At 41.4% G+C, this 72089-nt stretch overlaps 1 long non-coding RNA gene across 6 annotated transcripts; it reads right to left on the bottom strand.

Annotated features, from left to right (window-relative positions):
• Window positions 1–42496: 42496 nt before the first annotated feature.
• LOC142436356 (uncharacterized) lies at window positions 42497–71539 on the bottom strand. Of its 6 annotated transcripts, none has more exons than XR_012781905.1 (5): window positions 71398–71539; window positions 66250–66361; window positions 62423–62549; window positions 52707–52800; window positions 42497–46613 (listed from the first exon to the last, which is right to left on the bottom strand). It is a non-coding gene; the product is annotated as an uncharacterized LOC142436356 (long non-coding RNA). The 6 variants fall into 6 exon arrangements; XR_012781904.1 differs by lacking the exons at window positions 42497–46613; window positions 52707–52800 and adding exons at window positions 57367–58456; window positions 65608–65789; XR_012781903.1 differs by lacking the exons at window positions 42497–46613; window positions 52707–52800 and adding exons at window positions 57367–58456; window positions 64426–64560.
• Window positions 71540–72089: the final 550 nt, after the last annotated feature.

Raw genomic sequence — 72089 nt, 5'->3', positions numbered from 1 at the left:
ATCATACTTTATGATTCCACTGGTCATATACTCTTGGAGACTATTACTGAACCCAACTGATGGAGTGTGAAAATAGCAGCAAGCAGTAGAGAAGGACATAGCCGTGTGCTGATAGAATTTTATTCACAAAGAGAGACTCTTGGCCATGAGCCTGTTAACCAAAGCCCTATCTGAAGGTCTGCATAAGTAACAGACAACATTCTTCCTTAAAACAATTTTATTGGAACTTCATGTACATATGCTTCAATTCAATAATTCAGTCATATCAAGAATAGGTGTAGAGCTGTCTATCTTCTCTGCACCAAGAGCAACTCCCCTGACACTACTCCTCATCCCCTAAAAATATATGCCTGCACCAAATTCATCTCCACCCTTTCCCTGGTCAGGAACACCTCCCAGTTGTTGACTCGACCCTTGTCTGTGTAGGTGCCGAAATAACTGGAGACACTGACAGATGAGCTCTTCATCAGCTCGAGAGTCCCACATTCCCTGACCTCACTGATCCCTTGTCGAAGCTTCTAGTCAGCACCATCTCAAGGGACATTGACACAGCAGCCAAGCTCATTGGAGCCGGGACTGGAACAGTTGGAGTGGTGTCTCTGGAGCCGGCATTGGGACTGGGTTTGGGAGCCTCATCCTTGGTTATGCAGGAACCCCTCTCTGAAGCAGCAGCTATTCTACATCATCCTGGGCTTTGCCTTATTGATGGCTTTTAATGTAGGGGTTTTTAATATAATATTCACATGTAATACACTTACATAGTTAAATCACTTTTTAAAAGAATTGTAAATCTATATATATACCTATATCATAACAAATTCTTATGTTCCCTCCCCCTCTTGCATTCATTGCTTGCTCCCCAAATCCCCTCACCCTCCTGACTCCTTTGCTCCCCACATGCCCCAGACCAATGTATCAGTTATTGTCTCTAAGTATCCACTCCTTCTGTGCTTAACACACTTGGAAACCCAATAGAAACAATAAAACACATAGAAACAATAAAACACAAAAACAAAACAGCAGGAAGAGAATAAAAACATTATAAAAATGAAAGTAAAGAGTAAGAATGGAAAGTTCACCTTCAGTATTTTAAAGTCCAGAGGTGGGTGGGGATCTGTTGTAGAACAAGTGAGAAATACTTGACCCTAGAGCAAATTCAGGTTGGGTCAAGAGGTAGGTCAACTGACCAAGTATCATATTATGCCATGGTCTGATCCACTATGATCAAGTTTGCAGTCATCTCTGTCTGATAATAAAGCTTGTCAAGAGGATCTGCCAAAGGCCTAATATGACTAGATATTCTCCAGATGGACTTTGAGTTCCCACTGTCCACTTAGCCTTTAACAAAGTGGAGGTTCACAATTGTAGCTCTGAAACTTTTCCCTTCATCATATTTGTATTTTGTTGTCACCATCTTTGGATCACACAGGCTGATGTGCTTCTTCAGTGTGGACTTACTTGACGCCTCACTTAGACTGGTGCTTGTTTGATGACAAGACCTTTAAGACCCCAGATAATCGATAGCCTTGCGCCATTTCCTTTCTTCACCACACTTTGCTCTAATGCCCTTATCTTTAGTGATCTCCCCATGAAGGCAAGGATTGTGCAGAGCCATGTTATAAGATCCTGTCCTCAGAATAAGATCACCTAGATCTAGCTAAATCTTGTCACAAACCATGGGCACTTCTATCGAGTACCTGGAAAGTGACAGGTGAGACTCCACAACCACCAAGGTAGATGAGGAGGACGAAATGAGAAGAGAAGTGGGTGCTCCCCCCTTTTTTGTATGCTTTATTTATTTATTTTTAAAATATTTTATTAGGGGCTCATACAACTCTTATCACAATCCATGCATATACATACATCAATTGTATAAAGTACATCAGTATATTCTTTGCCCTAATCATTTTCTTTCTTTTTTGTACATTTTATTAGGGGCTCATACAACTCTTATCTCAATCCACACATATACATGCATCAATTGTATAAAGCACATCCGTACATTCTTTTCCCTGATCACTCTCAAAGCATTTGCTCTCCACTTAAGCCCTCTGCATCAGGTCCTCTTTTTCTTCCCCTCCGTCCCTGCTCCCCCCTCCCTCATGAGCCCTTGATAATCCACAGATTGTTATTTTGTTATATCTTGCCCTATCCGGAGTCTCCCTTCCCCACCTTCTCTGCAGTCCATCTCTCAGGGAGGAGGTCACATGTGGATCCTTTTAATCAGTTCCCCCTTTCCAACCCACTCACCCTCCACTCTCCCAGCCTCGCCCCTCACGCCCCTGGTCCTGAAGGTATCGTCCACCCTGGATTCCCTGAGCCTCCAGCGCTATTATTCTATCTTTCTGTATTTGTTTATAGTTTCTGTTATTTGTTTCCTGTTTGGAGCACAGAAGAAGTGGATACATAAAGACAACCACTGAGGCAATGGTTTATCTGGAAGGGGAGGGAGAAGGTAATTGGGGAGTGATCAGAGGGTGCGGGAGGCAGGAGGAAACATTAGAGCTGATTGTCATGATGCATACGGACTCTTATTTTTAAAAAGAAACCAAACTTTTTATTGTGCGTGAAGGAGGAAGAATTTTTGCTTAGGGGACAGTGAATTCATTTTAATGGGTGTGTAGCAATTCACAGAAGAATAAAAATAATAGTTGTACAACATAAAAAGAATGGTCAGTGGCACCGAAGCACACATGTAGAAGTTGTTGAATTGGTAACTGCTTTCTTGTGTATATTTTTGCAAAATAAAAAGTTACATAAATGATAATGATTATGGGGGAGAAAATAATGTAAAATTGATTGTGGTAAGGATTATACAACCCTTTTGATATGGTTGAATTACTGAATTGTATATTATGTGGATAAATTATCAATAAAATGTCATTTTGTTATTTTTTAAGAGAAGTGGATGCTCAGAAATAGTCATCATTTTACCCTCACTTTACCCAATAGCTTGAATCTCTCATAGACTAACCTTGTCCTTAGGATAGGATGGAGCTACCAAGAAAGAAGGTCACCAAGGAAAATGGCATCCTCGGGAATTTCCTTCATTGTGGCTCACAGCTCAGGCCAACCACGTGCATTTCTACCAAACTGCCCATGGTTTTCAGGGAGGACTTGTTTGTCCACAGTCAGTGTGAATGATGAAGAGGAGAGATTGAATCACAGAACGCGGGTCAGGAACATCCCCTCCAGGGGCCATTGCTCAGCCTTTCCTACTCAGAGCCAACTTCTGCTTCCACAAACACAGCACACGTGGATCACCTGCAGTGTAAAATATGGCAGCACAACTCAAACTCATATTCTTCCCATGTTGATCAGAGATACCCGTGGCGGTGACACCCTTCTGGATTCTTCTTGGTGACATGGATGTCTTACCCTGTGAGCACCTTGAACATCAAACACAGTGCTTTTCATCTTAGAACTCTTTTAAATTAGATCTCCTCTGTACTCCTAGGTGTAATAGTGCAGGTAGAGCTGCTACAGACCAGTGATGGGCTCAGAAAGCTTTCTCAGAGGGCTATGTCTCACTGCCATGTCTGCAGATAGCAAGTTTCTAGATCTATCAGGCTCTGGGAAACAAAGCGTGTGTTATGTGGCAAAGAAGCCTAGTGATGACAATTTTAGCAACAGCCCCGTCTTCAAAATCAACACACTGCAACCATGATAGCTCAGCCAGCTAAGCATGTTTTAGCAATAATCTGAAACCTGGAGACACTGGCATGTATTATGTGGGAAAAGTACCAGGAGGCACGGTGAAAGGAATGTGGACAAACATCTCAAGCGTCAGGAGACCAAGAGGGTAGCAGAGGGAGCTCAGGGTACAGGGGACACAGTTTTTGCCATGGGAGCAAGGACAGGGGTGCTGAGTGCTTGTTTCCTCTTGTGTCTAGACTTTCCCAATTTACCCAAGCCGAGAGCCTCTCCGGGAACTCCTCCGGAAGGGCAGTTCAAATATCTCTTATTTTCCTGCCCTGAAAATGAAAATCCATCGTTCTTCCTGAGAAGACAGGGAGAAACACATCAAACTTGGGATAAGTTGAAATCAATCCCAGAAGGCCCAGTGTTCTCTCAATGTCATTAAATTCTGCCCTCAATGTGCTTCTTTCAACACATTCCGTTTCTCTCCACTGTTGTATTTTTCCCCAAATGCCAGTTGGTTGAAACTGTATGTGTGCACATCTGACGCCAAATATCTTTTGAAGAGAAAACAACTCAAAACAAAGCATGATTTTACAATTCCTGAAATAATTTATACTTAAATTATTAAGTGCCGGGAGGCACTGAACTGCAGAGTGTCTGCTGGGAGAGAGGCGTAGTCTCAAAGTTTTTGGCATTTTCAGGGCCCCAGTTGGGAGGCGTGGTCGACCATACTGGTTAAACCCATTGGCTGAATCAAGCCCATCTGACCTAGATGGCGTCTCAACCAGGTGTGCCGGCTTCCTCTAAAAGACCTGAATGTGAGCATGCCCTTTAGCCTTAAGCAGCTTCCAACTTCCTGTAAGGGTCGAGAGAGGCTTTGGCACGTAGAGTGACAGCCCATAGTTCTGCCTCACAGCATCAGTGTCTAAAGAAGACATGGGTGTTGGAGAGTGTGGGGCAATGATGATACTCTCGGGTGGACCTGATGGTTTCAAAGAACTCCATACTGCCCAGTCCTCGACACACAGGATAATTCCATACTGTCCAGTCCTCGACACACAGGATATACGGGAGCCTCAGTCAGGGCAGGAGCAATGAAGGCTGGAGGGAGAGAACACTGGGCTCAGAAATGCTGGGTTTTCCTTTGGCCATTCACACACACCTCTTAGGAAAAGAGATCTCTCATTGCAGCCTAACACACAAATAAGTTCAAAAGAAGAATTACCCTACAATGGCCTCAGAAGAAACAAAAGAACCTCTATTGATAAACACAGGGTTCCCTCCTATGCAAATCATTCTGCAGGCACTAGGTTAAAATCCCAGCCTTGGGTACTGAAAGCTATCAGTTCTCTTCTGACAGGGCTGTGGGTCCCTTGGGAAAGCAGAACTGTGGTCTAAAGATGCCATTTCTGTGAGTTCTGTGCCTGGTGACAGTTCCTCAACCTGAGGGTCTCATATATCAGTGTTGATTCTATGGGGATGGTTGTAACTGCAAGTGACTGACATATTCCAATTATTTTTATTTACAGGCGTCCTGTCCCAGGTGCCGCCTCAGGAGTCAGGGCCAGCACTGGTGAAACTCTCCCAGAAGCTGTCCCTCACCTGCACTGTCCCTGGTGTCTCCATCACCAGCATTGGTTACGACTGGAACTGGATCTGCCAGACCTGAGAGAAAGGACTGTGGTGGATGAGATACAGAGATTATGATGGTGGTACAGATTATAACCCGTCATTCCTGAGCCGACTTTCCATCACCAGAGACACATGGAGGAATCAGTTCTCCCTGCAGCTGAGCTCCGTGACTGCTAAGGACACCGCCATGTATTACTGTGCAAGGAACAGTGAGGGAAGTCAGTGTGAGCCGACACAAGCCTCCCCTGCAGGGAACACATTGGGCAGCAGGGGGCGTGCAGGACCCACTGAACACACACACCCAGTCCTAGACAGACACATGAATGACAGGGAGGATTTCCTGTTGAATGAGGGTTTCCTCTCTTACCTCTCAGCCACACCAGGGACAATTTTTTTTCTCTCCACTCACCTCTAAATTTTAATTTCCTCCCTGCATACTTGAACGGAGGAACAAATATTAAAGTTACTCTGATCCTTCGTACTCATCTTGTATGACCGAGTTTCCTTCTCTACAAACTGATTATCATGGTCATTCTCATCCTAGCTGTTACTCAAAATCTGTTGACAATGAAATACAGGCACGCACAGATTCATGAGTGCAAAGCATGATTTCAAATGTCCTCAGCTCGCTGATCTATTACAGCCCGGGCAGGCCTCTGGAGTTCTTTCTACAATGCTCCCTGTGCACTGTGTGTGATAATTGACTAAAGATCTCTAAATCTGAGAAAATAAATGGGTGACTTCTGGGGCTAAACTTGTGGCATATCCTTCATAATGCTTGCTCTCCACTGTCTCCCTTGATGCAAAAACAAGTGTTCCAGGCACAGAGGGGAACAGGTGAACTGGAATGAGCTGTCTGGTTCGCGGACTCCTTTGTAAGATTACTCATTGGAGTCCCAAGGAAGTGAACGCTTGTTGGAATGAAAACTTTGATTTCCAAAAGAAAGCAAATGTGTCATAAGAGGAGGACATTCCACACTCATATCTCAGAATGCTTTTTAGAACTGAGAATAGTGTGACTTCACACGTATTTTGAATCTGTGATCAGGGGAACTGGTTCCTAGAGAAAGGACATCCTGTTTGGTAGAGTGTCAGCAAAACAGAGGAAAACGCTCAGTTAGAAGCACAGACAGAGTGGCTGCAAAAATGGTATCAAACTTAAGAGCAAGTGAGGATGGTTCAGGACTTGGAAGTTTACTTATTTGCTGTAAGTCTTCATGAGTAAAAGTGACTCAAAAACACCCAGCATCTTTGATGGCCTGAGGTGCAGAATGGTCAGCTAAGTGTAATTACCTAAAATAATCTGAAACCGTTTTTTTAAATTTTAAATGTTAAATAATTTTAAAATTATTTAACATTTAAAATTTAATAAATATACCAGTCCTAATTAAATTACAGCTATATGTTTTTCAATCAGGAGAACAAAGTATAATAAATAACTAATATATAATATATGCAAATAAAGGTTATTTACAACTCCACTACCCTGGTGGCATAGTGGATTTCACATTGGGATGCTAAGTACAAGGTAAGCAGTTCAAAAGCATCAGCCACTCCAAGGGAGACAGATGAGGCTTTAAAAAGATTTACAAGGAATGTAAATTATATAATCCAAATCCAAAGAAGCCAATAGTATCAGAGCTTAAAAAACAAAACCAAAAATTTTTAAATAGTATCAGAGCTTAACTTGTGAGATTCTGGCATGCAGAAGGCCATGGATGACAGTGGAAGCTCAAAATACACTTGCAGGATCTCCACAGGGAATACACCTCCTGTGATTTCCCTCTGACCGTAACTGAGGGGTGGAAAAAGCTGGTGATCAGAGAGTATTGGAGAGATGACTATAGAATTTCAGAGTGACACATCTGACTTTGATGGTTAAAACTTTTCACTTGATCTCTCCTTTTATGAATTTTGTGCTGAATCTGGGTTTTAACATTTTATGTGATTTTTTACAAATTTAAGGGATTAATTCTGCTGTGTTTTGTTATTGTTGGTAGCACTTTTGATCCTCATATATTTTTATATGTTTCTTAATGTATGAAGCACAGGGTGGGTGACTCTACAGAATAAGGGTTCCTGGGGGTTTCAGCAAGAGAGATGGGGGAGTTAATAGGAGTTGAAGAAGGAAAAAACATGTTTTCTAACTCTAAAACACTGCTGGATACAATTTAACTGTAGAATGGGATGATGTCTGGATTAGGTCTTAATAAAAGGGTTTTTGTTTGAAAGAAATAAAATGTTAAAACATATTAGTTTTGAAAAAATGTTTTAAAATATTTTTATTTTGAATACTTTCAAAAATTATTTTAACAAAATAATATTGAAAATTAAATAAGAAATCTAACATCGATATAATATTATCTATTATATATTTCATAATAAAATTGCCAATTTCTCAATTAAAAAAGTTTTACAGTGCCTAAAACTCTAAGAGGCAGATTTACTCTACTCTAGACAGTCACTATGAGTCAGTGCCAGTGAGTTACGTTAATTGTGTTTCCAATTTGAATCTTATTTTGGTTGCTTATGTCCATTAGTTTATTTTCTGTATTTTGTTTAAACATATTTAATACTATTGTCAGGAATTGTTTTTTTTCCCATTACCATGGTCTTCATAGAATTTCCTACATTGTGTTTTTAGGTTAATAATCTCATCTTTTCTGTGACATCATTTATGATATTGTTTATATTTATTAACATGTTAATGGTTTTCCTTTTAAAGATATTTTTTCTGGTTGTGCTTCAATTTACAAAGTAGCTTGATAAAAATAACCTTATTCTTCCATCCATTTGCATTTTCCCCTTCTTTTATAGTGTAAGGACGACTTAACAGAATATTTCCGTTCAACCAATGTCTGAGGTCACCAGAAAAAGCACACCTTATTCACAGGCATTGGATGCAATAGTTTTCTCCCAGAGAGAAGAGACAGAGCCGGCTCATCATCAGGAATGGGCACCAGTCTCCACAGCCAGTGGTTTCACACTGTGGCCAGTGCAGGAATGGAGGTTTGCAAGCATCCCTCCTTTGTGCTGAAAGTGAAGAACAGTGTTCCCTCCTCAACAGCAGAGATAGAGAAATAAGGTTGTGCTATAAGGTGGAATCTACTGGAAGGCTGTGCTATAAGGTGGAATCTACTGGAAGGCAGTGATATGGTTTTGTTGTTGTTGTTTTGTATATTCCATGTAATGTATGTAACAATCAGTTTGGGGAAAGTTAGCTTATGTTCAGAAGAAGGTAGGTGTGTTGTAGGATGCCAGCTACTAAAGAGTAATTTTAGATCCAGAAGCCTTGGGAAAGGCAGTCAGACAGCAAGGTCATCACATTCCAGTAGCCAGCCTGACACATTTGGTCCTAAGCACACCTGGGTCTGTGATGGACTCTGGGGAAGGGCAGCAGACTGCACTTGGACTGCCTGCTTCTTCAATTTCCAATTCCTATTTGGGTTTATCTCAGATGTATTTTTGTCATGGGCGGTAACATTCTTGAATTTTTGTTCTTTGTTTATCTGTTTTACATTAGATGACACCCAGAATTGATGAACACATCGAGATAGCAAAGAGAATAAGAGATTCTGGGGCCTACACTAGGGGGTGGCGGGGATAAAAGGGAGCTAATGCCAAGGAGTTCAAGAAGGAAGGGGGTGTTTTGAAACTGATTCTGGTAACAATTGTTCAATGCTGCCTGATGCACTTAAACTAAGAATTGATATGATTATAAGCACCAAATAAAATGGTTTTGGAGAAAAAAATGAGAAAATAATTAAATATTAAATAAAGACTATTCCATTGCTAACAATTTTTTAATTTCAAATTTCTGGCTTATATCATAATCTCTTTTCCAGTTCAATATTTTAGCTAGTGTTTTGAAGTGTTGTACCAGCAAGACTTTCCATCAGTTTCTGATTATGCATGAAGAAATTATCTTTCATTTTTAATTTATTTTTCTCATGGTACATGTATAGGCAACAAAATAAATTTTCAACAATTCTTTTCATGAATGATTCAGTGGCCTTAGATTATCATCATGTTCAACAATTGCCAACAGCTGTAAGCTTTCCTATCACACACATCACAGACACCCATCAAAAAGAATTCTGACTTGACAATTCCCTCCTTTACATGGGACAAATAACTTTTACTTTCTTGCTTCAATTATTTTGAATAGAAGTCTGCTTTAAGTATCTTTCTCTTCATGTGGAAAGAGTGAAGCCTACACTCTGTTCAATACCTTCATTGTCTTTCAGGCAGATTTCTTTCTTAATCAGTATTTTATTGCGGAATATATCTCAATGTAATATCTATATAATTATCTATATCTATAGATCATACTTCCTTCCACTGTACCCAATTCAGATTGTCTTCAAGTTGTAGCACTCTCTACCTCCAAAGTTTTTTACAGTGAGGGAGAGTCAGTGTGAGTCCAGACATAAAACTAACCTCAGGGAGAAAGCTGACCTGCAGGAATGCTAAGGACCCACCAGCTCTGGACCAAGTGAAGAAAGAAGTGAGGACAGGAGCCTGGATAAGGACTGCAGTGCCTGGTCAGCGAGAACTGCTGTGCTGACCACTGTGGTAGCTCTACTGCCCATGGCAGGAAACCTGCTGAGACAACTCCAGGTAACACTCCTGACCAATATCAAGAATACTTGGGACCAGAAAAAATGTTGCTGTGGTACCCACAGAAGTTGGAGGACAGTATGAGCCCAGGAAACACTCTCTTGTATGTGATGGGATGCTGCCAGCAGGGGACTCTCTGAAGACACTGAGCCCAACACCCACCCCCGGTACTAATTCATGGGAGGATAAATGAGCTTCTTCTTATTTCTTTGGTTTCTTTTAACCTCACAAATAAACCTGTTGTTAGGAAACAATTTCATTCCAACTCTAAATATTGCATACAACATTTAAGTGTCTTTTACTTTGTTCCAAATATTGTGAAATGTAATAGGGGAAGGAAGAATTTGGGATGATATTCACTTTTTTTGTGTTCAGAGGTATGAGAATTTCAGGTTGATCTGATCTTGATTCCAAACATGGTGAGGATAGAGATTGTCTTTAATTTCAATATATCATTTGGGTACTTTTGATGGGAATGCACATAAAGTTACATTGAACATGAAATCTGCACCGATATGCACACAATTGGTAAAGTGGAGACATCAGAGGACTGTGTTCTCCCAAGGACTCCACCAGCATCGCTTTTCTAGTCTGAGTCCCAGAGCTACGGGCTCCATTTAGCCCTTTCCACCTTTAGATACAAGTGCACCTCCCACATGCAAATACCAGTCCCATGAAACCACAGCATGCATGTACTTAAATTCATATTTCTTCTTGCCCTGGAGAGCATTTTCTGGATGTCACAAATCTTATCCACATGAACATGAATTTTGTGTGGGTGTTCCTCTTTCTGGTGGCGACTCCGGGAGGTGAGTGCTTCAGAGATTCCTACATGAAGTCTGGAGATGCAGCATCTGAGCGCATGACTCCCTGTGTTTCTCTTTATCCCCAGGTGTCCTGGCCCAGGTGCAGCTACAAGAGTCAGGCCCTGGACTGGTGAAGCCCTCACAGACCCTGTCTCTCACCTGTGCTGTCTCTGGATTCTCTTTAACCAGCAATCATGTTACCTGGATCCGCCAGGCTCTAGGAAAGGGTCTGGAGTGGATTGGGGTAATATGGCATAATGGGGGCACAAAGTATAATCCAGCTCTCCAATCCCGGGTCAGCATCACCAGGGACACCTCCAAGGGTGAAGTTTATTTAAAACTGAGCTCCATGAATCCTGAGGACACAGCCATGTATTATTGTGCTAGAGACACAGTGATGGGAAGTCAGTGTGAGCCCAGACACAAACCTTAGTACATCAGGTCATGGTTTCAGCAGATGTGAAAGAGACAAGTCAATGATGTTTCCCATCAAAAGCTGTGGTTTCCCCACCTTGTCAGCACCTCTCTAGGGACCACCAAGCACAGACTCTAGGGAACCTTCATGTGTCTGAACTTGCCTTCTTTTGAGTGGAATGGGTTTTGTCTGTGTTTCACCGTTTATGCAAAGGCAGACTTCAAAGTAACAGGTATCGATGAAATCTCAGTTTACATTCAGGGTATTAACTAGTGCTATTTGTTGTCAAAGTTAGAAATATAAAACAAAACAAAACAAAAACAAACTCACTGTCGTCCAGTTGATGACAATTTACAGTGACGCCCTGTGGGTTTCTGAAATTTTAACTGCTTATGGGAGTAGAAAGCCCTGTCTTTCTTCTTTGCAGTGGGCACTTGCATACAGATCTCAGACCAACACATGACCACTATGCCACCAGCCTTGTTATAAAAATATTAGTGCAGGAAAAATTCTCATGTGAGCTTCAAATTTTCTCCAAGCCATCAGGTGGATGTTCAATGTTTTCATTCCAGTGAACACTCACAAGTCTACATTTATGTAGTAATTTTAACTCAGAATGACCTAAATAATATTGAATATGTTGAATTGTTGTTACCCTGGAATTGGCTTCAACTCCCAGAGATCCCATGTAGAACAGGATGAAATACTGCTCGGAACTGCACTCTGCTTACAATCATTCCTCCATTTGGACTCATCATTGCAACCTTTGTGACAATCCACCTCCTTGAAAGACTCTCTATTTTTCATTGACAGTCTACTTTACCAAGCACAGGACCAATCTCGGGGTTGTGGTGCTCCTAATGACATGCTCAAATAAAGGAAATAAAGGCTTACTTGAATGCTTCCAAGAAGCAGCCAATCGGAAGGACCTTGGGCCTCTACTCAAGCACTCCCTCAATGCATGAATACTTTCTTCTATTAAATTGGCATTCTATGATGCTCACCCTCCAGACACAACCGCTGAAGCCAAAGTGGGTGAACAAGCAAATGTGGTGAAGAAAGCTGATGGTGCCCGGCTATCACAAGAGATAGTGTCTGGGGTCTTAAAGGCTTGAAGGTGAACAAGCGGCCATCTAGCTCAGAAGCACCAAAGCCCACATGGAAGAAGCACCACCAGCCTGTGCGATCACGGGGTGTCAAAGGGATCAGGTATAAGGCATCATCAGAAAAAAAAATGTCTTACCATAGTGAATGAAAGGGGAAGTGCAGAGTGGAAACTCAAAGCCCATTTGTCGGCTGCTGGAGATCCCCTCGCAGAGGGGTCTAGGGGAGGAAATGTAGCACCGATGAAGAATATAGCTTTCCTCCAGTTCCTAAATGTTTCCTCCCTCCCCCGCCCCTCCCCCCCCCCCCCAACTATCATGATCCGAATTCTACCTTGAAAGTCTGGATAGAACAGAGGATGTACACTGATGCAGATAGGAGCTGGAGGCACAGTGAATCCAGGGTGGATGATACCTTTAGGAGCAGGGGTGTGAGGGGCAATACTGGGAGGGTAGAGGGTGAGTGGGTCGGAAAGGGGGAACCGATTACAAGGATCTACATGTGACCTCCTCCCTGTGGGACGGACAACAGAAAAGGGGGTGAAGGGAGATGCCACACAGGGAAAGATATGACAAAATAATAATTTATAAATTATCAAGGGCTCATTAGGGAGGGGGGAGCGGAGAGGGGGGGAGGACTTGATGCAAAGGGCTTAAGTGGAGAGCAAATGCTTTGAAAACAATGAGGGCAAAGAATGTACAGATGTGCTTTATACAATTGATGTATGTATGGATTGTGATAACAGTTGTATGAGTCCCTAATAAAATATTTTTTTTTAAAAGCAGCCAAGATGTGCTTATTCCAAGACAGACCTGCTTGTCCTTCAGGCAGCCCGTGATATATTTAATATTATTCTCTAACACCATAACCCAAGTACATCAATTCATCTTGGATATTTCTCATAGGGTATTTGACCTTTACTAGAGTCGCTCTTAGTTATCACAACTGTGGCAGCTGTTTCTGACACTACAGATAGTGTCCAGGGTTGCTACGGAAAACACACAATATATAGGACAGCATATTCTACATATACTACAGTGAATACTCACGGAACAAAAAATAGCAGTAGCACTGACGTTGAAGAAATCTATATGACGTCTTAACACTGGTCACCATGAAGAGAAATGTTAATCTTCAGAATGTAAAGGTAGATTCATGCAAGTTATACTCAGGAGAACTTGGACCACAAAGGTATGTGGCACAATGATTAAATGCTCAATTTTAGCAAAAAGATTGGCAGTTCAAAACCACTCAGTGATTCCGTTGGTTAAAGAATTGATAACTTTCTCCAATCAGTATTTCAGAAAAGAAAATCTATTCAGACGGTTCTCTTTCATGTTGGAGACTTCATTAGGAGTCTCTAACAACAATCCTGCGCTCATATAACCTTGGATGCATAAAGTTCGATTGATATGCAGACAAGACATGTGCTGCCAATAATTATCCAAGACACAGTGAACGTCAACATAAGAGCACTTATAAAGACAATGTATTCTGTTACATATTTCCCTTTGCTAGATGTGCTTTTCTGCATAAATCATATACCATTTCCCTAGCACTGTTATTCAACCCGGGAAGAATGTTGTGTATTTTGATTTCTTTTTTATTATGTTAAGTACCAAAGAGTCAGTTCCAATTCACAGTGATTGAAAATACAATAGAACTAAAAAACGTCTCCCTCAACACCATAATCACAATGAATATTTTTAGCTCATTGTTACAGCCACTGTGTCAATCTATCTCATCATGTACCTTGTTCTTCATTGATCTCCTACTTTATCATGGATGATGTCTTTCTCAAGGGACAGGAATCATAACTTTACATGAAACAAAGTCGCCCCATCCTTGATTCTGAGGAACTCTCTCACTGTACTCCCTTCAAAACAGATCCATTTGTTATGTTGCCAGTCCGCCCCACAGTACTTTCATCATTCTTTTTCAACATCACAAGTTGAAGGCCATCATTTTTTCTACGACCTTCCTTATTTATAGTCCAGGGTTAATATTTATATAATAATATTGAAAATGTCATGACTTGGTTTCTAAAAGGGACCTTTAAGAAACCCTGTAACATGTGCCTGTTGGTGCAGAGATATGAAGGGATATGGTGGTGCTGAGGGATAGGATATGGTTGCTCACCACAAGGTCAGGGATTCAAACCAGATAAGGAATCCTCCTGAGTAAGAAGTTGTCTATTCCTGTAAGTAATTACAGTCACAGAAAAGCCTAAGGAGCAGTTCTAACAAGTCTTATAGCGTTCCTATTAGAACAGATGCACTCACAGGGGGTTTGGTTTTGGAGGAAGAGCTTGTTCGTTTCCTAAAGCAGCTGCTTGCTTTCTTGGTTTTCCTTCAGTGTAGAAGAAGATCTGGTATGTTTCTAGCTCTCAGACCTAACAAAAAATAAATTAATTAATGAAATAGTAGAAGTATATGTTCACATCAAACAATACTGTACACTGGAACTCTGATAATTTTATAGTTGCAAATATTGGAATCTAAGGAGCCTACTGGTTTAAGGCATGCCTGTGGGTCACATCACTCCCATCTCTGTCATCCAACTTGTTTCAGCAACCAGCTCTGGAGACACTTTGTTGTGGAGCTGTGGTGCCTGTGAATTATCACTCTGATCATAGTCCCCACCTCTTATAACAGCCAGGAATACTCCTAGGGAAATGCCTGTTGTGGTTTCTTTCATAACGAGACCACCACCATCACCGCCCTGTGATAAGAGGATTCCAGAGCCTTCTGAGTAAGGGAGCTTTTGATATAGAAACGTCAGTCTCCTTTCTCTTCCGCCTGATAGTACTAGTTCTCCCATCAGGTCAGTGGCTGGGAGATGCAGAGGGTCACAGCAGATTCAAAGACCCATTGGTCCTTTAATGCTTGTTCCGAAGACTCCAGTGGTCCTGTACGAAACACAGGTTGGGTTGGGAAGACAGCATTGGGGTTCACACTGACTCTTCTTTACTGTTTATCTTGCACACTCATACAAAGTTGTGTCCTCAATTTCAATCCATTAATTTTCACAGGAAAAATATTTTTGAAATAATTTCTTTAAAAAAATCATTTCATTGTGGGCTCATATACTTCTTATCACAATCCATACATACATCCATTGTGTCAAAAAACATATGTACATTTGTTGCCATCATCCTCAAAACATTTGTCTTCTACTTGAGTCCTTAGTATCTGCTGCTCATTTTCCTCCTCCCTCGCCACTCCCCCCTACCTCATGAACTCTTCATCATTCATAAATTTTTATTTTGTCATATATTACACTGTCCGACATCTTCCCCCGCCTTCTTCTCTGCTGTCCATCCCCCAGGGAGGAGGCTATAGGTAGATTCTTGTAATCAGTTCCCTCTCTCTACCCCACATTCTCTCCAACCTTCAGGTATTGCAATTCTCACCACTGGTCCTGAAGGAGTCATCTGTCTAAGATTCCCTGTGTTTCCAGTTGCTATCTGTACCTATGTACATCCTCTGGTCTTGCCAGATTTGTAAGGTAGGATTGGGATCATGATAGTGGTGGGAGGAAGCATTCAAGAAGTAGAGGAAAGTTATATGTTTCATTGTTGCTACTGTGCACCCTGACTGGCTCATCTCCTCCCCACCACCCTTCAGTAAGGGGTGTCCGGTTGGCTACCAATGGACTTTGAGTATCCACTCTGCACTCACCCACATTTTCAATGATATGATTTTTTGTTCCTTGATGCTTGATACCTGATCCTTTTGACAGCTCGTGGTCACACAGGCTGGTGTGTTTCTTCCATGTGGGCTTTGTTGCTTCTGAACTAGATGGCCACTTATTTATCTTAGAGTCCTTAAGACACCACATGCTATATCTTTTGATAGCTGGGCACCATCAGCTTTCTTCGCCACATTTGCTTATGCACACATTTGTCTTCATTGATTGTATCAGGGAAGTGGGCACCCACTGATATGATTTTTAGTTCTTTGATGTCTGATAACTGGTACCTTCTGTACTTCGTGGTCAGCCAAGCTGGTGTGCATCTTCCATGTGGGCTTTGATGCTTCTCAGCTAGATGGCCGCTTGTTTATCTTCAAACTTTTAACACTGCAGATGCTATATCTTTTGATAGCCAGGCACCATCAGCTTTCTTCACCACATTTGCTTATGCACATGTTGTTCTTCAGCAATCGTGTTGGGAAGGTGTGCATCCTGGAATGCCAATTTAATAGAACAAAGTGTTTTTCCATTGAGTAAGTGCTTGAGTGGAGGCCCAACGTCCATCTGCTGCCTTAATACTAAACCTATAAATATATGCACATACATCTGTTTCCCTCTACTCATATAAAATATTTACATATGTACATTCCAGTCTTTAGACCTCTATAAATACCCTTTGTCACCTAGTTCTTTCCTCTATTTTCTTTTACTTTCCTCTGTCCCACTATCATGCTCAGCCTTCATTTGGGTTTCAGTAATTTCGGTTACCTTGCCCTTGCTGAATCCCTACCAGGTCACTCACACTCTCCTTGCTACTGAGTTTGGATCACTTATTGCTCCCCTGTCCCTGGGTTGGTTAGCACCACCTCCTTTCCCCCTCCTACTTCTCTCCAATGTCCCTCCAGAACCATTGGTCCCGTAGTTTTCTCTTCCAGACTGTTTATCCAGTCTATCATATTTAGATAGATCTGTAGAGATAATAATATGCACCAAAATCAAGTCATAGCAAGATAGGCGATGAGTGAGAAGACAGCTAGGACAACAAAAAAAGGAATCCAATTACCCATGCAAGAGTAAATTAATTAAAAGAAAAAAAATTTTAAAGGAGAGAAAAACCTGTAAATAGATCAAGGTCTGAATTTTGATCTCTAGGTATGTCCCCCAGTCAGGTCCAATGGGGTACCATGCTTTGGACCCAAGTCTGTCCTTTGTACTCCCTCGGGGGCTCCCTGCTCTGCTTCTACAGTTGCTCTGCAGCACACTTTTAGTGGTTTGTCACAGAGTCAGTCTTAGCCAGTCCTGGCCCTGAGTCTGCAGTGTTGACCCCTTAGGACCCGGGGCCATCAAGGGATGGTGTGTCTCTTAGTGGGATCAGCCATATTGTCCACTCAGTCCATTGGCTGCTCAGAGTGGGGATATCGTCCTCCAGACATGATGGGCCAGGATGTGCTCCATTGTCTCTTCCTCCCCATTCTTTGCTCCCATTTGCTCTCATCAAAAATGCCCCTCTCCCCTAGGTGCAGCTTCAATGCCGTCCTCTCAAGTAATTGAAATAATTTCTTCAGGTAATTAATCTGCCTGGATTAGTGAAACATTCTGCTGTGTGACCTTGGGCTTTATATATGCACCAATTTGTTCGAGTATCTTCTCTAGATTCTACCTAATTCACATCCAGAAAACCTGAAACACGAGTGTGTGTGTTTTTTGTTTTTTTTTTTACTGGTGGACATTTCCAGAGAAGAGTGTCCTAGGGATTCGGAGACAAGTCTAGCAGTAGTCCACTTGAACTGTGATTGTCCTTTTTCCCTCAGGCCAATCTCAGGTGCAGTTGTAGGGATTGCCCCCCCCCCCCCCAAGAAAAAACAACAACACCGAATTTACTGCTGTTGAATCAATTAAGACTCATAGAAACTGTAAAGGACAAAACATCATTGCTCTTTTGAACTTCTGAGACTCTGAAACCTTCTATGATCAGAAAGTTTTATCTTTCTCCTGAGGATTAGATGGTGGTCTTGAACTGCAGAACTTGTAATTAATAGTCTATTGTGTAATTCACACCACCACTGGATTTCCTAAGTTTGGTTTGTGTGTGTGTAGCTTTGGCCTTTGTTATGACAGATATATTTCATTTTTTTAAATTAATGAGTAATTTCTTTAAAATTTGATCAGTAATAGATGCTTGGATCTTGTTCAGAAGTTAATTATAATGATAATAAAATTATAATTATAGATTAGTTAGAGTGTGTTATTTTCACAAAGTTGAGCCTTCCTCTTCATAAACATGGTCTATTATTCTAATTATTTGCATTTCTTTTGGTATCTTGGAGTAGTGTTTTTCTTATAGTTTTCTTTATACAAGAATTTTGTTTCTCTGCTTAGGTTTATTCCATTTATTTTATCTTTTAGGTAGCTATTATAAATTGTATTATTTTCTGATTTAATTTTTAGAGATTTCAATATTATTCTTCTAGGGCTTTTGCATTTTCTATGTTTAGAAAATCATCAGCAATTATAGAGAGTTATCAGCAATTATAGAGTGTTTTATTTCTTTGATGCCATTTTGGATGCATTTGTTTTACATTTGTTGATTGATAGCTATTGTTCAGAGTTTGTGTTAGTCAGGATTAACTAGAGAAACAAATTCATAGACACTCAAATCTGTTTAAGAAAGACCTTTATATAAAAGAGCAGTTGTATATTGAGAAAACATCCCATCCAAATCCAGATCAAGTCCATAAGTCCTATATTAACCCATATGTCCGATATCAATCTACAAATTCTTCTTCAGACTCATGCAACACATGCAATGACCACAGGTCAGTAGGTAGAAAGACGTGGATCCAGTGGCAATGGAAGCATCTCAACACTGGCAGGGGTCTCTACAGGCTCCTCCAGCTGCAGGACTCTAGTGTAGCTCCATGTGTCTTATCAGTAGGAATGTCTCGCGGGGAGTGTGGAGGAAAAGCCATTCCCCCACAATGAATCACGGGTTTGATAGGCACAATCGTACAGTTGAAGTATATAATGATTATAATAATGTCATAGAGAATAAGGAGAGATAGAAGAGAGATTTAAATAATGGAATCAGACACGTTTCATGATAGCATGCTCACCTCAGTCCAGATTGATGGTCCACGTGGAGATGGTAGACATGAGGGCAGGACGGAGGGGGAGGGGAAGGGGGACAAGGGGAAAGGAAACAGGGGAGCAAGGATGGTGGGATGGGGAGAGAGCCAGAGAGCGAAGAGAGAGAGCTTTTTACTGCTAACCCAGGCGTATATATCTTTTTTTTTGGGGGGGGGGCGGCGTGCAAGCCCCTAATTACAGATTAATACATAGAGGAAAAGGTTGTGCTATAGGTTATACAGTAATGGGAGGGCAGTGATCTAAGGGTACATACCTAAAGGAATAGGAGGGATTAAGGGTATATATGTGACAAGATGGGCAGATCCTAGGTTCAGGATGGCAGCCTAACTTTGCATGTCACCAAGCGGATTTGACCTGTTCTCTGGCTCTCCATGGAAACATTATCAGTAGGATGTGAACCCCACCTACAGTGGACCAGATTTCCTCACGGAGAATATCTCTAAACATATGACCTCCCACCATGTGCTGGAATATAGCCTCTAATGTTTGGCATATCTTTGGGGGAGACAAAGCTGGGAAGGCATTTGTATCCTACAAGGGAGTGAGTGTGGATCCCATCTCCAGCAAGCTATTTATTTCCATAGTGTTACCAAATGAGGTCATCAAGCTATCACCTGATTGACAGGCTAAATTCCACCCCATTCGCTATCAAAATTCTCAAGTTGACACCAGATTATGTAACTACCACAGAGTTTCAGCACAATATGAACTAAGATTGGTATTTAATGGTAGCCTTATCTAGTTCCAATTTGAAAGGAGAATGCCTTCACTTACTCTCCATTGAGTTCAATGTTTGTCATTGACTTTGCATTTTAGGGCCTATCAAATCAGTTTGGACTCACAGCAACATGAGAGAAAACAGAATGAAGCACGGGTCTTGCTTCATCCTCACAGCTGTGATTCATGAGGCCTTTGTTGCAGTTACTGTGCCAATGTATTGTGTTAAAGGTCAGCTTTTTAAAAATTACTTTATGCTTTATTAAGCATTAGGTCCTTATTCAAGCTCTGATTTTCCTGACATATGTCCAAAGTACTTGAGATGAAGTAATCACCTCACTTATTTCTATTAAGCATTAAACATCATCCAATATACAATTGTTTGTTGTTCTGGTGGTCCACCCTACCATCAAATTATTCACCAGTACCACAATTCAAGTACATCGTTTGATTTTCTATCTTTTTCATTAATTGTCTGACTTGCACGTGTATATGAGACAATTGGAAACCGCATAGTTTGGGCCAGGTACATCTCAGTCCTCAAAGTGTCATCCTTGCTCTTCAACCTGTAAGGAGGTCTGTGCAGCAGGTTTGCTCAACGAACTGCATCATTTAATTGACTGTGGCTTCCATGAGTATTGATTGCAGATCCAAGCGAGATGAACTCCTTCACGGCTTCAATATTATCTCCATTTATCTGATATTTTCCATTGGTCACATAGTGGAGAGTTTAATTTCTTTACATTGAATTTTAAACTAAAGGGAAAGCAGCAGTCCCGCTCTTTATCAGTAAGTTTTACAAGCCATGCTGCCTTACAATATGTAGTTTTGTGTCATTTGTAAATGACAGATCATTAACATGACTTCCTACAATCTTGATGTCGTAGTTTTCAGTTAGTACAGCTTCTCAGGTTATTTGCTGAGTATAGCATGTTTCTCAGAGAAACTACTGAAGTTTTCAATGATTCTATATTACTGTGATGTACACTGAAAATCCATGGAAACAAAAAAATACACCACAGATTGCATTGAAGGTATGTGTTTAAAAGAAGAAGAAAAAAGATTCCATGAAAGTACTAAAAATGTTATCTGGGAAATATGGCCAGGTCCTCTCTAACTATTCCACAAAAAGATCTGAAAAACAAAATCAACCAAATAATAACAACACCAATGAGTAATGGAAGTTAACATATTTGTATGTGTATCTTTGCAACGTGAATGCCTCCTTTAGTCATGTATCTATTCATTTCTTTTGCCCATTTTGTGTCTCGAAACTGTACATGTACATTGTCTCAACTGGGCTGATTTAGATGTTAGAAAAAATAAAGAGGATTAAATTCTCAAGAGAATATTCAGAGAAATGAGGAAACACAGTAGAATTAATATCCACTGTCAATTGGGGGTTTTAATGAAATCAGAATTTCTTAACACTCTCTATGCTTTCTGTGTCCAGACATTTTCTCTGCTCTTCAGCTTAAGGACCTTGAGTTCTCAATAAATGGAGGCCAATCCCAGAGAAGATGAAGACATTACACTTTCTCTTTTCGGTTTTTGAGAAAAGACTGAAAGCTTCTCTACTTTTTCCTCCTGAGACTCTAACACGCAGATCACACCTTCAATTTTTGGGTTAAATTTCAAAACATGATGAAAGACATGACACTGTGGTCAGAGATCTCTACGAACTACCTAACTTGTCCATAAGTTTTTATTTTCTTTCGGATATTCTTTGGCCTGGTGGTTATGTATTTCTCACAATATCAAGATATTTTAAAATGGTTGATATAAAAGAGGCTCATATTAGTAGTCATCATGGATTTTTCTCCCTGTCCTGGGTGCCCTGTGACAGGTACACCATCAGGATTTGAGCCCAGGAGTGATGAATCCCTCACAAATTCTCCCCCTAAGATTTTCTGTCTCTTGTGGTTCCATATTTCTGGAGCTAAATCTACCACAACCTGCAGAAAAGTTTGCAGTGGTTGTAAGCAATATGTTGATCAGCAGAAAACAATTACCCACCTCAAAGGAGTTGACTATCAAGCTCCAGAAGAACATCCACCAAGTCGTTCACCCCGCAATACTGAGCTCAATGACCACTGAGGGACACAGCTGTCCATTACTGTGTGAGAGGAACAGTGAGAGGACTCAGTGCCATCCCAGGCGCAACCTTCCCTGCAATAATGACCTCAGTCTATAGGGATCACATGGGCTGCACAGAGCATAGGAGCCAGACTTCTGGGCAAGGGCAATGGGGGAGGCAGAGGAGCAAGGAGCTTCCTGTTAGTATCTAGGGTTTCCTTTCCCTCCAAAATAGTTTCTCCAATAATCTTTGCTTCCTTAATATTTATTACAAAATCACACATCAATTTCAATGTTAATTCATTTATAAGTTGTATGCATAAACACAATTAAATATATGTACGCATGCACACATGAATCGTGAGGGTATAGTGGTTGCTCATTAAGCTGAGACTTCAAATTTCAGGAGATCTGAACCACCAGCTGTTCCACAGTAGAGAAATGGGTCTTGCTGTTCCCATAAAGAGTTACAGCTTCAGAAATGCTCACGGGCAGTTCTATCCTGTCCCCGTGAGTCACTGTGAGTCTGCACTGACTCATGGCAGTGAGTGAGTGTGAGTGACGAATACATGGATGTATACTATATTATTTGTATCATTAACATGAATGGTTGTACTGGGTTAAATGAAAATGAAATCACAATACAACAAACTGTGGGGTTTATCTGAAGAGAACTTAGAAGGCAGTTCATAACCACACACATTTGAATAGTGTGGAAGCAAAACTCTGAAATTGATTACCTCCATTTCCAATTAATGGACCTAGAAAAAGATGAGTATGCATAGGTAGTATCCATAGAATAGGTAGCAGAGGGGAGGAGGCAATATAAAAGGAACCAAGATAAATGAAATTATAGGAACACCATCAGTAAGCCAATGATATGAAAACTGACTCTTTTAGAAAATAAAGAAAAGTGAAAATTAGCCAGGTTTCCTGATCATGACAAAAGAAGGGGGACTTGAATCTCCCAGATCAGAAACCAGAGAGACACCATTCTGCATGTTTTGTGGACATGCCTTATGAACAGCTTCCTGTCCACGGGGTACAAATGTCACTGAAATGTGGGAATGCCTTGGAAGGCAAGAAAATCAGTAAGATTCCCACACAAGAAACATATAATTGAATGGCCACTATGATCATGTGTATCCACATCTTAAGGGGAATGAGAGAGGATGCATTGTGAGCGTTCATACCACAAAGTTAAAAAGTTTGTTTTGTATGTAATATAAAGTTTACAAATAGAAAACTACTTTATAAAATGTTGATAATATAGAACAATTAAAGCAATGCTTGATAAACAGTTTGTTAAAGTGCAGTTTTTCTTTGATAGTGTTTGTATTTCTCTGGGTCCGAGGGAGAATTATTGCCTAAATTTTCTACTCATCTGCTTCTAAATATCAGGGGATATGCAAATGCAACTGTCTGCTGATAAACCAGCCACAGTCCCTGATGTGGGCCTTCTCAGAAGACAGTCTGTCTCCGGGGTCTTAGTTACTATTTTGAACACAGGAACTAGTACAGAGGACACATAATGAATTTTATACCAAAGTTGGCTTTCATTTTGACAATTTTACATGGCAATTACTGAGAGCTTGCTGTATGTGTGTATAATTGCGATTGTCTGTGATTTTATGTGTGTCGTCTAATCACAGTGACTCTATGTTTAGAGGTGTCCAGTGTGAGGTGCAACTGGTGGAGTCTGGGGGTGACCTAAGAAAGCCTGGGGGTTCACTGAGACTCTCCTGTGCAGCCTCTGGATTCACCTTCAGTGACTATGGCATGAACTGGGTACGCCAGGTTTCAGGGAAAGGCCTGCAGTGGGGGGCAACCATAAGCTATGATGGTGGTAGTACATACTACACAGACTCTGTAAAAGGACGATTCACCATCTCCAGAGACAACTCCAAGAACACGCTGTATCTTCAAATGAACAACCTGAAAGCTGAGGACACAGCCATGTATTACTGTGCAAGTGACACAGTGAGGGGAAGTCAGTGTGTGCCCAGACACAAACCCCACTTGCAGGGAGGAGACTGGTCCCCAGGAGGCACTCAGGACCCTCAGAGCACAGGACTCAGACCCAGGAGTAGGTGCAGCGCGAGCTTCAACGCTAGTTTCCTGTTGTCATGTGTGGATTCTCTAAATTTTAGAGTTCCCTCTGGGAATCTCCGTCTAATTTAAAAATAATAATTCTGTGCCTACTCCTGTTATCTATATTAAAAAATTATATTGTAACAGGAAAAGATATTCTGTCCTACAGCAACAATCAACTTGTTAACCTTTAAGGACAAGAAATGACTCTGCCAGGGGTCCCTGCATCAGAGTTCTCATGACTTTCAGATAAATACTTTCCAATCAGACTCTAGAAACATTGTAGCTGGCAAAGTTGAGTCTTAAGTGTTTGACTATTTGCTGAAAATTTCACAGCATGTTCTTCCAACACAATTTGTGAGGCATTCTGACAATCATCTAGCTAATGATGTAGTTAAAATCTAGGCAGTCAGCATGTTTTATGTTGAAATTATTCTTCACATGACACAGGTTTTGTTGCTGCTGTTGTTTGGTTTGGTTGTTTTCCTAATCTGGATGGTAGCCTACGTGTGTGTGTGTCTTTTCTGGAGCCCCATATGAAAACACACAAGCTCATCCATTGCATTTTATTATCTGTGTGCTAATATCTTGTGTTGATCTATCCTTCAGAACCTTCAACCCGTGATAATCCAGAGAGACACGAACTTATCTGTGCAAATTCAGTATTCAGGGAGATCTCTAGGGCCAAAAGGGATCATTCAGTTCTTCATGCTGGATGCTGTATCTTCACCTTCACAGCCCCACAGAATGTTGGCCACTCTTTCTTGTTTCACCCAGAGAGTCCATACCTGTCACTCTCCTTCTGGTGGCTTTGCTACTATTTTGTATTGGGATACCAGTAACATTCCCAGTATCAAGTGACATGCAACTTTACGTGAGGATTTTCGGATATTTCAGTATAAGAATCTGTATTAAATGTAAAATTAGGTGTGAATGACATTATTAACGATGACATTTTGTATGAGAAATATCTTCCTGTGACAAAGGTAAATTGCTTTACAGTGATATGTACTCTTTCCACAGTAGAATGACTCTTAAGTAGACATAGCAGTGTAGTTGTTGAAGAAAAGCTCTTTCTCTTTAGTGACTTACAAAAGCCATTCCTATTTACAGCAATCATTGAATTGGAGCCACTTTGGGAAGAATTCACTAAGATTGCTAGATTTAGCTGATCTTCTAACTTTTGAATAATTCTACCATAATCTAATGGAGAAGAGAAAATGTATATCTGACAGTTTAAATGTTCTTGGTTTTGTTATGTGTGTCTGATAAATATATAAGTTCCCGATAGTAGAGGACTACTGACTTTATTCCTAAAGTCATCCTCAATGCTAAGCCAAGTCTACCTCCTCAGCCATCTTCCCCATCACTTTCTGTGTTCTGGAAGAATGGGACCTTCGTCTTGGTGAATGGAAAAGTCATGGACAGGATTGTGTTCTCTGAGGATACAGTCAACAATCTCAACCCAGATGAACCCATTTTAAAATATATTAGAAAGCTACCAATGATATGCAAATCTCCAACCAGATATAGTTTCATGATGTATTTATTTAAATTTAGGTCTCATTCACTCTTTATAATATATCTCAGAACCATGGACCTCATTCCCAAGAATATGTCGGTTTCGTCATATTGGGGCAGCTCTCAGAGGTGAGTAGGTCAGAGACTGAAACGAGAAGGTTTGGCAATACTTCATCTGAGCACCTGGATCTCTGTCTCCAGGCCAATGTGCTGGGGTTGGACCAATGTATAAAGTGTATACATTTTGTCTCACTATTCTGTCTCCTGATTCTCTTACATCAGCTACGAGTCAGCGTATTATGGAGTGGTGTGTGCAGACTATACTCCTCCTCCCATATATCAAGTACACATCCCCAGTGACCCTGTTCATAGTCACATTCATTGAACACTGAGCTCCATTGCTGCGCAGGCCATTGCCATGCATCCCTGTGAAAGGAGGTGGGGGAGAAGGCAATGTGACTCCTGAAGTCCAGGAGAAGAAAGGCGTATGAGCTGCATAATGCTACATGATCTCCGTTTCTGTGTATTCTTGTTTTTTCTTACACGTAATGTACATTATTGGATAGAATGTTCTTTATTTTCTATAGTAATAGTCTCCAAAAATAAATACCCACTTTATGTTTTTCTTTGTATCAGGTCATTTTTGTGACCTTGTTAACGATAATATTTATACCACATTTATTGACATTTTCCTGTAGATTTTTTATCATAATTTTAGAGTTTCATATTTAATTTTATAATACCCATCTCTGTGTCAATCATGTATCCCAAATTGATGTGTATCACTTACAACCGTTTCTTACTATTTTGTATTACCCATAATATTTGTGGATAGATGGGCATGTTCAATATGTCCATATATATCAGCATATTATGTTCTGTATGATGTTTTCTATTGAGGACTGATTATGACCAAAGTTCTGCTAGGCTTTAGTTGTCAGAGTTTGTTAAAATATAGTCATGGATCCATTTGTAGTTAACTACAAACAATGTACATCACTGCTAACCTTGGTTTTTATTTAAAATATTAAAGGACTCAAATTCCTCTATAAAACTCTTTTTAAAATGTGTTTGCTTTGTGTTCACTTGCTCTATCACTAGAGAGAATCTCGATATTAACTTCCCTGATGCACCCTGCTGTTATTTTTACTGAGTGCGGGTCACTGTTGTGGCAGGGTGTGGGCCATGAGCATTTCTCTGGTCTTTTGACTGAGCCTCATTCCAAGGGGGTCCTCCTGGACCGGGCTCTGAGATGTGGTTTCTACCTGTTCCTTTTAGTCTGCGAAGGTTCTACGGATCTGCACATTCTGCCTACCCTTTCCCATTGGGCAGAGAACTTTTCTTCCAAGTTGTTCATTCCGTTGGTGCAAAGGTTTTCCCCAGTGCCTTCAGCTACTAATCATTAAGCTCTTCCTCTTCAGATGGAAGACTTCATGCCTAAATAGAGAGGTGGTCTGGGGCATGACTTTAGACTTGCCCTTTTAAAGATAGATTATTTTTTTTGTCTTACGGTGGCTTTTATTATTATTTTTTTGACACTGTTTTTTAATTTTAACAATTTATTAGGGGCTCATACAACACTTATCACAATCCATACATAAACATACATCAATTGTATAAAGCACATCTGTACATTCTTTGCCCTAATCATTTCCTTTTTTTTTTTCCTTTTCTTTTTTTACATTTTATTCGGGGCTCATACAACTCTTATCACAATACATACATATAAAAACATCAATTGTATAAAGCACATCGCACATTCCCTGCCCCAATCATTCTCAAAGCATTTGCTCTCCACTTAAGCCCTTTGCATCAGGTCCTCTTTTTTTTCCCTCCCTCCCCGCTCCCCCCTCCCTCATGTGTCCTTGGTAATATATACATTGTTATTTTGTCATATCTTGCCCTATCTGGAGTCTCCCTTCCCCCCCTTCTCTGCCGTCCATCTCCCAGGGAGGAGGTCACTTGTGGATCCTTGTAATCAGTTCCCCATTTCCAACCCACTCACCCTACACTCTCCCAGCATCGCCCCTCACACCCTTGGTCCTGAAGGTATCATCCACCCTGGATTCCCTGTGCCTCCAGCCCCCATATGCGCCAGTGTACAACCTCTGCCCTATCCAGGCCTGCAAGGTAGAATTCGGATCATGGTAGTTGGGGGAGGAAGCATCCAGGATCTGGGGGAAAGCTGTGTTCTTCATCGGTACTACCTCAAACCCTGACTGACCCATCTCCTCTCCTAAACCCCTCTATGAGGGGATCTCCAGTGGCCGACACTTGAGCCTTGGGTCTCCATTCTGCTCATCCCCCTTCATTCAATATGGTGTGTATATATATATATATATATATACACACATACATATACATACACACACATATATATACATATACATATATATCTTTTTTTTTCATGATGCCTTATACCTGGTCCCTTTGGCACCTCATGATCGCACTGGCTCGTGTGCTTCTTCCATGTGGGCTTTTTTGCTTCTGAGCTAGATGGCCGCTTGTTCATCTTCAAGCCTTTAAGACCCCAGACACTATCTCTTTTGATAGCCGGGCACCATCAGCTTTCTTCGCCACATTTGCTTATGCACCCATTTGTCTTCAGCGATCCTATCATGGAGGTGTTCAGCCAATGATATGATTTTTTTGTTCTTTGATGCCTGATAACTGATCCTTTCGGGACCACTCAATCACACAGGCTGGTATGTTCTTCCAGGTGGGCTTTGTTTCTTCTGAGCTAGATGGCCGCTTGTTTAAAAGATAGATTTTTACCAATTGGTATTGAGCCTTAAAGTCATTTTGTTCTTCGCAGAGTCAGGAGTGGTGGATCTGGTGCATGGGGCAGTGACTCTTCATCTGTTACTGTAGCCATGATCAAGAGATATAAGGAAATAAGGTTTTGTTTATTATCTGCAGCGTAAGGGATTTTTCTGCAAGAAAACAGTATTTTTTTAAGTCTGTGTTCCAGGGAGATGCTATTTACTTTAACCCAAGGAACATTTAACTGTTTCTTAAATGTTTCAGCCTAATCTTATTGAGTTTAAATATCATCCAAGACATCTTCTCCAGAGAAGGTAAGAACTTGCTCCTTTTCCTTCCTGATAGCAGCTCTCTCTCTCAAAATACGATCGATGTTTGTTGTTTTAAGTGTAATGATCAAGGACCTAATATGAATCCCAGCGCTATGAAGACCATTTATAAGGAAGCAGGGACACATGTTAGTGCCCCATTTCAGGGCGTTCATACGCTGTCAAACACAGCAAAGGAAGTACACACAAAGAAGGCAACATAGATGAGAGTGATCTAAAAATCAGACATTTATGTGCATCAAAAGAGTTAAAAGGGAAATCAAGCAACAAATAAAAAGCTCTTTCAATTTTAAGCTGCAATGTATATCTATTCCTTGTACAACAATAGACAACTGGAGCAAATATTATTGCATTTTCCTTAAGCCATATTTTCTATTATTTCCATCTTTCAGAATTTTGAGAGATGCAGTGCACCTTGATTAAGTGACTGACCAAGCCCAACCTCATGAGATAGGGGACTGCAAAAGAAACCCAGACATCTGAGTCTAGAAGAGTTCGATGTGTTGCTCCTTCAGAGTACAGGGAGATAGGAGATCATTGAGAACATGTGTACCAAACCTGTTAGGATAGTGATGTGTACATGAATAATGTCATGTGGTTGACACTTAAGAAGACCCCTACTAATCACTGCTATGAAATTATGATATGATCATGGCAGTGACCTGAACTAGTGTGCAGCTATGTGGTAGTCACCTAATCTGGTGTCAATTTAAGGACTGAGAGTGTAAGGGTGGAGTCTAGGTTGTCAATCTGAAGATAGCCAAAGGGACCTCTGTTGGCATGACCTTCTGAGAATTCCGATACTTCCTCTTTGGAGGAAGAAGACACCTCTCTCTCTCTGCTACTCCCTGGGAGACATTCCAGAAGACAAGCCACATGGACAGAACCAGACCACAGAAGCCAGAGAAGCCACAGAGACTTCTGCCAGGGCTAAGATATTCCTAATGATACTGGATCCAAAGACTTCCTACCCACTGGCCTGTGATCTTCTGCATTTGGCATCATTGCATGTGTTGTGTGAATCTCAAGAGGACTTTGCAGATTGATATCAGAAATATGGGCTAATATCGGATGTATGGACTTGATCTGGACTTTGCTGAGATGTTTTTCAATGTTCAATTGCTCTTGTATATAAATATGTTTTTTATACACATATGTGTGTCCATGGATTTCTTTCTCTAGTCTACCCAGATTAACACAAGCTACATCACGGTCTCAAGCTTGAATCGGTTAGACAAGCACCAAGAGCAAAGAGTGAGATGGGGGTTTGATGAAATGAACAGGATCAAGTGATGCTCTGCCAGTGTGCATATGAAAAGTGAACCAACTCAATGATCTCCAAATGAAAAATGCTAGAGTGTCCTGTGCTTTCACCCCTGGATTGTAGTGAGTACAATGTGTCTTCACTTTAAAGTAATTGATTATGCCCTTCAGCAAATTCTGGCACAAAGAAGTCCAGGTGACCAACACGTAGTGCTTGGATTTCCCCACCGTAAAAAGAAACATTAATTTGGAGGTGTACAGATTCTAATTAATCAGCAAATGAGTGTTGTCAACCCTCAGTCTGAGGAAAATATTTAAACTTTATGAGGAAAGAATCTATAAACTACATGTTTATAGATGTCACAGCTTCTATAGCCAATAATATGTACCATTTTCCAAAATTAGACAATCTTTGAGTTTAGGGAATAAATGTCAGTTGAGACCCATGAGCAGTTGTGATGTGGCTGTGCCCAGAGCACAAATGGAGAGGCTGTCTGTGGTTGGAGATGCTCACATTTCAATGGAACCAGAGTCCCAGGGCAAGGGACATTTACAAGAGTGTCTGTTTAATCTCTAAATGTCGAGGATCAGTTGGATGGATAGACCTAATTATAATGACGAGTGCCTCGTGGGTTTCAGGAAAAGGTCTTTGGTTTCAAAGTCGACAATATTGTACTTGACTCTTACTCTGAGCCTTTTCTTAAATGATTAGTTTTCATTTACTGGTTTTCTCCATCTTTGTACTTGAAATCATGACTCGACTGATTTTTCACTATTCCGGATATTCTAGCAAACAAGGGAGTGGTTTTCTATTCAGAATCTTGCATTTCTTAGAGGCTACTGAATTAAAATATTGTCTTGCCTGGGGCCCAACTTTTCCAGGTGTCACGTTCTTCCCTGAGACCCAGTAACACTTGAATCACTTTACTTACACTGAGGTTGACCTCGATCATTGGGCTCTGGGATGTAGTGTGGGTATTACAGGTAAGAGTAGTGGGGTTGGTGATGACCATGGCCCAAGTTTGGGAAATCCTGGCTGCAACAGATTAGCAGAGGGACAATGTTGACTGGAAACATTCTGCCTGAGGCTTCAGGTCAGATGTGTGCAAATAAACTGCAAAGCTGGGAGTGGAGCTTGTCCTTTGGGCACAGCATCTGGTTTACCCTTTCCTGAGTGTCAGAATTTGGACTGAACAGAACCCACCGTCACGTGATTCCTTTCCTCAAAATTTCATTAATTTCTTTTGGATTTTTCATTGATTCACAGAATCCAGAAACATAAGGGAATCTCCTCAAGAGTGGAGTAGGTGGAAATTGGAACTGAATGGCTTCATAGAAGAGTTGGACCTTTGGGATCTTATCAACCACAACTCCTTGGGACTAACCTGATATTCATGCTTCTCAAAGATGTCACTCCCACACAAGGAAAACTATTAAGGCTCTGAGGAGGTTAATTAAGAAGTTTCAGGGTATACAGGAAAAAAAGGACCTTGGAAATTGTGAGGTCTGAAGATGACTTGGGGTCCAATTGATGGTTTTAACAAACTATATTCTGCCCACTCTCTGGAGCACAGGATATACAGGAGCCCAAGGCAGGGCAGGAGCAATGAGGACCGGGAAGGAAAGAACACTGGGCTCAGAAATTCTGGGCACTCTTTGACCTCTCCCACACACCTCTTGGTAAAAACTTCTTCTGTTATAGACTAATATGCATATGAGTTCAAACATTTACCCTACCATGAGCTCAGAAGATAGAGGGGGTCTGGTCTCTATCACTTTCTGTTTATAAGGACAGGACATCCTCATATGCAAATTATATTTCAGGCACTAGGGTACAATTTCACCCTTGGGGTGGGAAAGCTATCAGTTCTCTTCAGACGGGGCTGTAGGTCTCTTGGGAAAGCAGAGGTGTGGTGTTAAGATGCTATTGTTATGTGTTCTCCTATGCTTGGTGACAGTTCCCCAAGGTGAGAGATACAGATATCTGACCTGGGTCTATGGGGATAGTTATGACTTCAAGTGACTGACATGGAACATTTGTTTTTGTTTTCAGGGGTCCTGTCCCAGGTGCAGCTTCAGGAGTCAGGTCCAGGACTGGTGAAGCCGTCCCAGAAGCTGTCCCTCACCTGCATTGTCTCTGGTTTCTCCATCACAAGCAGTGGTTACTGCTGGCATTGGATTTGCCAGACTTCTGGAAAGGGGCTGCAGTGGATGGGAGAGCTATGCTCTATTGGTAATACATATTATAACCCGTCTTTTCAAAGCCGACTCTCCATCACCAGAAACACATCGAAGAATCAGTTCTCCCTGCAGCTGAACCCCGTGACTGCTGAGGACACGGCCATGTATTACTGTGCAAGGGAAACACACAGTGAGGGGAAGTCAGTGTGAACCCAGACACAAATCTCCCCTGCAGGGGAGACACTGGGCAGCAGGGGGCACGCAGGATTCATGAGCACAGACACCCAGTCCTAGACAGGCACAGATAGATGACAGGGAGGATTTCCTGTTGGAATTAGGGCTTTCTCACTTAACTCTTAGCCTCCCCTGGGACAGCTTTTTTTTTTTTAATTTTGCCATCTTTTTTGTTTATTTTATATTGGGATGCAAAGTGCAAGGTCAGTAGTTTGAAACCACCAGTTCCTCCAAGGGAGAAAGATGAGGCTGTTTGCTCCTCCAAAAGATTAACAGTGTCTGAAACCCTACGGAGCAGTTCTACTCTGTCCGAGAGTCACTGTGATTTGGGATTCACTTGGTGCCAATGTCTTACAGTTATCAAATTTCTGAATTTGTATCTTGTTTTGTTTGTTTATGTCCATTAATTGCTTTCTGTGTATTCTGTATTTTGTTTAATCGTATTTGATATTATCAGGAATTGTTCTATTTTTTCCATCATCCTGGTCTCCATAGAACTTCATACATCGTGTTTTCATTTTAATTATATCATCCTTTTCTGTGACACCTTTTATGATATTATTTATAAAATTATTATTAACATGTTAATGGTTCCCTTTTACATATATTTTGCTGGTTGTGCTTCAATTTACAAGGTACTTTTATAAAAATAACCTTAGTCTCCCTTCAAGTTGAATTACTCCCCTTCTTGTGTACTGCACAAAATATAACTGTTGATTTCGGTAAAACCAGTGTGTGAGGTCACTGACAAAAGCTCAGCTCACACACAGGCTCTGTGTGCAACAGTAGTTTGCTCGCACAGAGAAGAGACAGGGCCGGCTCATCATCAAAGTAGGCAGCAGTCCTCACAGCCAGTGGCTTCACCTGTGGCAAGTGCAGGAATGGAGGTTTGCAAGCATGTCTTGTTTGTGCTGCAGTTGTAGAATAGTGTTCCTTCCTCAACAGCAAACATAGAGAAATAGGGTTGTGCTGTGAGCTGAAACCTCCTGGAAGGCAGGGAGTTGGTTGTGTTGTTTGTTTTTGTTGTTGTTGCTTGGTGTATTTAATGTCATGTGAAGGACAAGCCGTTTGCTTGTTCAGCATGAGCCACAGGGTGTGTTGCAGGATACCAGCTACTAAAGAGTGCTTTTGGTTCCAGAAAATCCTGAGAAAGGCGGTCAACTGGCAAGATCCTCACATTCCAGTAGCCAGACTGACACATCTGAAACACACCTAGGTCTGTTATGGATTCCGGGCAAGGGCCGCAGACTATACTTGGACTGCCTACTTCCTCAATTTTAAATTCCTATTAGAGTTTATCTCATGTGTTTTGTCATTGGGGGATAGCATTATTGAATTTCTGTGATATGTTTTTCTGTTTGACTGTAGATGAAAGCCAGAATTGATGTACATAAAGAGACAGCAAGTAGAATAAGGGCTTCTGGGGCTACAGTGGGGGGTAGGGGAGTGGAATAAAGGAAGATGATGCCATTAGTTGAAGAAGGAAGATGATGTTTTGAAGCTAATTGTGGTAGCAGTCATACAATACTGCTTGATGCACTTGAACTACTGATGAACATGACACCTGTATTTGCTCCCCAAAAAATGGTTTTGGAGGGGGAAAAAAGTGAGAAAATAATTAAAATATTAAATAAAGACTATTCCATTGCTAACAATTTTTACAAATTCAAATTTTGGGCTTATATCATAATCTCTTTTCGGGTTCAATGTTTTAGCTGGCTTTTTGAAGTGTTGCTGTACCAGCAATACTTTCCGTCAGTTTCTGATTGTGGTTGAAAAACTATGTCATATTTTAAAAGTTATTTTTCTCATACACGTGCAACAAACTAATATTTTCATCACTCTTCTCATGCATAATTCAATGGAGAGGGAGGTGGTTTATTGTACCAACCTGGTAGATAAACACATGTGGGGTCAATTGAGGGGCGGAGGGATAAATGACTCGGTGAGCCTTGCCTTTCTAGTTTTGGGGTCTCTTGCTTTCTGATGGTTGGAGCAGATTGCAGATCCCTTACCCAGTGCCATGCTTGATCTGGCAAGGCTCACTTCCTGCAAGAACATCCCCAAGGACACACCGCATGTACCTACCCCAATGCAGCCCTGGGTGCTGGAATAGCTCTGTGGATACCCCTGCCAGCGCTGAGATGCATACACTGCTCACTGATCCAGTTTTCCTCCTGCAATCGGTCTCATTGCATGTGTTTTGTGACATGGAGGAGGACTTTGTGCATTAGTGTCAGACATATGGGCTAATGTTGGACTTGTGGACTTGGGTAGTACTTGGTTGTGATATTTTCCTGATGTAAACTTACCATTTATATAAAACTTTCTCTTATTCAAATGAGTTTCTGTGGACTCGTTTCTCTAATATACCCACACTAACACAAATGGAATTAGATTATCACTGTGTTCAACAATTATCAACAGCTGAAAATTTTCCTATCACACGTCACTGAAACCCATAAAAAAGAATTCTGACTTGTCAATTTCCTCCTTAATGTGGAATAAATAACTCTATAACTCTCTTGCTTTAATTAATTTGAATAGAAATCTTCTTTAAGTACGTTTCCTCTTCCTGTGGAAAGAATGAAGCCTAACCGGTGTTCAATATTTGATTGTTTTTCAGGCAAATTTCTTTCTTGATCAGTATTTTATTGTGGTATATATCTCAATCTCAAAATCTAGATAAATATCTACATGTATATATCATACTTCCTTTCACTGCAACCAATTCAGAGTGTTTGCAACTTGTATCACACTCTATGTCCAAAGTATTTTATAGTGAGGGAGAGTCAGTGGGAGTCCAGACATAAAACTAACCTCAGGGGGTGGGCTGACTTGCAAGGATGCTAAGAACCCACCCACTCTGGACCAAGTGAAGAAAGAGGTGAGCACGGGAGCCTGGATAAGGACTGCAGTGCCCGGTCAGCTAGAACTGCTGTGCTGACCACTATGGTAGCTCTATGTGGACTCATCGTTGCAGCCTTTGTGACAATCCATCTCTTTGAGAGTCTCTCCCATTTTAATTGACATTCTACTTTACCAAGCACAAGACCATTCTCTGGGTTCTTGTTCCTACTAATGTAATGCCCAAATAAGTGAGATAAAATCTTACTTGAAAACTTACAAGAATTAAACAAGATGTGCTTACTCTAAGACAGAACTTCAGGCAGCCCATGACAAATTTAACATTATTCTCTAACACCATGTGTTAGTCCAGGCAGACTAGAGAAGCAAATCCAGGGAGACACTCACATGTGTATAGGAAAGAGCTTTATATCAAAGAGTAACTGTATATTAAGAAAACATCCCAGCTCTGATCACATCTATAAGTCCAATATTAGCCCATATGTCTGACACCAATCTATAAATTCTTCTTCAGACTCACACAACACATGTAGTGACAAAGATCACAGGCTAGTGGGTGGAAAGTCTTGTGGATCTGGTGGTGCTGGAAGCATCTCAGCACTGGCATGGGTCTTCACATTGCCAGGGCTCCAGTGCCAGGGCTCTGGCTATTATCAGTGTAGCACCATGTTGCTTTGTAAACAGGAATATTTCAACAGGTAGAGATTCTATCTGGGTCTGGCTTCCAGTGAGCTATTTATCTCCTTTGCACCTCCAAATGAATTCATCAAGCTGTGACCTCATTGATAGGCTAGACTCCATCCCTTCCCAAGTTGTCAAGAGATTATGAAACTGCCACACCATATCCCAAATGCGCCAATTCCTTGATATGTTTTATGGGGTCTTTGGCTATTATAGTAGTCACTCTTAGTTTGCACAACTCTGGGAGGTGTTTCTGGCACTGAAGATGGTGCCCAGGGTTACTATTAAAATCACACAATGCCTAGGACAGAATCCCATAGTAAATACTCAAGGAACACATAATAGTAACAGTACTTGCATTGAAGAACTCTACATAATGTCTTAAGACCAGCCATCATGCACAGAAATGTTCACCTGTAGAAAGTAAAAATAGATGCATATGAATTGTACATAGGTGAACCTGAAACACAGAACTATGTGAGCATAATTAAATGCTCAACTTCTAGCCAAAAGGTAGACAGTTCAAAACCTTGGCAATTCAGTTGGTTAAAGACCTGATATGGTTATCCAATTATTATTACAGAAAAGAAAATCCTTTCAGACAGTTCTCTTTCATGTAGGGTCAATACGAGTCTTTAACTGTTTTTGCACCCAAACAACCTTGGATGCTTAATGTTCTATAAATATGTAGACAAGACTTTTGCAACCAATAACTAACGAAGGCACGGGGAACTTCAACATAAAAACAGTTATAAAGAGTGTATTCTGTTACATATTTCCTTTTCTAAGGAAAAGAAAACATATACCCATTCCCCCAGCACTGTCATTCAATCTGGGAAGAACGTTGTGTCTTTTCATTTGTTTTGATGATGTTACGTGCCACAGAGACAATTGCAACGCTAAGTGATTCAGTGTAAAACTGAACTAAATCATGCCTAGTTCAGTACCATAACCATAACGAATATTTTTAAGCTTATTGTTAGAGTCACTGTGTCAATCCATCACCTCCTCCTTCACTGATCCCATGCTTTATCGTGGATGATGTCTTTCTCAACAGACTGGTGTCATGATAGCCTGTCCAAATTACATGAAACAAAGTCTCATCATCCTTCCTTCTAAGGTATTCCTTGGCTGTATTTCCCTCAAAACAGATGTTTGTTATATTGATAGCCCAGTTTGTGGTGCTTTCAACATTCTTTTCCAAAAGGTAAGTGAATGGCCATAATTTTGGATATGCCCCCCCTTATTCATAGCCCAGAGCTCATAGTCACATAATAGTATTTAAAAATCACCACTTGGCTTCTCAATGTGACATTTATACAGCCCTTTATACGGGCTTCTTGGTGTAGAGATATATGAAGATATGGTGACACAGTGGGATAAGTATTGGATTGCTCACTGCAAACCAGCCCACTGTGCCTCCCGAGTAAGATGAGGTTGTCTTTTCCTGTAAGTATTTATGGTCAAAGAAGTTCTCAGGAACATTTATAATCAGTCTTATAAGGTTCCCATGAGACAGGATAGGTGCACTTGCAGTGGGCTTAGTTTGAGGACGAAATCATTCGTTTCTTAGCTCATTCGTTTCTTGCTTGGTTTACTGATTTTCCCTCCGTGCAGAAGACTGTCTGGTGTCTTCATAGCTCTCAGAACTCACAATGAATACAGTAATGCATACATTAGTGGATGCATGTGTTCAAATCAAACAATTCATATACAATGGAACCCTGATAATTTTGTGATTGCAAATATTGGGATCTGGGCAGGGTAAAAATTCAGTGTATGCCTGTGGGCCACCTCACTCACATTTCTGACATATTTTTGCCATCCAACTTGCTTCAAGGCCCAGCTCTGGAGAAGCTTCCTTGTGGAGCTGTGACCCCTGTCCATTAGCACAAGCAGAAGACTGGTGTGGTTTATTTTCTCAAATGATATGAACACCCACCTTCACTCCCCTCAAGATTCTCCTCTGGAACCAGAATTCCAGAGCCTGCTGAGCCAGGGAGACTTTGATACAGAAATGTCTGTCTCCATCCGCTTCCTCGTTTTGATGGTCCTAGGTCTCCCATCGGGTCAATGGCAGGGAGATGCACTAGGTCACAGCAGATTTAAGGACAGATGGGATATTCAAAGCTTGTTTCCTAAGACTCCTGGTGTCCTGTCCCAGGTGCAGCTTTAGTAGTCAGGCCCTGAGGTGGTGAGACCATCACAGTACCTCACTCTCATCTGCACCATTACTGGGGACTCAGTCTCCAGCACAAGTGCCACATGGGAGCAGATCAGGCAGCCCTGAGAGAGGCTGTGAGTGGATGGGAAGGAGCTTCTACAGGTCAGAGTGGTTTAGCGAATACACACCAAATCTCAGAGATCTAGTCAGCAACCCAGACACATCCAAGAACCAGTTCTCCCTGCACCTGAGTTCTGTGACCACTGAGGATCCAGCTGTGTATGGCTGTGCAAGAAGACACAGAGAGAGAAGTCAATGTGAATTCCCACACAAACCACTCTGCAGCACAGGGGTGGGGTTGGACTGAAGGGAATTTGGGGCAATGGGTGTGCTCAGGCCCAAATAGCACAGGCCCAGGTTCCAGGAGCAGGTACAAGTGAGAGCACAAATAGGATGGTCTGCTGTGTTCTTTAGTTTATTTTGTTAAAACAAAATTTGGATTTTAGCAACAGATTTAGCAGGAATTTCAGTAGGAATCATTCTATTTTCTCTTAATTTAAAAAAAAAAGATGACGCAGCAGCAGTAGTAGTAGTGGTAGTAGTAGTAGTAGTAGTAGTAGTAGTAGTAGTAGTAGTAGTAGTAGTAGTAGTAGTAGTCGTAGTCGTAGTCGTAGTAGTAGTAGTAGAACAACAAGAAGAAGAAGAAGAAGAAGAAGAAGAAGAAGAAGAAGAAGAAGAAGAAGAAGAAGAAGAAGAAGAAAAAGAAGAGGATTGCTGTAAAGCTTTAGAAAGGAAATAGTAGAGTAAGGTAAAAAGTTGTGAAAAGAGGAAAACAATTATATTCCATGAAATAAGTGCTAAAAAGTGGTGAGGTGGAAAACTGGAAAGACCAGGGGTAGAGTGTAGGGATGGCCTCATTGGAATGGACAATGATTTCTCTTCACTACAGTTTGCTGGGTCATTCATGTCTGTGCCCTCAGGTTTCAATCCATTAATTTCAAAGGGAAACTGTTTTCAAATCTCTCTTGAGTGGTTCACCTGCCTTTGCTTTATGAAGCATTTTATGTTGTGTGACCATTGGCTTATATAGAAATACATCCTTTCCAGCCTCTTCCCTAATATCTGGTTGATTTACATTTAGAAAAATCAAAACACAGTGAGTCTATTCTGAGACGTTTCCAGAGGAGAGCGCCTGAGTGATTCAGACATGATAGTGTGTAGATGCTTCTCTTGATCACATGGCTCATTGTGATTGTCCTTGTTTCCTTGGGTCTATCTCAGTTGCAGGTATAGAGGCTGGACCCCAAACACCCAACTCACTGCTGTCCAGTCACATAAGAATATTAGAAACCCTATAAGGCTCTGGTTCTCAACCTATGGTTCGAGACCACTTGCTGGGGGGGGGGGCAGGGGGATGAGCAAACGACATTTGAGGTATTTACTCGTGCCAACATGGCTGGTAAACACATGTGGGGTTAAATGAGGGCCTGAAGGATAAATGGCTCGATGATCCTCACCTTTCTAGTTCTTGGGTCTCTTGCTTTGCGATAGTCGGATTAGGGTGCAGCTGCCTTGGCCAGTTCCCTGTTTCAGCTGTCAAGGCTCACTTCCTGCAAGACATCCCCAAGGAGAAGCCACATAGAGCTACTGCAGTGCAGCCCTGGGTGCTGGAGCAGCCGTGTGGAGACCCCCGCCAGCTCTGAGATGCTTACAGGTTCACTGATTTGGCTTTCCTCCTTCAGTCAGTGTTATTGCCTGTCTTTTGTGAGATATAGGAGGACTTTATGGATTGGTGTCAGACATATGGGTTAATCTTGGACTTGTGAGCTTGGGTAGCACTGGATTGGGATGTTTTCTTGCTGTGCACTTAACCTTTATATAAAACTCTCTCTTATACATGAATTTCTGTAGATTTGTTTCTCTAAAGTGCCCAGACTAGCACAACCCTTTCACAGTGATCACCTAAGATCATCAGTAAACACATTTTCCAATGGTCTTAGAAATCAAGACACCACTCCTCCATCCATCTCCAGGTGGGTATGCACTCGTGCAGATACACCCACATATGGGTAACTGGTGTGATGACATCATCGCGCCTACCCCATACAAATACAAGTGTATGTGAAAGGGTTGGCACCATAATGTGCTTAAGCGGACAAGTAACACATGTGCAGAGAGCAGCTACTCTGTAGAGATCAGTTGCTTTGTTGAAAGCAGTTAGCTACTCTGCTAAAAGCAGCTACTGTGTTGAAAGCAGTAGTATTGGAGGTAAAACGACACTTCATGAATTATAATTATTGGGTAAATGTAAAATCCTGTACCGTGAAATCATCAACTACTGCAAAAATATGGGATATCTGTACCATGGCAACTTAATCCTGATGCTGATTGGTCTTGTTAAATTCAGCTATGGTTGATATGAATACTACTCCCTTGTGAGAGTAACAGGTATGTAAAAAAAACACAAACAAACCAAAACCACAGAATGGTAAATCACAGGAAACTTTAACGAACTCTATTGACTGAACTGTGCCATGTATCACCTTTTGTATTATTAAAGCGATTGTTTTATATTATTTTCATTAGAAAACCATGCCATGACAATGAATCATGTAGAGAAGAATGTTAACAAAATAAAATATAGCGAGGATTTTTTACAGTATGTATTTATCTCAATATTTACAGCAGGAATTGAGGAATCACAATGTGTTATTTGTTGTGAAGTTCTATCAGCTGAATATATGAAGCCAAAGAAACTATAACGCCATTTTGTTAGCAAGCATCTGTGTTTGCCAACAATTATACCAACTATTTTAGAAGCAAAGCTCATGGACTCAAGAAAGCCAGACTTGACACTGGTGGCAAAACCACAAACCAAACGTTAACAGCCAATGAAGCTTCATACTTGGTGGCACTCAGAGTTGCCAGAGCTATGAAACCTCACACCATTGCTGAGGATTTATTGTTGCAAGTGACCAAAGTCATTGTTTGAGTTATGATTGGACACAAACTTGTTATGAAATTGAGTCAATTTCCTTATCTAATGATACTGTCCGCAGAAGAATAGGTGACAAGTTTGCTGATATCCTTTATCAGGTCATCCCGGAAATTAAATCTGCTCCACTTCCAATATTTAGCATCCAGTCACTTCCAATATTTAGCATCCAGTTTGATGAATCTACAGACATTGCAACCTGGTCCCAGTTACTGGTTTACCTGAGGTATATTAATGATGGCAACTTTAAAGAAGAGTTTCTTTTTTGCAAACCTCTTGAAACAACAACTACTGCAGATGATGTATTTGACACAGTAGGTTCATTTCTGAAAGAGCATAAGATCTCTTGGGAAAAGTTTATGGAGTTTACTCAGATGGTGCTCCAGCTATGCTAGGATGCCTACCTGCATTTCAACGTTTGGTACTGAATGAGTCACTAAAAGTCAACGGACTTCACTGTATGATTCATCGGCAAATATTAGCAATGAGATGCTTCCACAAGAGTTACAAGAAATAATGAATAGTGTCATAAGTTCTGTCAATTTTGTAAAGGCGAGCACTTTAAACAGTTGACTGCAACTGCAGAACGAGATGGATGAGCACAATAATGCTCTGCTATTTAACACGGAAGTAAGATGGTTGTTAAGAGTAAACGTTTTAAAACGTGTTTTTGAGCTTTGTGATGAACTCAAAGCATTTTAAAATCAGAAGGCAACAACGCAGTTCAAAGCACTTTTCAGCGATCAAAGTAAACTACAGAAAATAGCTTACTTGGTTGACACATTTTCCATCTTGAATGAGTTAAATTGATCACTGTGAGGAACAAATGCAACATGACTTGATTTTCTGAAAAGATCTGATCATTCCAAATGAAACTTTAGCTTTGGCACAAAAAAAAGGATGAAAATAAAATTTATATGTTGTATCTGCTTTTTTTGAGGAACATGACATTGAACCATACAAAAGAATGACGATGGTCATTCCTATGAAAGAACACTTGCACATGCTTGCAGATAAAATTTCATTGTACTTTCCAAATCTACCTGACATTCCATTTGCACTTGCTAGACACCCATTCACAGTCAAAGATGAAGATGCTCCGGAGACAGTTCAAGAAGTGTTCATTGAACTCATTAACAGTGAGTCAGCACAAACTGATTTCGCTACAATGCCAGTTACAAAATTCTGGATCAAGTGTTGGCAGTCATATACCTATCTGAGACCATCTTCTTCCATTTCCAACAACATATCTGTGAAACAGGGCTTTCCAGCTTTTTGGTTATCAAGTCTAAATACCAAAGTAGACTTCGTTGTGCTCTTGCAAAGACTGAGAACTTCTGATCTGGTGAGAAGGAAGGTTTCTCAGCATTTGCACGCACGCTGGCTTTTTATGCATACAGTCGCAAAATGTAGCAATGCAGTTTATTATCATTATATTAAAGACTGTTAACCATGCTACACCATGCTTCAAGACAAAATTTCATTTATTTGTAATCAGAAATAAATATTTCACAATACATAATTACATATTGTTTTTGTGATTAATCACCATGCTTTCATTATGTTCAATTTGTAACAAAGAAAATGCATCCTGCATATCAGATATTTATATTACAATTCTTAACAGTAGCAAAATTACATTCATGAAGTAGCAAAGAAAATAATTTTATGGTGTGGGTTCTCCACAACATAACATGAGGAACTGTATGAAAGGGTCATGGCATTTGAAAGGCTGAGAACCACTACTATTGGACAAGGGCTAACTGGCCGTTTTGGATTTCTGAGATCATAAAACTTTTCAGGATCATCTTACTCCGAAAGAGTAGCTGGCAGTTTTTAACTGAGGACCATGCAGCTAGTAGCCCATTGTATAATCCACTACACCATCAGAGCTTCTAGGTATAGAATCTCTTCCCTTTCTTTTTCAACTTTTCAGAAAGATGCTGGGATCTGAATCAGAATTGCATTATAATTATAGATCACTTGTGGTGTGTTTGATATTTTCACAAAGTAAAATTCCCTATTAAAGAGTATGGCTAATTTTTCACTTTATGTCTTATGGTATCCTGTAGTACTGTTTTTAAGGTTTTCTTTGTACAGATGTTTGTTTTTCTGCCCAGGTTTTTTCCATTTTATCTTATAGGTGGCTCTTGTAAATGGTATTATTTTCTTGAATTCCTTTCCAGAGCGTTCTCTGTTGGTACACGGAATCCAAATGGACTTTTCTATATTGACCTATGGCCTGTGAAATTGCTGAACATTTCATTTGGATGCAATGATTTTCTTGTAGGGCCTTGGATTGTCCATGTTTAGAGTGATACCATCTCCAATTACAGTTTTACATCTTTGCTACCATTGTCAGCTTTTATTAGACACTTGTTGATCAATAACTGCCATAAAGACTTGCAGCATATTATTAAATAAAAGTGGTATTAAATGGTATCCTTATCAGGTGCCAATATGTAAAGGGAAAAATTTAATTAACTATGCATCAAGCAAAATGTTTGTCATTGGCATTGCATTTTGCTGTTTAAGTCAAATTAAATCATGTCACTCTCATAGAAATGTTAGAGAAAAAAAAGAATGAAACACATATGGGTCCTGCTTCCTTCTCACAGTTGTCAAGTTTGAGCTTAGTTGCAGTTACTGTGATGTTCTATGTTGTTGAAGTTCATCCTTTTTTCAATGATATTTTGCTTTATCAAGCATGATGTCCTTTAATGGACAGATCTCTCAACAAATTTCTAATATACTTAAAATGAAATTTTCATAGTATCCATTTATGACAAGCATTATAATTGTACAACTTCTAAGCTACAATTGACAGTGCATCAAACTATCAAGTTCTTCACTAGCACTATAATTAAAATGCATCATTTTACTTTTAAACAGCCTCATTCATTTTTCAACTTTCAGTGGCATATGAGACAATTAAAAATAAAATAGCTTGGATCTGGTAAATATTAGTTCTCAAATAGACACTGCTTTTTAAATGTTTAAAGAGGTCCTGGGAAACAAATATGCCCAGGGAAACACATCACTTGTCTATGGCTTCTGTGTATATTGATTGAGGTCCAAGTGAAATGAAATCCTTGACAACTTCAATGATATCTCCATTTTTCATGGTAATTTGTATTGGTCCTATAGTGAGGATTTTGGTTTTCTTTCATCGAGCTGTATTCTGTAGTTAAGGCACCAGTCTCTGATCTTCATCAGTACGTTTTTCAAGTCAGACTACCTTATGGCATGCAGTATTAAGGCATCTTCACACTACAGGGAATTAATAAGGCTTTCACAAATATTATTTCCGTGCTCTTCTATATTTAGGACAACTTCTTAGATTACTTTCTTTTTTTAACATTTTATTACTCATACAACTCTTATCACAATTCATACGTATACATACATCAATTGTATAAAGCACATCTGTACATTCTTTGTCCTCATCATTTTCAAAGCATTTGCTCTCCATTTAAGCCCTTTGCATCAGATCCTCTTTTTTCCCCTCCCTCCCTGCTACCCCTACCTCATGAGCCCTTAATAATTTTTAAATTATTATTTTGTCATATCTTGCCCTATCCAGCGTCTCCCTTCACCCCTTTTCTGTTGTCCCTCAGGGAGGAGGTCACATGTAGATCCTTGTAATCGGTTTCCCCTTTCCAGCCCACTCACCCTCTACCCTCCCAGTATCGCACCTCACACTCCTGGTCCTGAAGGTATCATCCACCCTGGATTCCCTGTGCCTCCAGCTCCTATATGCACCAGTGTACAACCTCTGCTCTATCAAGGTAGATTTCAGATCATGATAGTTGGGGGGTGGGGTGGAGGAAGCATTTAGGAACTGGAGGAAAGTTGTATACTTCATTGGTGCTACATCGCACCCTGACTGACTCATCTCCTCCCCTAGACTCCTCTGTGAGGGGATCTCCAGTGGCCGACAAATGGGCTTTGGGTCTCCACTCTACACTTCCTCCTTCATTCACGATGTTAAGTTTTTGGGTTTTTTTTATGATGATGCCTTATTCCTGATACCTTTGGCACCTCGTGATCACACAAGCTGGTGTGCTTCTTCCGTGTGGGCTTTATTGCTTCTGAGCTAGATGGCCGCTTGCTCACCTTCAAGGCTTTAAGACCCCAGACACTATCTCTTTTGATAGCCGGGCATCATCAGATTCCTTCGCCACGTTTGCTTATGCACCCGTTTGTCCTCGACAATCGTATCATGGAGCTGTGCAGCCAATGATATGATTTTTTGCTCTTTGATACCTGAAAACTGATCCCTTCGGGACCACGTGATCACACAAGCTGATGTGCTCTTCCATGTGGGCTTTGTTGCTTCTGAGCTAGATGGCCACTTGTGCACCTTCAAGGCTTTAAGACCCCAGACGCTATCTCTTTTGATAGCCGGGCACCATCAACTTTCTTCATATTTACTTGTTCAAATGCTTTGGCTTCAGCAATTGTGTCGGGAGGGTGAGGATCATAGAATGACAATTTAATAGAAGAAACTATTCATGTATTGAGGGAGTGCTTCAGTAGAGGCCCAAGGTCCTTCTGCCACCTTAATACTAAACCTATAAATATAGACACATAGATCTATTTCCCCATCCTCATATATATATTTGCATGTACATGTCTTTGTCTAGACCTCTACAAATGCACTTTGCCTCCTAGTTCTTTCCTCTATTTCCCTTGACTTTCCTCCTGCCCCACTATCATGCTCCATCCCCACCTGGCTTACAGCTATACCTCTTCTTTAAGTAACCTTGCCCTTATCATTCCCTACCAGGCCAGCCACTCCCCACCTCGCCACCAATTTGAATCCCATGTTGCTCCCTTGTCCCTGGGTTTGTTAACACCACTTCTTTACGGCCAATCTCCCCCTATCCCAGGTACCCCCAGAACTGTCGGTCCCTTTGTTTTTCCTCCAGATAGTTCATCCAGCCTGTCTCATGTAGACAAACCTGTGGAGATAATAACATGCACAAAAATAAGACAGAGGAAAACAAAGCAACAGTATACAGCCAGACAACAAAACAACAAAAAACCACTGACAAAGAACAAAACAAAACACATCAAGATAGAAAAGCTTGTAGTTAGTTCAAGGTTCGTTTGTTGGCCTTTAGGAGTGTTTTCCAGTCCAGTCTATATGGGCACCACGCCCTGGCCCCAAATCCACTTTCAGCATTCCCTGGGGACCTTGCCACTCCATTCCCTTGCTGTTCCGCTGAACTCTCCCAGTGATTTGCCTCAGTGTGGTCGGATCAGGTCAGGTGCAATCCGCACACTGTGTCTCTGATGCTTTCTCCGGTAGCGCCATTGGTCACTGAGGGGTATCATGTCTTATAGTGGGGGCCATGTTGTCCTCTCTGTGGACTGGCTGCTCTAATCAGGAACATCATCCTCACGGCCTGGTGGGCAAGTCTGTGCTCCACTCTCTCCTCCTCCCCTTCATCTGCGCCCGTGTGCTCTGATCCGATATATCCTTCTGCCCGAGCTGTAGAATCAATGTCGTCCTTTGAAACAAATTCTTCTTGGGGGAGGGGCAGGAATCCACTTAATTTTTGGTGTTGGGGCCAGCCTCCCAGACCTCTTCACTGGTTCCCTACTCCACTCCGGAATGCTGCATTCACACCTCGCGGCACTGGGTGGAAGTCTGGTCCCACTTTCCCTGTGGAGATATAAACAATACCCTCCCCTTGGGTGGGTTAGTGCCCCATGCCCCAGCTCACCTTTTCTTCCTTATATTCATCCTTTTATTTTTCTTTCCCCACCTCCTCCCCAGTTGTCTACTATGTGCATCCCTGGTTTTGATCTGGTCTCTGCCATACTACACAGTCTTCAACCCAAAAATGTTAGTATATAGTAACTTTTTCCCCTATGCCACATTAGCATTTTTTTTAATATTTGCCTCAGCAGGATCATGTTTTACTTTTCCTTTTGTACCTGACTTACTTCACTTAGCATGATTTCCTCCAGTTCCTCCCAAGCCGGTATGTGCATCATAGTTGAGTTTCTTTCCCTGTGATCTATCTTTCTCAGAGTGGTGTGTTGAAGTCACCTACTATAATTGTCGGGTCTGTGATTTTTTCTTAATCTTTTGGAGTGTTTGGTTGACATATTCAGCTGGTCTCTCATTCAGGGAATATATGTTTACAATGCTTAGTGGTTCATTGTCTATGATTCCCTTGAGCATTAGATAGTATCCTTCCTTATCTCTTTTTATGGTTTGTACTTTGAGGTCAATTTATTCCGAGATTAGGATTGCAACCCCTGCTTTTTTTGTATTGCTGTGTACTTGGTAGGTCCTTCTCCAGCCTTTGATTCTCAGCCTATTTTTGTCTGTAGCCTTGAGATGTGTCTCCTGTAGGCAGCAAATGGATGGGTTGTGTTTTCTAAGCCATTCTGCTAGTCTCAGTCTTTTAATGCCTGAGTTCAGGCCACTGATTTCAGGGTTATTATCTCCATCTGTGGACTCTGTGATGCCATTTTATACCTTTTGTGTTGGGAGTTTTCCTACTTTCCTTTCTCATTAGTGTGTGTTTTTTGTGTGTATCATTCTTGACTTCTTTCCATCCTTAAACCAATGCTATCTTGGGGTCTCTTTTCTCCTTGTTGTGCTCTGGGTGAAGTTGTTCTATGTATTGGTCTCTTATTTGTGCTTGGTGAGTGTTGTTCATCTGCCCATACTGAGTCGGCGAGGATCTTTTGTAAGGCTGGGTTTGTTGTAATGTAATTTTTGAGTTTTTCCTTGTCTGGGAAGACTTTTACTTCTCCATCGATCTTGATCGATAATTTGGCTGGGTAGATATTCTTGGATTTGCGTTGTTTTCCTTCAATTTTTGGAGTAATGTTACTCCACTCTCTCCTTTTTTTCATAGTTTCTGCTGATAGGTCTGAGCATATCCTTATGTGGGAACCTTTATATGTGACTGCTTGTTTTTCCCTGGCTGCTGTCATGATTTTCTCCTTTTCCTCAAAGTTGGATAGTTTAACTATTATGTGCCTTGGTGATTTCATCTTGGGGTCCTGTCATGCTGGTGTTCTTTCAGCCTCCTGGATGGTTGCCTGGTTTTCATTCATTAGGCTGGGCAAGTTTTCCTCCAAGAATTCTCTCGCTATTGTAGCAGATGATTCTTTGTTGTGTCTTCCTCCGGTAGGCCAATAATTCTAATGTTCTGCTTCATAGCATCAGACATAGCTCTTAGGTTTTCTTCAGCTTCTCTGATGCTCTTGTTAGATTTTTGTTCACGTTTATTAAAGTCTGCTTGGCTGTCCTCCAAGACATGATAGGGTTCTCTGATTCCTCCAATCAATTTTCAAGGAACATGATTGTGCTATTGTTTTTCATTATCTCCTCGCTAAGCTCCTGTATCGTTTCATCCTTTTTCTGTATTGTTTCCCTCATATCCTGCATGGCTCCAAGCAGCATTCTGAGTTTCTTTGAGTGGCATCTCAATGTCTGCTTCTTCTATGTATGTTGTTATGTTCAGGTCATCTTCTGCCTTTGTCTTTTTTTCTCCTGTTTTTTTCGTTGAAGTCGTTAGGGGTGATGGCTTTTTGCGTTGAGTTATTTTAGAGGGACCAGGTGCCATTTTCTAGTCTCTCTCTGGAAGACTTACAGGAATGCTTCTTCGAACTGCCTACAGCTGATTTTGCTATGGTATTAACCTACCACTTTATCTTCCTGTGGCTTCCCTATCAGGGGAGTACCCCAGATGGCAGGTCGGCTGCCTGCCCCAGTGTTGCACAGGCTGGGCTGATGTTCCTGTTATTGGTTTGAATGTTGAAAAGTGTTGGCTGAGCTGCCTTATGTCCCCAGGTACTCAGGCAGGAACTCCCTGGTGAGAAGCCTGAGGAGTATCCCCTAGAGAGCAAGCAGGCCTTTCCCTAGCCTTTGGCTATCTAAGCAGGGTGGAGCTCACCTAGCTGGGTGTGGCCAAGGCGCAAATGCCCTAGGGCAATGGGAGTGCCCCATATGTCTGCAATGGAGCATGAGAGAGCAGGGTAGGAATAAAGAGCAGGGGGAGAAAAATTAAAATGTTAGACTAGACTCTGCAGGGGTATAGGGAAGTGAGGGAAGCAAAAGCAACTATGTAGCTGAGTCCCACTCCCTGCCTGTGGAGCTACAAGGGCTTACTCCCTGCCCCAAGCCCCAGCTGCTATCCACAGCTGAGCCCCAAGAGTCGCAAGAAAGCTGCTGAGCAGCCCCCAAAGAAGTGGGGGGACACAGAGCAGAGATGTTAACAGATGCAGCAGTGTAGCTGAACCCTGATCCCTGCCTGTTGGGCTGTGGGGTGTTGGGTTTAGTCCCTGCTCAGACCACGTAGGCACCGCAAGCTGTGGCCATGACATGAAAAAGCTCCTGTGCAGCCCTCCACGGCTGTGTTGGAATAGAGAGCAGAGATATAAACAGAAGCAACAATGTAGCTGAACCCTGATCCCTGCTGGTGGAGCTGCCAGGGTCCTGTCCCTGCCCTGAGGCAGGCAGGGGAAAACTGTGGCTGTGTTTAGACCAAGCCCTGCTACAGGCTCCAAATGGCCCCGGCTCCGGCAGATACATTGGCTGGGCTCCAAATGGTCCCGGCTCCAGCAGTTACAGCGGCTGGGCTAAGGTCAAGCCCCCAGCGGCTTCCAGTGATGTAAGCCAAAACCCACAGCCCTTCAAAACCCAGTGGATATGCGCCTACTTATCTTTATGATGCACCTCCTGCAATCCAGCAGCGTTGAATTTCCCTCTAAGCAACTCTCCTGGGCTGGATTCTGCAGAGTCCCCCTGGCATGTGTCACTACGTTGCCATCGTCCTGTGGGCTCGAACTGATAGTCCTTAAATTGGGGATAGGATTTAGTGCAAGCCCCAAACCCATTCCTTGATCTATTACTTTATTACCTTTTATTTGATAAAATTAAAATTATTTAACTTGGCAACCACTGTATAGGTCATATTGTTCCATAGTTCAATTCTGTCCAAACGAATTGTGCAATTTCTTGCATACTCATACATGTTTTCCAAATGATAGGGTTCCTTCCTAGACTTCTTGAAATCATCTCCCTTTTTTCTCCTCCACCCTTCAAGCACCCTAAAACCTTGTTATGCTTTCTTTCCCTGTGGGCACAACATCCCTAGGTTTCATTTTCTGAAAAATAACCAAACAAATAACACTGCTTCAAGACGGTGAGCTCCAATGGCGGCACACCTGTGAGAAACAGCCTAATGTAGATGAGTATAAGCAGACTGCAACAGAACAGCCACACAGTTGCCAGGATAATACGTCTTAACACAGCACACTTGCTGTACCAAGACTTGTTTGTTAGACAACCAATAGTAGACAGCTCTTGGTACAGCTATTTTCTTCAACCCCAGACACCATGTGTTTTCCAGCTTAATTCCTCAGGTTACAGTGAGTCTGGGGTAGAATCCAGTTCCCCCAGTGGAGTTCCCATTTGGGGATCCCACAGAAGCAGCTCTGCAGCATGACTTGTACTCTGAGAGTCAGGATTCAGTTTCCCACTGTTCTGTGACATCTGACCTGGCTTCGCAGGTAACCCCAGAGTCCTAAGTCAGCTCTGCTCTCCGAGTGCAAGTCATGAAATACCCTCCCTACCTGTTGATCCGAAGAGCACCTGCAGTCTCTCCTTACTCCACTTGGCTGTCAGCTCTCCTTTCCCACACCCGAGCAGACACGCACTTACGTTCACCCAAAATTGACTGTTCCATCTCCCCTCTTCAGTCCTGCCCACGCCCTACCATCACTAAGCCTCACCCCTTTGAGAGGGCCACCACCCTCTCCAGGGGACCTCACCCCAGATCCATATTGCTACTACTCAGCATCCTGCCCCCTTTCCCCCACCAATGGATCCCAGCTATCAGGAGATCAGGAAGTGTCCTCTGGCCAAATGACCTCCACTATACTTACCTTGACCAGAGGATTTGTGGTTCATGGCACTGGTCCAGCTCTTTCCCAGGCGATCTAGCTCCTAGCCAGAGGGCCTGATGACGTGCAAACTTGAGCTTGTGCCCTTTCTGCGACTTTTTCCAAGTGGAGTGAACTTAAATAGCATTTGTCCTTTTGTGCTTGACTAACTTCACTAAGCATGTCTTCCAGATCCTTCCACGACTTGAAGTGTTTCAATGCTGCTTTTTAGGGATTCATATTATTTGTGTGTTTACATCAGTTGTTTTTTTTGTTTTTTTAATGTATCCACTTTTCTCTTGATGGGAATTTAGGCTGTTTCCAGCTTCGTGCTATTGTGAACTGTGCTGCAATGATCATGGGGGAACACATGTCTGTTCGTCATCTCTTTCTTATTTCTTTGGGGTATATGCCCAGTAATGGTATTGGTGAGTCAGATGGTAGTTCAATTTCCATATGTTTTAGGTATCGCCATATCTCCTTCTATAGTGGCTGTACATATTTACATGACTACTAGCAGTTGTACAAAAGTCCTTATCCCACCAGACCCTGTCCACCCTTTATTGTTCTGTTATGTTTTGTTTTTAAATTGGGATACATTACTGGGCTTTAGTTGGTATCACATTGTTGTTTTGATTTCCAATTCCTGAATGACTACAGACCTAGAACATTTCCACATGTGTTTATTAGCCATTTATCTATCATCTTGTATGAATTGTTTGTTCAGGTCTTTAGCCCATCTTATCAAAAGTTTTTTTCTTGCTATAACCTTGTAAAATTCTGTGGATCTTAATCATTAGTCTTTTATATGATGTGTCATTACTAAATATCCTTTTCCAGTCTGTGGGCTCTCTTTTTACTCTTTTATTAAATAAACTCTATTGATTTACACAAGTGTTTTCTTTTTCATAGGTCCCATTCATCTATGTTACCTTCTATGGAGTATGTTTCTTTTGTTAATTCTGCCAACCCATGTATTCCCTGGACTAATGATCCTGCTAGCTCTGGATTTTACATGTAGGTGTTTAATCCACCTGGAGTTATTTTAGTACATAGAATGAGATATTTCATTTCATTCTTCTGCAGGTGGTTATCCAGATTTTCCAGCACCATTTATTGAGGAGGGCACCTGCTTCCCATTTAATGTCTTTTGGGCCAATGTAAAAATCAATTGTATGTGGATGTTTTTATTGTTGGGTTTTCTGTCCTGATTCATTGACCTGAGAATATTGGTCTTTTAAAATAAATTTATATGCTGTTGGATTCTATTGACCAGGGCTTTGTTGAGGATTTGGGCATCTATATTCATGAGAGATACCAGTCTGTATTTCCAGAGGTTATTGTGGTTTGGGGCAAGGGAGGAGTATAACCAATCCACTACAGTCCCTTATGTACCCTGTGAATTATTTTTAGAAGAGTGCACTTTTATTGTGCTTATAACAGTGGTTTCCTAAACAGCTCAGAATTATCCGCTGTTTATGCGTGGTCCTGGGGTGTCAATTTTCTATTACAATGAATGGCCCAGGGAGGAGTGTACATTCAGAAGTGGATCAGGCTACAGTCTGGGCACCAGTTCTGAAAGGTACCTGGCCTGTGCAGGACAAGTGCCGGAAAGCTGGAAATACCAGGTCCTATTTCTACTAGCACGGTGAGGCATTTTGTGATTCCTTTCTCAAAGCAATATAGAAACACCTCCACCGACACCTAGCCCTGCACCTGGCAGATTCCAAGCACTCCTGTTTCCCCAGTGCTGAGACTCTCTCCACGTGGCCTGATCTAATCATCTGCAGGAAGGAGCTGGGCATAGCTAGGGATTATCACCAGTGGGAGCTCTCCTCCCTCTGCAGACCTTGTGGTTCACCATCAAGCCTCCAGTTGTCTCTGCAGGCTTCTGTGGGATGATCCTGAAGTACCAACAGTTCGGCCGGGAGTTGCCACAGCACCTGCAAGGGAAGCAAAGCACAGGAAGGTGCTGTGAACTCCGACGGCATGATTGAGAGCACAGCTGTGCTCTCTGTGGATAAACCAATTTAAAGGACACCTGGTATTATATCCCAGGCCCCAACCCAGCTACCTACCTGCAAATTTGGCAATCCCACAGCAGTGAGCTGTTCACAGGGCCGATCCAACACTTAGCTTTCCTTTTAAATATATTTTTTCACTTGCTTTGCTTCAATTTAAAGGTAGATGTACAAAAATAGCCTTATTCTTCCTTCCAATAGTATCCCCCTCTATTGTAATGTAAGGTCAACTTAACAGCATGAATCTGTTAAACCATTGTCTGCGGTCCCCAGCAAAAGCACAGTTTACCAACAAATACTGCATGCAACAGTACTTTGCACACACAGAGAAGAGATGGAGCTGGCTCATCAGTAACGGGTCTCACTACCCCCAGCCAGCAGTCTCACTTTGCGGCCAGTGCAGGGATGTTGTTTTGTAAGCATCCTTCGTTTGAGCTGCTAAAAGAACAGTGTTCCCTCCTCACCAGCAAAGATGACAAAATAGGGCTGTGCTATGAGGGAGAATCTACTGGAAGGCAGGGAGTTAGTTTTGTCGTCGTCGTTTGTATTCCTTGTAATATATTTAACAATCAGTTTGGGGAATGTTAGCATGTGTTCAACCAAAGGTAGAAGGGGCAGGCTGTAGGACACCAGACCTAAAGAGTATGTTTGAACACAGAAGCCCCTGGAAAGGCAGTGATCCAGCAAGGTCACCACATCCCAGGAGCCAGACTGACATAATTGATCCTAAACACAACTGGTTCAGTCCTGGACTCCAGGGAAGGACAGAAGAGTACACTTGGACTGCCTTCTTCCTCAACTTGCAATTCCTTTTGGGTTCACCTCAGATGTATTTTGCAATTGGGGGTAATTCTCTTGAGTTTTGTTATGTGTCTTTCTGTTTAACAGTATACGAACCCAGAATTGATAAATGTATAGAGGCAGCAAGACAAACAAGGATTTCTTGGAGATACAGTGGGGCAATGGGTGGGGTAAAAGGGAGCCGATATTAAAAAGTTCAAGAAAGATGTTTTCCTCCTGCTTGATGTGATGGAACAGTGGGATGATATGATATCTATGTTACTATGGGTAGACTAGAGAAACAAATTCATAGACACTCACGTCCTTGAGAAATAGCTTTATGTACAAGAGAACTCAAATATCAAGAAAACATCCCAGCCCAGTCCAGATCAATTCCTTAAGTCCAATCTTAGACCATATGTCCGATACGTATTTTTAAAGTCTTCTTCAGACTCACAAAACACATGCAATGATGCCAAATGCAGCAAGAGCACAGGCCAGTGGGTGGGAAGTCTTCTGGATCTGGTGGCATTGTAAGCATCTCAGCGCTCGCATGGGTCCACGTGATTTCTCCAGCTGAGAGCACTCACATAGTTCCACATGTCTTGTCAGCTGCAATGTCTCCCAGGAAGTCAACAGAAAGAGACAGAGAGAGACAGACTCCTACATTCAAGGAGGAATGAAGGAGTTCCCAGAATCCTCAGGAGGCCACTCCAACACAGAGGCCACATTGGCTATGATCTGATTAACTGGCTAGACTCCACCCCTTCACTCTTAATCCTGTGAAATTGACAAATGATTATATGACGACCACAGCTAACTATAAGATGGTTTGGGCAAAAAACAAATAATCAAATAAAATAATAAACATAGACTATTTCATTATGAAATTTTTTATTGTAAATTCAGTTATTGGTTTATATCACAATCCCTTTCCTGTTCAATATTTTAAAGTTTTTGAAATATTGTACTGGCAAGAATTTCTGTCCGTTTGCAGCTATGTGTGCAAAACTTTCTGTCATGTATTGGAACATATTTTTCTCATGAAACATGCAACAAAATACTATTTGCAACATTCTTCTCAGGTGTAGTTCAGTGGCATTAGAGTATTGTTTTCAACAATTAAAAACATCTGCAAAATTTCCCATCAAACATAACAGAAAACCACCCCCAAAATAATTCTGACTAGAAACTTTCCCCTTAACATCAAATAATTAACTAAAACGTTCCAGTTTCAATTATTTTGAATAGAAGCCTGATTTAAATACTTCCCCGTTCCTCTGTAAAGAAGGCAGCCTAAATCCTGTAGAATATCTTTGTCTTTGAGCCAGATTTTCTTTACCAGTATTTTTTGTGGCGTACATCTCAATATCAAAATCTGTATAAAGAGCTATGTCTGTAGATCATACTTCCTTTCACTGTATCCAGCTCACAGTGTTTGCAACTTGTAGCACTCTCTACCTCTAAAGCTTTTCCCACTGAGGGACCAGAGGTAAAAATAACCTCAGGGAGAAAGTTGACTTGCAGGGGTGCTTAGGCCCCACAGGAGCCTGGATACAGACTGCAGTTAGAGCTGCTGTGCTGACCACTATGGTAGCTCCAGTGCCCGTGTTTGGAAATCTGCAGAGACAACTCCAGGTAACACTCCTGACCAACAATCTGAATGCTTATGACCAGAGAAAATGTTACTGTGTGCCCCACAGAAGTTGGAAGACTGTGTAAGCCCAGGAAACACCTCTCCTGTATGTGATGGGTTGCTGTCAGCAGGGGGCTCAGAATACCCATCACCCACAGAGGGTACTAATCCATGGGAAGAAATATGACCTTCTTAAGACTTCTGTGGGTTCCTGTTTCCCCACAAATAACCTTGTTGGTAGGAAACACTTTTTTTCCAATATTAAACATGGACTATAACGCAGTATATTTTATCCTTTCCCAAATATTCTGAAATGTTATAGGGGAAAGGAGTTTTAGGGAGACATATACTTGTTTCCCTACGTGGTCAAAGGAATGAAAAGATTCAGGTAGGCCTAGTCTTGATTCCATTGCATGGTAAGCATAGAGATTGTCTTTAATTTCACCAGATCATCTGTGTACTTCTGATGGTAATAGATGTAAAGCTACATTAAACTTAAAATCTGCACAGATGTCCGCATGATTGGTAGAGTGAAGACCTCAAAGAGAGGGCTGTGTTCTCTCAAGGACTCCACCAGCATCACTTTTCTAGTGTGAGTCCCAGAGGCAGGGGCCCCATTCAGCCCTTTCCACCTTTACATACCATGCACCTCCCACACGCAAATGCCTGACAAGAACCCAAATAAAACCACAACATGCAAGGACTTAAATTCATATTCCTTCTCACCTGGAGAGCATTTTCTGGGTGTCACGAATCTTATCCACATGAACATGAAGCATGTGTGGGTTTTCCTCTTTCTGGCAACTCAGGGTGGTGAGTGGTTCAGGGAGTCAGACATGAAGTCTGGGAGTGAAGAATCGGGGCACATGACTCACTGGGTTTCTCTCTATCCCCAGCTGTATAGGCCCAGGTGCAGGTACAAGAGTCAGGCCCTGGACTAGTGAGGCCCTCACAGACCCTATCTCTCACTTGTGCGGTCTCTAGATTGTCTTTAACCAGCTATCATGTGACCTGGGTCCACCGGGCTCCAGGAAAGGATCTGGAGTGGATTGGGATAATATGGGAGAATGGGGGGCACAAACTATAATCTAGCTCTCCAGTACTGAGTCAGCATCACCAGGGATACATCCCAGAACCAGGTTAATTTAAAACTGAGCTCTGTGAATCCTGACGTCACGGCCATGTATTACTGTGCAAGTTACACAGTGATGGGAACTCAGTGTGAGCCCAGACACAAACTCAGTTTCAGCAGAGACAAGGGAATGAAGGCAGTGAGGCTTTCCTCTCAGAAGCTGTGGTTTCCCCACCTTGTCAGCACTTCTCCAGGGACTACCGTGTATAGTCTAGGGAACCTTCATGCATCTGAGGAAGAACATGCACTCTGTGGAAGTCTGGAAGGTCATCTGTCGCCAAGATGGTGGGCCATGTCAGTAGAGGGACAGCAACACAGAACACGGGTACCCATATGGTAAGTCACAACTGTCCGTTCACACACTTGGCCCAGGCCAAACTCCAGCACCTCTTCCTTTGTTTTGAAAGCTTTGTTACACTAACTCCAATGAAAGTTTTTCTTGTTGAAAATTTCTCATGATTAACGAGATCTGATGTCCACATATAAGATGTTCCACATTTAATTCATGCAAAGGGCTTTTTTCCTTTTGTCAAATCTCTGATGTGCTGTAAGGCATTGTGTCTGGCTGAAAGCTTTTCCACATTCATCACATATATGGGGTTTCTCTCCAGTATGAGTTCACTGATGAACAGTAAGAGAAGCCATCCAGATAAAGGCTTTTCCACATTCATGACATACATGGGGTTTCTCCCGAGTGTGAATTAGCTGATGAACAGTGAGAGAAATCTTCTGGATAAAGCCTTTGCCACATATATAGGGTTTTACTCCTGTGAATTTTTATATGAGTTTTGAGATTTCCTTTACGAATGAAGCTTTTGCCACATTCACTACATTTATGTGGTTTCTCTCCACTATGAGTTTGCTGATTAATAGTGAGAGCAGTCTTCTGGATAAAGCCTTTTCCACATTCACCACATACATGGGGGTTTTCTCCAGTATGAGTTCGCTGATGAACAGTAACTTTACTCTTTCTGATAAAAGCTTTTCCACATTGACTACACACATGGGGTTTCTCTCCAGTATGAGTTCGCTGATGAACAGTGAGAGCATGCTTCCGAATAAAGGCTTTTCCACATTCACCACATACATGGGGTTTCTCTCCAGTATGGGTTCACTGATGAACGGTGAGAACATTCTTCGTGAGAAAGGTTTTTCCACATTGACCACATACATAGGATTTCTCACCAGTATGAGTTCGCTGATAAACAGTAAATTTACTCTTCTGGCTAAAGCCTTTGCCATATTCACCACATACATGGGGTTTCTCTCCAGTATGAGTTCGCTGATGAACAGTGAGAAGAGTCTTCCTGATAAAGGCTTTTCCATATTCACCACATATGTGGGGTTTCTCTCCAGTATGAGTTTACTGATGAGCAGTGAGATCACTCTTCCTAGTGAAGCCTTTCCCACATTCACTGCATACATAGGACATTCCTGCCACATGAGGTTCCTGATGTCCGTTGAGGTATGATACACTGTGAAAATTTTTCCCACATTGCAAGCATTTTCCTAGCTTTTGTCCTTCATGACTTTTTTGATAATGTTCATTGAGTTTGAACATTTTCTTGAATATTTGCCCACACTGACTGCATTCGTAGGTCTTATCTAGTATACCAATAATCTGGTGTTCATAGAACACAGAGTCTTCAATGAAGGTTGTTCCACATTTATCGCCTGTGTGTAGTTTCTCAATTTCATCAGACTCCTGATGCTGAATGCACTGTGACTTCATGAACCTGGGTGGTTCACACTCAGGGAATTTCATTTCAGTATTAAATTGCTCTTGTTCACTGTGGAGAAAAGTTTTCTCATCTTCTGTATTTTGTTGCTTCTGTTCTGATTTAATTCCAGAATGATTAAATCTGATTTTACATTTTTTTCATGTAATCCAAACATCTCATAAGTTTCCTTTGGAGGAAAATTATTTTTATGCTGAGAATATGTATTACATTTGTAGCACCATTCCATTCTGTCAATGCATCTTTCACATTGCAAGTGCTCAAGCAAATGATCATCATCTTTCTGGATTTCTATAAAAGAACACAACATTGACTCTTTTAAATATCTTGGTTTTCAATGGACCCCATAAAATACACATTGATATAAAGTAGATCTTTAGTGACAACCCTCTTTTATGACTATAAATAAAACACTATGCTTAATGTTTATTGCCCATTGGACGAAATACAATCATGTAAACAATTCAAATGGTAAAAATAGTTACTATAGAAATCAGGTTGGATATGAAAGTGATAAATGGACACAGGTTTGATATTTGCTTAAAGAGGTACATGAATACATACAACAAACATAACAGAAGGAAGACATGAGACCAATAGACCACCGGAGTGATATGACTTGCTAATTCCATTTGGTAGAGGTTAAATGTATTCATTTAATCAATCTTTACTGAAAGACAACTAAGTGCTAGATAAAGTTGGGAATGCGAAACATGGCGAATATTCTACTTGGGAGAAAACCATTTTTACAGGTATATATGAAAGGGATTATGGTACAGAAACACATTCCTTATGTTTGTGGAGCCTGTATTTTAGCTCACAGCACTCCTCTTACAGTGCTGTCCTGTGGTGGCGTGCAGGTTGCTGTGATGCCAGAAGCACTGCCACCCAGTGTTTCAAATACAAGCAGGACCACCCATGGTGCACAGGTCTTAGTGGATTCTCCAGAAATAGGGACTGGGAGGAAGATCTGATGATCGACTTCTGGAACATGAACCCCTCAGGTTTAATGGCAATGAAATAACACTGAACAAGTACTAAATCCTCAAAGTACAGTCAACCATAATGATGTAGATGGAGGAAAAGCTTTGGGGACCTTCAGTGCTTGACATGGCATGACTGAAAATGAGAAAAAATAGCTGCTAATATCCTCTAGTAAATGGAAAATGGCATACATGCAATATTGTCATGAAAAATTGCAAGTTGTCAAAACAAAATGGAATGGTAAAAATTGATAGTGTATGCATTATTCAACTTTAATAGACTGGTACTGGCTATTTTTAATTAGATAATCAAGTGGTTTATAAGGCTGAGATCGACAAATTCAAGAAGATTGGCATCATATTCATTATCCAAAAGCACACTGCAATATCTTCCCTGATGTATAATTTTGTCAGTGGTAGGCTAATATTCATATGCCTGCAAGCAAGACCAGTTAGTACAAGTGTTATTCAGTTTTGTGCACCAATTAAAGCAAACATAGAAGCATTCACAAAGTTGGAGAAGAGTCCCAGTCACATACTCTTAGTTAAATATCATCGCCACACTATCCTTTCATTGTAGTGCCACCTTAATGATACCTCATACAAGCGCATGGCTAATTACTATCTGCCAGCAGCTTTAACGACAAGAGCAGACATGTTGTTGTTATTGTTCTCCCCGCTCAGGAGACAATTACTCCACTCCACCTACCCTCAGCACTGGTCTTAAGTTGCTCATCCAATTATTTCAGGGATCCCGAGGCTAAAGATCCTGCCTACCTTGTTAGGTAGCTAGGTGTCTGCCTGTGTTTGTGTGGGAGGCGGGGGAGCTGCATGCCCTGAGATTATATAAATTGGTGAAAGAATGCAAAGCCTTTTTATTTCTGCCCTTCAATTACACACCAGTCCTTTAGGACCCATCCAGTGGGCATTTAAGAGAGAAAGAGATAATTGATTCCTTAAGTGACAGCAACAAAGGGAACCTGATTGCTTTCAAAGCTAGGCATCTTTCAGCTGAGAAGCAAGAAGTCAGGCACCTGTAGCAGCTGTATACTAACATCTTCCTGGAGGGCAGTTGGGGGGAAATCTCTGTCTGGAGATTGCTCATTAGCAGTTCTAGCTTTGGGACTTGTGGGGGTTTTCTTCCAACACTAGAACTGGTCTTCCAAGCCCTGTGGTCAGGAGTACAGATATAAGGCTGCTGCTCACACTTTCATCCAGGTTCTGTTTACCACCACAATAATGAAATTGAGGGGAGAAGGGATAAAGGAGAGCTGATATCAAGGAATTAAAGAAGAAAAAGTTTTCAAACTGTGGTAGCTATTGTACAGGACTGCTCCATGTAATTGAACTATGGGAAGTTATGATATCTATAAGAGCTCCCAATAAAATATTTAAAAATATATATTGAAATTTTCACATGAATTTTTCAGCCTGACATTGATCAACCAAACAATCATACACACTGATAAGTGTAAAATTTGGGGAAAGTAGCAGTAGTTGGAAAATGTGACCTTAGTAACAGAAATGACACACAGGTTCACTGATAACATTTTGAGACTAATGATGAATTCATAGCAAATTCCTTATTAAACACCAGAAATGGAAACTACACATATGGATTTTCCGGAATGGAACAAATGAAAATCAAATCAACCACATCTACAGAAAGAAATGGTGGAGAAGCTTATAAGTCAAAACACGCCCAGGGGTTAACTGTGGAACAGATCATAAATTGCTCAAATCCAAGTAGAAGCTAGCCAAAGTAGCTAGAGCACAGCTTAGAGACTATGTAAAGAATAAACATGAGGAATAAAAGTCTGACTGAAGACTAATGACAGAGACCAGATGAGATGTGGGATGACATGAAAGGCAACTTACACATGGAAACCAAAAGGCTACTCAAGAGACAGAAAAGAAAAGAGAGCAATATTGAATGTACTATGCATTGTTTGAATAACAGCAATAAAACCTATTGGAATATACTGCAAAAATGTTCTTTAGAAGCAGCAACAGTCATCTTTCGTGTATTGGACCTGTTAAGAAGGGGTGGGCCTAAGGAAGGGACACTACATAGTAAGAAATATATAGCAGACATTGCTTAATTAAAAAAAAACATGCCCTTTCCACTTACAAAAATTATTGGAGGAACAGACAACTTAAAAAAATCTTACAGGTAGAAAAAAATGTAAGGTACAGTGCTAAAGTATACTTTAAGCTGATAATTTTCTTGCTAGGAAGATGATTTTAGATACCTGGAAACAACAGAAGTCATAAATATATTTCACCAAAAGGAGTAAAATATGGGGAAATATGTCTGTTAAAGAATTCCAACAGAGAAGGCAAATTGACCATCTCTCTAAGAAAACAGAAAGAACTGACATCACCTGCATGAAGAAAACTTTAAAGGAACAGGACACCAAATGAGAATATGGACACCAAATCTTTAGAGAAACTCCAAGGGGGGAAGCTAAGGAAGCACAAAGGAGACCCGTTTATGGTGGGAGCTCAAGATGCAAGATGGTGCTGCATACTGCAAATGGATATCCATTCTTACTCAGTAGGGGAGGAATGTGCTGTATTCAGAGGACAGTTACTAATTCAGAGTTCTCTGTTTGGAGAGAAGCGTGCAAGACAGATTTTCATAGTAAAGTGGAAACATAAAAGAAGGGAAAATTTCAGAATGTTAAAGAAAATTATGGAAGCAAACACACTTAGTGTAAAACAAGAAAATGGAAATCTAATCTCATAAGAGCTACAGGTGTACTTCCCTCAACATCTTGGACAAGTGAACTCTCACATACAAAGTAGCACACACTTTTATGCATTTTCTGACACCTTTCATAGATATGAGGCCTTCTCCCTGTTCAATCAACTACCCCAGCCAATTCCCCTTAAGGTGTTTTGACCATGCATCTGAGAAAATTCCACTATAGCTTGCTTCTAATACCAAACACAGTTCTCTTGTTCCAATTGAGAGAAAGCTTCTGGGGTGACAATTAGATAACCTGTTTAAGGGAAATTACAGAATCTTGGACACACCAAAATTAACGTAAAGTTTGTAAAGACTGCAGTTTTGTATTTCTAGAAAAATAATGTTCAAAGGAACAAAGTAAATAGCATTCTTTCAAGGGTAGAAGACCTAACCCACTAACCTAGGATGAGAAAATGCAATGAGAATCTACCTCTTTGAGAATACCACAAACACCGCAAAGTTTTTAACATATAAGACAGGAAAAGCCAGTGACGAGGTCAATGACTTGAGAATTCTCCTCACCAATGGAAACCAGGTTGTGATAGTTCTCCAACATCACATCCTGATATAGGGTTTTCTGAGCAGAGTTCAGGAGCTACAATTCCTTCCGGGTGAACTTTACAGCCACATCGTTGAATGTCAGTGGTTCCTGTAGTAAGAGGGGTCTACTTAATGAAGTATTTTCCATTTGAAGATTTAAAAAAAATATATCTTACAGTAAAAAAAGGAAAACAATAATAAAAACTATTGTGGTAGTTCATTCCATAATGCGTCATTAACTGAGGACTTGGTACAAAATATTTTACCTTATTTCTACATTCACGACCATCAGCCGAGAAAACTAGCCCTAATTTTAGAAAGATCTCCAGTGTTCTGAGAAATAAATGTTTTCAAATACATTCTCCAGGTCAAATACTGTGCCCCCACAATAGCTAGCTCCACATTAAGGAGCAGGCTTAAAGGAGCTCCCATAGTAGAGGAATCATTTCTGTACCTGGCTACTTCACTATGCCTGAAGGTTATCTGTATATCTGAGCAATCAGGTTCTAGAGCCAGCCCAACATAAATGTAGCAAACACCTGGGGAGGGCACAGGGCCGGTTTGAAGTCAACTAACACTAGGTCAAGATGGTAACTCAGCATCTTGCTTGTTTAGAATTTTACCCGCTTATGATATGACCCATTAACTATGTACATGCTAACTGCATGACACGAACGCCTTATGGAAAGACCTGTAAGCTCCATTATATATACCCACTGGAAAATATATTCACTCTCTCAGGCCTGACATGGGAAGAGAGCCCCTGTGTCCAGCTGTCTGCTCTCTGTCTTTTAATATTTTCACAATTGCAATGTCACTCCTGAGGATCACTTTTGGAGTGTTGGGGACCCCAGTGCCTGAAAATAATGCACCCACTCTTAACATTAGAATTTTGAGTTCCAGTGACATTATCTGAATGTTCTAGAAATAGCTCAGCTTTATAATCACACAAGGTAGATAAAGACCTATTTGTTATCAAATGGCATTAGGGTTTCTACCAGCATCACCATTATTAGAGGCTCGGTACCTTCAGTGGCAATAAGTACTGGGAACAGTGCAGATGGGGGAGGTCAAACATACCTCAACTCTCCAACACTTTTTGTCAACTCTAAAACAAGTCAATCCTTCCACACCACTCTGTCTCACTTCTGGGTTTGATAATCTGTTGCTGTGGTCACACAACACTCAATAGATCAAAGTGGTCTATTAATGAACAAGGTACAACTCGGGATCAGGAACAAGAAGCTATAAGTCAGAACCAAGATCAGAATGTTCATAGACATTATCTCCCTTACTGAGTGCAGAACAACTTTCTAAGCTCTTAAAGGCCACCTTAGGACAAGCTCCTCTTGACAACCTTAGGACAAATTCTCCTCAGCCACCTTTGGAGTGAATTATCTTAACTTTAATTGCAAGGTCCTCTTGAACTTGCCATCTTTCACCACATGCTCTCCAAGGCGCCCCCAGCCTAATTCTGCTGGGTGGATCTCTGGAGCCTTCCTAATCTTGCCTAGGCAGGGAAGATGCTGGGTTGGCCCAAGAAGCCAACATATTAAGAGGGAGAGAGAGAACTGCCTGCAGGCATGGTTTGAGAGGAGACAGTGAGGCATTATCCTGTCATCTGAGCTGTTGATTTGGGTTTATTAGCCCCTGCAGCCACACAGTTCAGAATGAACCCATGGATTAGGGATTTGCAGCTTCCAAAAAATTAATGTGGCATTTCCTTGAATGGCAACTATGAGCTGCCTGTGTGACCTGACTTGAGAGCTTCCTCCACTCTATGAGCCATTAGCTTGCTGTCTGACCTTCCAATTTGGGTTCCTCAGCCCCTGCAACCTATTAGCTGACGAGATTCAACAACTTCTCTTTGTGAGGCAGTGGACTGTGGTCTGACCTGATGATCTGGTTCATCAGCATTTATAAACAAATCAATGAGGAAAAACCTACAGACTGATTCCTGACCTTTATATAGATCTGGAACTCACCAGCTTCCACATCTTGAAGAGCGATTTATTTACTTGATGACTTTTGAGTTTTGTGAGATGTTGCTGAGCAAATCATGGACCATCTTGAACCTCTACCACATAGGGATGGGTCTACTGCTGCTCCTGCAAAATGAACTGTACTATTCATGGGTCAAGAGCTGCACCAATGGAGACAATGACCAGGGCAGAAGGGACAGAGTGACAGAGCCAATGGTGTCAGGTCCAGAAAGGGCTTTTCAGCCAAGAAAGTGGGACAGGCAGGCAAGATCAAGAAGAGGATATTCAAAAGTAGTTGAGAGGACCATATAAAGATGGAACTAAGAAATGAGCCTATCTTTAGAAGGAAAAATGTCTGATAGGGGACAGGGAAAACAGGCCTTCCCTGAAGAAGAGCAAATGTGCCTACATGGTTCTTTAATATGAAAGTCAATGTGTAGCCTACTAATTCTGATACCAAATTATACTCTGTTACTGAGTAAAACTTGTACCTGTGACTCTGGACTGTAATTAGTCCATGGCCACTGCAAAAAAAAAAAAAAAGAATAAGCTGAGTAGGAGAGGAGTGTGGCAAAGATACTGGTGTCAGACTGGAAAACCATTGGAGGGTACAGGTCTGTCTAAGCTCTGCCTCATATGAATCAGAGCTGATGTTGACAGTTAATTCTCTCTCCTGCATCTCTAGTTAGAGGAGGTGAGATGCTGTCTCATTTTTAAACCACTAATGCAACAAGACCCATTTTAGATGCATTGATGAGAATGCTGCTGAGTGGGAGAGTATTTAACATATCACCTTCAGAAATAAGCATTAAAGAAAGTTACTCAAACAAAAATCCCATGGACTACTGAACTCTCCTAAAGAAGTGATTTTATTTCTCCTTAAAAACCATGTATAGCATATAATTTGAAAGATATGCTGGCCATAGAATAATAAATTATGAGCTGGAAGATGTTATCCAAAGAATCCTCAGTGCTATATTATGTTCAATGTCAATAGTTTATTGTTAATCCTATGATCAATATATTCCTAATCTTCTCCAGCCAAATGTTGAAATCAGAGTAAAAGTTTAGCTCTAAGTTCTACTATTTCAAATTTCTGCTTTTCCAATGAACTGAATCAGTATTATTCAGGCTCCTACAATTCCAGTAGAAAATACAGAAAAGGATAAAACACATCAGAAGCACCTGAGCCTTGGCCATTTTCTTTGGTCCTTAGGACACTACAGGCAACTGGGATGCTCTGTCTTATCTGGATCAGCTCTAATGATGCTCACAAATTTCAATCTCTCGTGAGGAAATCCCAAAAGTAATAATACAAGGCACTCTTCCTCCTTCCTCTAAGCTGCTGGTGATGCACCATCGGCAGGCTGATGGGAGAATACAGTGTAACACATAACCAATAGGTCCAGGTGCTGTTACTGCTCTTTCCTTCTTCTAAACACCCAAAGTCCCCAATACTGTTAACGGTGTCCTTACTGAGTAATGGGAAACATGCTTATACCATGAGCAATAAAATCTAAAACTCATAATGTTCACACATGTGAATAAAAGATTATTTTATAACAAATAGAGATTGGGCAATCAAATATAAATATAAAAAAATAAACAAAGAGTTGGATCCCTACCCCACAGCATACAAACTACCAATTCCTTACTGTGTGACTCTCAAAGAGAATGACAAATCAATGAACCTTTAAGATGATTATGTTAATTAAAGCATCTGGAAACATTTTACATGGGATATATAAAGAGCTATTATAAACTAAAGATTATTTTATAGGAGAACTATAAATTGTAAAATAACTTTAGAAACACTTTTAAACTCACCATCAAGTAGAGTTAGACATATAAGCTGCAGATAGGACACAGGAGAACTGCTGTACAGAGCTTCCAAGATTCTAAAGCCATGACAGGATGCTAATGGGTGTATACCTCTGACCTTGAGGATAGAAGTCCAACACTTAACACATGTCAAAAACAAGGCTCCATAATAAACATTTATTAGATTGAAATTTATATCTATACATATATAAATTACATATAAATGTAAATGAAGAAGTATATATCCCCCAATAATGAGTGCACTTTTGAATCCCAATATAGATAATGTTTTTAATATACCATTATTTGTAGTACCTAATGCAGTTAGATCAGTGGTTCTCCACCTATGGGTTGAGACCCTTTTGGGGGTTGAAGGACCCTTTCACAGGGGTTGCCTGATTCATAACAGTAGTAAACTTACTGTCATGAAGTAGCAACAAAAGTAGTTTTATGGTTGGAGCTTCACCACAACATGAGGAACTGCATTAAAGGGTCGCAGCATTAGGAAGGTTGAGAATCACTGAGTCAGACAGGTGGTCTATACAAGTACACAGTCTAGCTATGCCCCCTTAACTTTCTCCAAATTATTTACCTGGGTTTGTCGCCTGCCAATGTGAACGAGGAAAAGTTGTCCCTCATAGTGGTTACTGTCAGGCTGCTAATTGCAAGGTCAGCAATTGGAAACCACCAATTTCTCCTCGAAAGCATGAGTGACATGGCTTTTTACTCCGTTATAAAGTTACAGTCTTGGAAACCCACTGGGGCTGTCATATAAGACAATCGGGCAGCTTGGCCAACAATACATTGGTACCGTTGTGCCTTGTGGTTATGTAAATAAACTGTCTGAAACCTAACCTACAGATTAGTTACTTTGGAATTCATGTTACAACTAATTGAGTTATTTCAGAGACAGAAATTGGGATCTCACTACCAACAAAAAAGAAGAACCAGGGGGACTTGCGGCAAGATGGCGAAGGAGTAACAAACACCAGAGGAACTCCACAGAATTCAAGCTAGGAGAGTTACTTAGAGATAACTGAACACTGCTGGAATGCAGGAGGAGCATCATAAAGACAAGTAGGCACAGACCCATGGGGTTTTGAGGGGCTGGGGGCTTTTGGTTTACTTCAGTGGAGGCCGGCTGGGGCTTGACCTTTGCCCCGCCACTGTCTCTGCCAGAGCCAGGACCATTTGGAGCCTGTAGGGCTGCTTGGTCTCAACACAGCCACAGTTTGCCACCACCTGCCTTGGGGCAGGCACTAGACCTTTGCATCTCCTCTCTGTCACCCTATCAGTCTTGGAGGGCTGTGCAGCAGCCTTTTCTCAACACAGCCACAGCTTGCTGCTACCACCTCCGAACAAGGATTAAACCCTTGCAGCTCCTCTGGCCTGGATAAGGGCTCAGCTACATTGTTGCTTTCTATCCATCTCTTCACTATATTCCCCCTCCCCCGCCCCTCATGGGCACATTTGGCTTGCTTTTTAACTTTTTTTTCTCCTCTTTTCCTCTTTCTTGGTCTCTCACACTCTACTGCTAACCTCCAGACCACTCCCTTAGCTTAGGGCATTTACACCTGAGCCACACGCAGCTAGGTGAGCTCCACCCTGTGTAGTTAGCAGGCTGGAAAAATCCCTGCTGGCCCCCAACAGGGGATACTCTGCTCAACTTCTGACTGGGGAACTCCTTCCAGCCTTTGTGCCTGTGGGGCATAAGGCAGCTCGGCCAACACTCCTCAACAAAAGTTACTGCAGGAGCCTCTGCCCAACCTCTGCAACACCAAAGCAGGCAACCCTTCTGGGTCACTCCCCCGAGAGGGAAGCCACAGGAGGACAAAGTGGTAGGTTAATTCCATAGTGAAATAAGCTATAGGCAGTTCAAAGTCTCCCAGAGAGAGCCAGTGCTCTTCGACTCCCTGGAAAATGGCACCTGGCTCATCTAAAACAACGCAACACAAGCAGCCATCAGCCCCAAAAACCTCAACAAAAAAAGGAGAGGAACAAAAGGCAAAGCCAGAAGATGTCCTGAACATAATGCATGCATAGAGGAAGCAGACATTGAGCTGCCACAGAAAGAAATTTTCAGAATGTTACTTGGAGTCAGGGGATATGAGGGAAACAATACAGAAAAATGATGAAATGATAGAAAAGGTAAAAACCATAAATCAAAGAGAAATACAGGAGCTTAGGGAGGAGATAACAAAAACCAGTAGCACACTCATGGACCTCGACAAGCAACTGGAAGAATCAGAGGCCCGCATCAGTGACTTGGAGGACAGCCAAGCAGACTTCAACAAACGAGAACAAAAATCTAATAAGATCATCAGAGAAGCTGAAGAAAACTTAAGAACTAAGTCTGATGCTATGAAGCGGTACATCATTAGAATTATTGGCTTACTGGAGGAAGACAAAACAAAGAAGTCATCTGCAACAGTAGTGAGAGAATTCTTGGAGGAAAGCTTCCCCAGCTTAGTGAATTAAAACAAGGCAACCATTCAGGAAGCTGAAAGAATCCCAGCAAGACTGGATCCCAAGAAGAAGTCATCAAGGCACATAATAGTTAAATTATCCAACTTTGAGGAAAAGGAGAAAATCATGAGAGCAGCTAGGGGAAAACAAGCAATCATATATAAAGGTTCCCAAATAAGAATATGATCAGACCTATCAGCAGAAACTATGAAGAAGAGAGAGTGGAGTAACATTTTCAAAAAATTGAAGGAAAACAATGCAAACCCAAGAATACGCTACCAAGCCAAATTATCAATCAAGATAGATGGAGAAGAGTCATTACATTGCACGCTCATCTCGATAATATGATCACTGAAGACAGATTTGTGCATAAGCAAATGTGGTGAAGAAAGTTGATGGTGCTCAGCTATCAAAAGATATAGCATCTGGGATCTTAATGGCTTGAAGGTAAAAAAGCGGCCATCTAGCTCAGAAGCAACAAAGCCCACATGGAAGAAGCATACCAGCCTGTGCAATCACAAGGTATCAAGGGATCAGGTATCAGGCATCATCAGAACAAAAAATCTTACCATAGTGAATCAGCGGGGGAGTGTGGAGTGGAGACCCAAAGCCCATTTGTAGGCCACTGGACATTCCCTTACAGAAGGGTCTTGGGGAGGCGATGAAACAGTCAGGGTGTGATGTAGCAACGATGAAAATTACAACTTTGATCAAGTTTCTGGGTGCTTCCTCCCCCCCTCCAACTGTCATGGTCTGAATCCTGACTTGCAGGTCTGACTAGACCAGGGGATGTACACTGGTGCAGATGGGAACTGAAAATGCAGGGAAGCCATGGCAGATAATCCCCTCAGGACTGGTGGTGTGAGTGGTGATATTTGAAGGGCACAGTGAGGTTGGGTTGGAAAAGTGGAACCTATTTCAAGAATCTACATGTGACCTCCTCCCTGGGGGACATACAACAGAAAAATGGGACACAGAAATATATGACAAAATAACAATTTATAAATTATCAAGGGTTCATGAGGGAGGAGGGAGTGAGGAGGGAGAAGAAAAATTGAGGACCTGAAGCCAGGGGCTTGGGTGGAGAGCAAATGTTTTGAGAATGATGAGGGCAACAAATGTAAAAATGTGCTTTACACAATTGATATATGTATGGATTGTATTAGGAGTTGTATGAGTCCCTAATAAAATGACTTTAAAAAAAAAAAAGAACCAGGAGTAGGGGCCTTTAGATCCCAGATTCTTTCACAGAAATTCTTCAATCCAGCAGACAGGCAGCTGTGACACAAGAGTGGACATGAAGGGAAGAAGCAGCAACAGAGACATGGTGGCAGCAGAACCAAGAGCCTGAGACAGAGCAGTGGCATTCCCAGACCACAGAACAAGAGAGCTAAGTGCCTTTGGGCAGGAGGTTAGAGGTGAAATAGGGGTACATTTGAGTTCTTATCTGGGGAACTAGATTTGCCAACCCACATAGAGCTAAGTGTGTCTGGTATAAGGCTAAGGTGCAGAGAGAGAATTTATCCGCAGAACTAAGAGAACTTTGTAATTTTTGTACATTTAGGACAGAAGCCAGGGGGTTGCAGGGCCTGACCTCACCTGCAGGTACGGCTGTCAAGATGCTGTCCCAGAGAACTGTACCTTGAGGCACTGATGATGCTAAATTGTGTGTTAGGGTGGAAAAGTGACTTCTTTGTCAAACATAATTTGAGGAGAGCATTTATTGAACTTTAAGAGACAACAAAAGATACGCACACACATCATATGGATAAGGGAGGCCATTAGCAGTTCAAATGCAACTGAGGATTCAGAGTCGAGACCCTAGATAAATAGGACACAGAACAAAAGGCCATGTCACAGATCATGATTGGTGGCAAAGCAATACATCAGATACAGGTGGGACTGCAGCAGCAGGAATGGGACCATAATTGGGACATGCACATTATTAGATAGAAAGACTTAAAAGATTGGTCCAGGGCCTTCAAACTGAGGCAATCAAGGCCAGACTCATAACAATGGCCCCTGTGCTGTCCTCGCTTAGGTGAGCTCCATCAAGGATACATCTAGGCAGGCCCTTGGAGGGGGATGGATGGAGAGGAGTGCAGGCAATCTATTTTGTAAGGCATTTTCCGCAAGGGTAAGATGATCTACATTCTTGGCTAATTATCAAAAGGAATTCAATGGAGGCTTAATCAAACTGGGGAGGCAGCAAATGGACAGAGTTGTCACTGTCATCAGCAATGCAAACCTTAAACCCAACTCAGTGCCACAGAGTGGATTCTGGTTACAGTGACCCTTTAAAGGGAGGTGGAATGGCCCCTTGTGGATTTCGGAGACTATAACTCTTACCAAGATTGGAAACCTTGTTTTTCTCCTCAGGGGTGACTTGTAATTCTGAACTGCTGACCTTGCAGTTAGCAGTCCAATCTGTAACCACTATGCCACCCGCCTTTTGCAAATTGGAGTGCTCACAATTTAAGTTCTAATACAATTATACATGGTTACATTATCAGCAAATTCTATCATTCCGGGAGATGCGCAAATTGCTCGGACCCCGACCAATGGGGCAGCCTGGGTTCTTGTACACTGGTGTTTCCTGGGTTCAGACCCCAGAAAGCTCAGATCCCTCCTGCTTCCCCTCAAACTCCTCTGCCCAGTGCTGACCCCAGGAACCCCAGGGATGCTCACCCTGCTTGGAGTCAGGTGAATGGATTTGGTTCACGACCCAGTCAGAAGTTGAAGTCCTTCCTTGTCATGCTTCAATGTGCAAGACACTAGTACCAGATTTCTAGCTCCCTAGACTGGACTGTATTTCTCTGTGGCAAATCTTTGTTCTGAAACAGAAGAGGAGGCAATGTTGAAAAAGGCATATCACTTTCTTGGCCTGTACTTCTTGCGCTAAATAGTGACCACCCCCACCACCTGGGATCAAAATCCTGCTCAAAGCTGAGGGTTTGCATTAAACAAGGGTCCACTCTATCTTTGCAGAGCAATTTTACTAATTTCCCAAATATCATGATCAACTTTGGATCCACAAAGTGGAAGTACTTAAGGCCTCAAATTTCTCAAGCTCCATTGAAGGTAAATATCTTCTTTTCACCAGCAATCTAACTGAAGAACGGAATATTTTATGAAGAATGTTCTTTAAAAGCCCATAACGGAACCTCAGACCAAAACCCTTGACATATCTGGTGAAAGTGATCAAGCTGAATCACGCTCATATCTGCCACTCCAACTCAGGCTGAGCTTCTCATTAAGTAAAACCTACTCCAATCCCCTTGCATCCTGGGTATTCTTTACAATATCTATTGTGTGAAGAAATCCCTATGGTTGGGTAGCCCATTTATGCACAATAGTGTAGTAACTAGAGAAAGTTTTTG

Source organism: Tenrec ecaudatus, unplaced genomic scaffold (genome assembly GCF_050624435.1).
Source record: "Tenrec ecaudatus isolate mTenEca1 unplaced genomic scaffold, mTenEca1.hap1 Scaffold_2308, whole genome shotgun sequence".
In the NCBI taxonomy this organism is placed as follows: Eukaryota; Metazoa; Chordata; class Mammalia; order Afrosoricida; family Tenrecidae; genus Tenrec; species Tenrec ecaudatus.
The sequence above is the reverse complement of the archived record's forward strand: the minus strand, read 5'-3'. Positions and strand labels throughout refer to the sequence as shown.